Genomic DNA, 72,089 nt, shown 5'->3' with positions numbered 1-72,089 from the left:
TAAGAGTCTCCCCCTGAGTACCTCTTTGTTGCTCAGATGTAGCCCTCTGTCTCTCTAACTGAGCCATCTCGACGGGTGGACTCGCTGCCCTCCTCCCTACGTGGGACCCGACTCCCAGGGGTGTAAATCTCCCTGGCAATGCAGAGTATGACTCCCGGGGATGAATGTGGAGCCGGCATCGTGGGACTGAGAGTATCTTCTTGACCAAAAGGGGGATGCAAAATGAGACGAAATAGTTTCAGTGGCTGAGAGATTCCAAATGGAGTCGAGAGGTCACTCTGGTGGACATCCTTATGCACTATATAGATAACACCTCTTAGGTTTTAATGTATTGGAATAGCTAGAAGTAAATACCTGAAACTACCAAACTCCAACCCAGCAGTCTGGACTCCTGAAGACAATTATATAATAATGTAGATTACAAGGGGTGACAGTGTGATTGTGAAGACCTTGTGGATCACACCCCCTTTACCTAGTGTATGGATGAGTAGAAAAATGGGGATAAAAACTAAAGGACAAATGGGGTGGGATGGGGGATGATTTGGGTGTTCTTTTTTCTCTTTTATTTTTCATTCTTGTTCTGGTTCTTTCTGATGTAAGGAAAATGTTCAGAGACAGATTGTGGTGATGAACGCATAACTATGTTATCATACTGTGGACAGTGGATTGTATACCATGGATGATTGTATGGTGTGTGAATGTATTTCAATAAAACTGAATTTAATTAAAAAAAAGATACATTTCCTTGATTGTAAAATGGCAATAAAATAATGAATGTGAAAAAAAAAAAAGAATTAAGGGAGCAGGGGGCCCACGGCATCTCGTGCTAAGTGGACAATAATGCACCTTTGCTCCAGTTATTAATTTCAGAAGATCAGGGAGTATATGCTAAATGTCCTCAGGCTCAGGACAGCCCACCAGATACCTATGTTTTCATCCTGTTGCATATCAGAAGGGACAATCTAGGTTTAGGACAATGGTAAATGTTGTCTTCATAGTCACAAGATACATATCTTTACAGGGCGGGCCTGCATGGCTCTGAGCCACCACCCTAGATATGCCTTAGGCAACATGGAAGACTCAGTTTCCCACATATAACTATTCCCACCACCACCCCCACCCCCCCCCCCCCCCCCACCCCCCACCCCCCCCGCACGAACCAGTTCAGTGTGTGCTTATCACTGACTTCAGGGTCTAAGCTTCCTCCATACTTATTCTAGCCCCAGCTCATTTTTGGGAGTTTAGCCCCAAGACCCTTCTCCAGGTGGGAGAGTTGCATAACTCAGTGAAAGCAGTGGCTAAAAGGCAAGGGTGAAGCTAAAGTGTTGAGGGGAGAGCAGAGGTCTCCCAGTGACATGTGGCTAGACTTCCTTCCTCAGCATTTAATTTGTAGCATATTCCCCATGATGTTCCTTCTGCCTCCTTTCCTACCAACAATTCCTCCTAATTTTTCCTTCTTTCTAACAGACACCGCAGGCTGACACAGCACCTTTACCCTCATTGCTAGTGCTCTTAAAGAGTAATTAGACCCTTTAGGAAGAGGAAATAAAAAGTGTTTTGTAGGTAACTAATTCGCCCTGCAAGTTTGGCAATATTTTTTGTAATAATTATTATAATAAAAAAATCTGTCAGCATTTTTTTTTTGTTCAGAGTAGAAGTTCCCTGCCAAGACTTGGGAGGTGAGCCCACCTCCATGAGGCTCTGCAGGGTCTCTTTCCCAGCAGCCCTCCTCTGCTCCTGGGTCCTTCCAGGCCGTAGTGACACAGGCAGAGTCCCATGGGGCCAGATGGCCTCCTGAACAAGCCACAGGTACTGCACCCAGAGCTGCGGACATGTTAGATTTGCATCCCCTACTTTTAGCTACCTTTGAATTTGAGTCCCAAAGACAAGACGAAGAACTTTCTGTGTTTTCAGTGTACATAGTCACCTCCACTGTTCCATTTTCCTGCCATAGTCTCCCATAGTGCCCTCTACTTTCCTTATTGGCATTATTGTATCAGGCCACCTTCTGAAGTTCTACATTGGTAAACTCATTTATTCCTCAGAACAGATGTGTTATGATTTCCATTTTACAGATGAGAAAACAGGCACAAAGAGCTTAAGTAAGTTGCCCTACAACACACAGCTTGGAAGTAGCAAGCAAGACTTCAAGCCTGGACAGTCTGTCTCCAGGGCCTGTACTAACCAATAGGCTGAATTTACCTCATCCCCCTTTTTGGAACTGCTAGTTTAGTGTTTGTTTTTGCATTGCATGGACTTAAGTCCAGTAAGAGTAGGCTGTATGTTTAATGTAATCACTATGGCATTCCTAGCTGCCAGCAATGTGTGCTGCACACAGAAATATGCCCTGTTAATGTGTGTTAATGAACCAAAACATGGAATGTGTTAGGGATCTTCTAAAAAAAATTATCCCGTTACTTTTTTCATACAATGATACTTTTGAATCTGTTTTATCATTACAAGTAAGTCATTAGACATTTGTAGTCCAAAAACAAACTTGGTCTGGATCCTTCTGGTATTCCTAAGTTATTTTCTGAATCTTTAAAGCATCCCTTTTCCTCTTCCCCTCTTATTGCTTCCTGTACATCAGGGCAACACAAGAGCAAAAGAGTATTTCCAAGAGTGGTATGTCCTCTAGAACCTACCCTCACTGCAAGCAGAGCAATCTCTACAGCCATATGCTCAGTAGGAATGATGATGCCCCAGGATCAAAGGTGTGGTCATGAGAGATGGTTATTTGCTGCTTATTAATTCATTTATTGATTCATTAACTCTTGGATTCAACAATTGTTTACCATGCTCTTGCTATGGGTGAGGTGCTGGGGAGCCAATGGTGAAGAAAACAGGTAAGTTTCCTGTCCTTGGGGATCACAGCTGAATGAAGGAGATGAAATTCATCATGTGATGAGGCAGTTCCATATATGACGCTGATCACCCTCATTATCAGAATTTCTGATAATTCTCCAATTTGCACCATTCATAAAATCAAACACAATGTTCTGGAAGTTGCTTGATTTGTACAGGAGAGAGCCAAGCTACTGCCTTTTTATTTCCCTGGAATATACAGCTCTTGTTCCAGTTCAAATTACAATGTTCCAGGCAACTTCGTCAATACTCATGATTCACAGTGATCTTTCATTTAACTAAAACTCTAAATGTTTTCCACTTGAAAAACAGCTAAGTGAGGTCCTTCCATTTCTCTACTTCCTCAGTTGACTTTTAAACGTAACTTTATATTTTTACTAGTAAATTCCATTGTCAATTTCAACCCCAGGTTCTATTCTGTGAAGTTCTTTGTAAATGACATAACACAGTAGCTACACCTCCTGGTTAGAGTCATCTCAGACTGTCAACATATGTTCCCTGTGTCTTCACCAAATAGTCAATAAAAATGATAAGAAGAGAGGCTTGGTCGTGGAATCCAGAGGCCTTCTGCAGTTTGACATTGAGCCTTTAACCAGTATTGTTTGGGAGGGAAAGGTCTGTTAGCTAAAGATTCAAACAACTGCACAGCCATCTGATCTACATATAGTCATCATTTTATCCACAAGGATATCTTAGTAATCACTATCAAATACCTTGTTGGAATCCAGATGATTCAGAAGAGGCATTATATATTTTGTCAAACCTTTCCCTGAGGTCCAACTGTACACACCTCCTTTGTGTTCCCATAAAATCTTGTGCAATCCCTATCATAGTGCTTACCACAATGTACCCTAATTTTCTTCTGCGTCTGTCTCCCTGACTATTATGAAGTTCTTAGTGAATGAGCTGTGATTCTTTTATCTCCACATTTCTCAGAATCCTGTGAATAGTTGTTACTCTATAAATATTTTTCAAGCTTATGGGTAAATGATATACTCTCATATGTTACCTTACATGGTAGAGTTCTGTATAAAGTTGACAGCTTTCTCTGGATGTATTCTGGGATGCAAATAACTAAAAATAACTTGCAACTTATGGGAATGGACAAGCTGGTTCATCTTGCTGTGCCTCAATTAAAGCAGTCTTAGTATTTATGCTCCATGCACATATGGAATGTGTGACTTGGTTTTATTACTGAAAGATATTTTCATCCTTTAAAAGCTGAAACTGTACATGCTATCGTAGTTATTTTTCTTTTCCTCCTTATATAGTGCACCTTTTGTATTTGTTTTAAAAAGTCAGAAACATTATCTCATTAACACTCTTTGGAGGAAACAGTTGCCCATGTTTCCATTCATAGACCCGATACCTATAGTGACTCCTTCAAAATCATTTGAAACTGAGAAAATGCAACAAAATTATGATGTTACTGAATATTTATGCACACTGATATATAAAATTTAAATTGAATTTTCTGTTCCTTACCTGACACTAATGAATTTATCTGCACATTTGGAGTGTATAATGACATTTTTCTCATGCCTGCCTTTTGATGGCAGGATATAGGTCCATTTTTTCTGAATCTATAAAATACAGTGTTCCTGCAAATGGGTTAAGCAATTAGTATCTACTACAGACTGAACAACTCAATGGAAGAAGAACAAAATGACATTGTACATTATGTGTAATCTTTGGTAATTGAATTCTAAGCTAGCCCTTGAGATTTTTATGCAGTCTGCAAAAGAAAGTTCAATAGAATGCCAATAAATCTCTTATATTTGTTAGTTCATTCAGCTAACACAAAAGTTGAGTGAAAATTGATTCAATTTATTTGTAATCCAATACCAAAGGAGGAAAAATGGTTTTCTTTTTACTCATCACATTTGTATGGAAACTACCATTTATAGGGAAAATCAGGGGAAAGATTATATTATATAATGTTATATTATGTTGTGCTACCATCACCACCATTACCAAAACTTTTACATCACCCCAAACAGAAACTCTGAAACCAATTAAGCATTAATTCCATATTTTTTACCCTGCCCCTGTCTGTGATAACCTGTCTTCTAACTTCGGAGTCTATGAATTTGCTTATTCTAATTATTTCATGTCAGTGAGATTTTACAATATTTGTCCTTTGTGTCTGTCTTATTTCAACATCATGTCTTCCTGATTCATCCATACTGTCACATTTATCAGAACTTCATCCTTTTTTATGGCCGAAAAGTATTCCATATCTTATAAATGCCACATTTTGTTTATTCATTCATCTGTTGATGGACACTGGGTTGCTTCCATCTTTTGCCAGTTGTGAATAATGCAGCTATGAACATCTGTGTGCAAAATATCTGTTTGAGTCCCTGCTTTCCATTCTTTAGAGTAGATACCTAGAAGTGGGATTGCTGGGTCTTGTGGTAATTCTATACTTAACTTTCTGAGGAACTGCCAAACTGTCTTCCACAGTGGTTGTACCATTTTACATTCCCACCAACAATGAACAAGTGTTTCTATTTCTCAACATCCTCTCCAACACTTGTTATTTTCCATTTTTTTAATTGTAGCCATTCTACAGTAGTGAATGTGAAATGGTATCTCATTGTGGTTTTATTTACATTTCCACAATGCCTAATGATATTGAATATCTTTTCATGTGCCAGTTGTATACCTTCTTTGGAGAAATGTCTATTCACCTCTTCTACCCATTTTTTTAAATTAAATTCAGTTTTATTGAGATATATTCACATACCATACAATCATCTATGGTGCACAATCAACTGTTCACAGTACTGTCATATAGTTATGCATTCATCACCCCAATCTATTTTTGAACATTTTCCTTACACCAGAAAAAATCAGAATAAGAATAAAAAATAAAAGTAAAAAGAACATCCAAATCATGCCCCCATCCCACCCTATTTTTCATTTAGTTTTTTTGTTCCCATTTTTGTACTCATCCATCCATACACTGGATAAAGGGAGTGTGATCCAGGAAGCTTTCACAATCACACTGTCACCCCTTGTAAGCTACACTGTTATACAATAATCTTCAAGAGTAAAGGCTACTGGGTTGCAGTTTGATAGTTTCAGATATTTACTTCTAGCTATTCCAATACATTAAAACCTAAAAAGTGTTATCTATATAGTGCATAAGAATATCCACCAGAGTGACCTCTTGACTCCATTTGGAATCTCTCAGCCACTGAAGCTTTATTTTGTTTCATTTCACATCCCCCTTTTGGTCAAGAAGATGTTCTCAATCCCAGGATGCCAAATCCCAATTCATCCCTGGGAGTCATATCCTGTGTTGCCAGGGAGATCCACACCCCTGGGAGTCAGGTCCCATGCAGGGGAGAGTCTTCTGCCCATTTTTAAATTGGGTTTCACATCTTTTTGTTCCAGGGTTATAGCAGTTCTTTATATATTTTGGATATTAAACATTTATCAGATATGTGGTTAGCAGTTATCTTCTCCCATTCTGGACATTGCCTTTTCACTTTCTTGATAGTGTTCTTTGATGTTGTTAAAAAAACAAAGAAACAAACAAAAAAAACTTAGGACTTTTTTAGGGGAATTTATTTGAGCACTTTACCATTCATGAATTGGGCAGTATCCAAACTGTATATGGAAAGAGCTCTTCAAAAAGGGTGGAAAAGGAGAACTAATATAGGGCAAATGTGGAAGCAAGTGAGAATGTTCTGAATCACTGATGTTAAGTTTAATTTTACAAGAGAGGGGTGTTACAAAATGGGAATCAGATATACATTGATTAGTGTGGTATGCTTGTCCATTCTGATAAGCTGTTTCCACTGTATTGTTTTGTCACCAGTTGTTACTTACCTGCAATTCTGTAGGGTCCATTCTACTGTTTCATTGTCTTGGAAGGCCCCTGCAGGGCAACTGGTTTGTTCTGGAAAACCCTTTTTTAGAAAAGTGTCCCTCATGCAAATACCCAGTGCAGGTGGTCATTTTATTTTATTTAATAATATACAAAGTTTTGGATTTTGGTAAGTCCATGTTATCTATGTTTTTCTATGTTTCTCATGCTTTTCATATTTAAGAATGCCCTACCAAATCCAAGGTTATAAAGGTTCAGGGAGAATATTTTTAATAGCAATGGTCACATTAAAAATTGAGCAGGTTTCTCATTTTTTACCAATTTCTATCATAACTTGTCTGAAAAAGAATTACTAATTTGAATTAGAAATACTAATAAATATTTATATTTGACATATACTATGTGTTCGGTTTGCTAATGCTGCCGTTATGCAAAATACTTTTTTAAGGGGATTTATTAGGCTACAAAGTTACAGTTCTAAGGCCATAAAAAATGTCCAAACCAAGGCATCAGCAAGAGGATACCTTCACTGAAGAAAGGCCAATGGTGTCCAGAACACCTCTGTCAACTGGGAAGGCATGTGGCTGGCATCTGCTGAACCTTTGCTCCAAGGCTGTGTTTCAAAATGGCTTTCTCCAAAATGTTTCTGGGGTTCTGTCTCTCTTAACTTCTCTCAGCTCTCTGTTTGGTTCTCCTAGGATGCTTCTCTTTAAGCATCTTGCGGTCCTCTCTTAGCTTCTCTGGGGCAAACTCTGGACTTCATCTCTTAGCTTAGCATCTCCAAATGTTCTTCTATCTGCATCTCCAAGCATCTCTAAGCTTCAGTGTGTGTTAGCTCCTGAGCTTTCTTAAGTGTTCCAGTGAACCAATCAAGAGCCACCCTGAATGGGTGGGGTTCACATCTCCATGGAAATAACTCATCAGAGACATCACCCACAGTTGGGTTAATCACATCTCCATGGAAACACTCAATCAAAAGTTCCACCCAACAAGATTGGGTTAAAAAATCATGGCTCTTCTGGAGTCCATAACAGTTTCAAACCAGCACACTATGTTTTAAATATTTTGTTAGGCTTTAACAATACAAGGTAAATAGTACAATCAATGCCTCAAAACATGTAATCTAGTTGTGAAACAGAACATTGAGAATTTACTCATTGTAATGTAAGGCAAAGTAAGGGAACTACCTTGATATAGATAAGAAATAATGGTATGGGAACACAGAGGATTTAAAGTGAAATCTGAGTTGGAGTGTGTGGTATAATGAAAAACTTGGCCACACTTTGTTCCCAGTACCTGGTGAGAGAACCTCTGAATCTTCGTAATTTTTCCAAAGGTAGGGGTGTCTTTTGTTATTCATGGTGGATCTAGGACCATATCTGATAGTTTCTATGCTAAAGAGAAGACAGGGAGGGGCCAGCCCCACCTGCAGTCTTAGACTGAACCACTTGATTACAGCCAAGTCATATCAGTCCACCTCCCTGACCTCTGAGGGTGGGAAGTGGAGGCTGCAAATTGAGCTCACTCGCGTGAACATTGATTTTATCAATCATGCCAATGTAATGAGACTCCATATAAACGAAGGACACTCCAAGCCATGATGAGCTTCCATGATGGAGAAAATACATCTCTGTGTCAGGAGGATGATGCATTCGGACTCTACATGGAGAGGACTGTATTTGAGATACTTGTATTTGAGATACTCCCAGACCTTGCCCTACACATCTCTTCTTTTGTCTCCTTATTTGTATCCTTTTACAATAATAAAATTATCATTGTAAGTCTAGTACTTTCAGTGAGTTTTGTGAGTCATTCTAGTAAATTATTGAACCCAAGGGGCATGGTGGGAATCCCGAAATTTGTAGGCAGTTTCTCAGGAGTACGTGTGGCGTGGGTACTGAACTTGTCATTGGTGCCTTCTAGGCAATCTTATACAGGATTGCCCTTAACCTGTGGAGTCTCGCCTAATTCCAAGTAGTCAGAGTCAGAATTGCACTGGATTGAGTTACTGCACTATTTCCAGTTGGTGTCAGAAGCTGCTATGGGAAGTTGTAGAGAGTTTCTGATACCACCCAGAGTGTTAAGGCAAATTTTATAAAGGGGGAAAATTTGAATTGAGCAATAGAGGATTAACAGAATTTCACAAGTTTTAAGGGAGCAAATCAAAAGCAAAATATGAGCAAAGGCTCTGAAAATATCTAAAAGTATAAAATATTTGGGGACTGGGGCATGGCCCTGTGTGACTGGGCATGGTGAAGGGTGATGATAGATAAGCCTAGAAATGAAGATGGCAGACAAAATTTGAAGACCTTCTTTCCATATTAAGGTGTTTGGACTTCAGCCTCCAGATAGAGAGGAAGTATTGAACAATTTTGAACAATAAAATTGCTTGAGCAAAATCTGAATTTCTGTGTTTTAGAAATTATCATTGGTGACAGCACAGAAGGTATAAAAACTAGTAATTGCCCTAGTGTAAGTGTAGGGACTTTGGCTTTGACAATAGAAGTTGGTTTGAAAAGAGTGGAAAGATTAATTAAATGTTAGAATTAATTGGATGTGGTGTTTGAATGGAAGTGGAAGTTAAGTTAATTGGATTTGGTGTTTGAATGAAAGTGAAAGTTAAGGGGGATAAAGATGGCATTGGGTTTCTACTCAGTATTATTGCAAACAATTGGAACCAAATATGAAATCTTAAAGATAACTACATACTTGATATCTAATATTTGAATACCACTTCAGATTTTTAGCCTGAATGTTCTTAGTCCTGGAAAATTTCAAAATTTATAAATGCCTAAGAAATAATTTCTAGTTAATGCAAAAAAAAAATAAATAAATAAAAATGTGAGTGTATTTGTACAGTTTTACCAAGAAACATTCAAGGGTAATTTTTTCAGGGAAAATAAACAAAAAGCAAACACTGAAAGTTCTTGAAAACATGAAAATGCACATTTCATTAACTGTCCCATCATTTCATCCAAGAGATCAGGTGCCATATGCTCATGGTCTTGGAGAGAAGAGTAACAGTCTTTGTCCTTCTACATTCTGTTTCTAATTAGTCAATGTAACCAGCAACCCAAATCTTTTTAGCCTATAATGAATAGAAAATTTACATATATGAAGATACATTTAACTAACAATTATTTTAGTTCATTTGTTATCATATAGGGGTGGGTATGTGTGTATGTCTGTGAATATGTGGGGATTATCCTTCCTATTTGACACATTGAGCACATAGCCAGAATTCTCTTCCTCACTGTCCTGGACTGGGTGTAGGAAGTCTTTAGGGACTGTTTCTTCTCTCCTCTCTCTACTGCTTCAGGAACTTGGAGGGCAGCAATGCAGGACTCTAAATCTTTCCAATCCTGTGAGTCCTCCTCCTCCCGTTCCTTTATGGCTCATATCAGGTCCTTAACCCCTAATTTACAGAGACCTCCTTCCACCCCAAAGGTTGGCAGAGTTCTTCCATAAGAATCCCATCAATTTCTGTTCTAGCTATCTCTTGTTTTAGGCACCAAAGCCACAATTGTCTGCTCCCTCCTTTGTCTTTCCCTAGTAGCTCTTTGTGCTCTTCTTCGAACTCTTTGGACAGGGGGACTTCCCTTTGCCTGGCTCCCAAACTTCCAGGCATGCTCAGTGAAGATGGTCAACATCTCCCTGCTTTTCCACCCCAGAGCAGGATGTTATGGTGGAGCTTTTCTATTGCTTCCCCCAGCGTCATCGCAGGAGACAACAAAAGGGACAGTGGGTCTTCCATTGGGGAGGCTTCTGTTTCATGAATGCCTCAAATACTGTCCGAAACAAGCTGTCTCATCCATATCCTGCCCCAGGGTGGGATCGTACAGCCAAGCCAAGTGTCTATTGTCTTCCTACTCAGGGCAAGATTATAAACTCATAAACAGTTTTTCATGGGGTCTTACTTTTGGAGCATGCTACTCTCATGCTCCCAGCAACCCAGACCAAAAGCTGCTGGGCTTGTTTATATCTTTATCCTTTTGGTTGCACTGTTCAATGTGAACAAAAACACATTATAGCAGAAAGTCAGTTGCTAACTTTCCGATCCTGCACCATTCGACCCTAGATATCTAGTCTGTAATGCCCCCTCATCAAACAGCCACACCAACCAAGCCACTTGACCCTCCCCTGGCTTCTGCCTTTATCTTTTAAATTCCATATCTCATTCTTGGAAAAATACCTCATTTCAGCAGTTTCCTTTTCAGCAATGCCGTCAGTAGTTCTGTGTTTACTGAAAACAGTTCTAATCTAGGCTTGCAGATAGCCTGGACAAAGTGGTGTTCCCTTTATTGGGGTCCCAGACTCCTCTGGAGTCACTCTGTGGGTCAGCAAGTGCTCGGGCCGCCAGAAGCCAGGATACAATTTCCCTACTCTTTCTGGGACCCACCTCCCTCATCTCCACCCTTATCTGCCACACCGATTCATCCTTTTTAACAGGATGAATTATCCCCGTGTGACCAGAAGGAAGCCAGCACCTCATTCAACCAGTCACCCACCAGGATCCAGGCACAACCCTGGGATGACTGAATTGATAATCCCTTATGCCTCCACCATGCCATGGTGTTTTTTAATTTTACTTTTTATTTCCATGATATTGGTAGCTGTGCCAAACTGTTGGTCAGAACACCTAAAGAGATGTCAATACAAGTGTTAGGGTCTCCAGCTAAAGCACGGCTCACAAAGGTTATGATGGAAGGACATTTTACTCACAAAGAAAAGAGATAGAGCAAGGAGAGCTTCACTAGTAGGTGTCAGTTACCCTTGGCCTACACAGGGAGATATTCTATGCACAGCACCCCGTCTTGTGTTTGTGTGCCATAGTGGAGCAACACTGCTTCCTTCCCACCAGGGACAGATAGACCACTGGGGTGTGAATTGGATATCATAAAACATGCCCACCAGAATCAGTCTGTCTCCCGTGAATATTTACATAAGTTTAGGCAATATGGGAAGGAAAGTACTGGCACTGCCCTTATCTACTACAGGATTGTTTTTTTATCCTACCAGGCAGACACATCTGGCCCTGAGCACAGGATGTATTTGTGGGTCGAAGGGAAAGTTGGCTTAACACACTAGGACCGCCCCTACCACACCGCCTAATGATGTTCCTGCAGGGATCATCTTTTATTTCTTGAAAAATAATGTATGCAAAATAGCAGTGGATCTTCAAAGGATGACATAGATCATAACCATATTCATTAATGAACTAAATACAAGAACTATATATTTTTATATCTAAATAAAGCTCTAAAGTCACCTAAATTTAAAAAAATATATATGGTTCTTCGGCCATTGCTGTTTACTAAATAGAATAAATAGATATGATGTTATATTTTCTATTCCTTCCTATGAGGTAATTTTTGATGCTTACTTACTTTTTCTTTTATGCTAATCCTAGGAGCTGTCACTGCTTTGAGTTATTTTTGGCCAATAAGTTTTTCTGTGCTCAGGCGCTTCTCATTAAGAATAGTTATGATACTTTCAGTCACACTGCTTCAAATGGGCTGTGAGTCTACTTTTGAGACCCAGTGTACTATAACACAATCATCTTTAACTTAGAGTTGTATCGGTGCACCACCTTAAGTTTAAAACTTGGCTTAAAATTACATATGGCTCATTGAATTTAAAGTCCAGGCCAGTTAAATCATCAGATACAGACAAAATTGAGTTTGATATCCATGTCAAATAGCATATAGAAATTGTGATGCATTTTTCCCCCAGTATACCATTTGAAATAAAAACATCTTCACATTACACCAGAAAAAATATTTTAAACTTATGTTCTTCCCACACATCTAACTACACTATTGTATGTGACATGCCACACAAGCCAATAGACATTACTTATCGAGATGGGAAAGCATTTTGAGAAACTGACAGAAGACAAGAGTGACTAGACATAATGGGCAAGACCAGGGGAGTAGGAGACAGAATCCAAAGTCCTTTTTGTTCCCTTAAAGCTTGGGCTGTTGGAAACTGAAACTGAAGAAGAAATTTAAAGGCTGCCTGCTTTCAGTCGTGCAATATCAGCTGAGACAATGAGCAAAAACTGGCCAAAAACTGGAGAAAGGGGGGAAGGAACTTCAGTGAAAATACCAGAAATATTATCATGCAACAGCATTCTTTAAGATGATTTAAGTTCAGTCAGTAGATATATATATATTTGACACTTTCCTTCTTACTCCTTGCCCTCAGTTCCCTCCTTCCAAATGAATAGAACTCTTATGCTACCTTTCTGTTATTCAAGAATTCAGCACTACACTATTCTACCATTTTATCTCAAGTACCCAACTTTACCCAAATCCAAATTAAATCCAGGAAGAGGTAATATAACCTGGGTGTTTAGAAGGACAACCAGGTCATCTGATCAAATCAGTTTATATCAAGTTGAGAATAATTATCGATGCATTTGTATTTTTAAATCCTGAAATTCAAGTTTTAAAAGATTCCAAAGGAGATGAACAGATTTTAAAACAAAATGCTTTTCCTTGTATGCAATGAATTAAAATATAGCTTTGTGGAAAAATATCCCTACACTATGAAAAATATAATGTATTTTATTTTTGTTTTAATAACTTGGCTTACTCATAAATCATGTTATAAACACACAGCTCAAACCATTGTATTTAACTGAGAAATTGTGTTTAAAATTGGAATGAACTCTTTTTCCTTCCTAGAATATTCATTATTTACTTGAGAATGAGAATTTAGTATGAAAATCTCATTTTCAAAAATCTTGCATTAGTTTTAAACACAACTTTAGAAGAGAAAAATGCATTATTCTAAACTAAGCTGACATGGTATAAAATATCTGTTTAACTTGTTTGTTAGGATTAATGTTTTTTCTTTTTGATAATAAAAAACCATATTATGTTAAATTATATTATTTTGATTATTGATTTCCCAAGAGACTTTGATGTAAACCAAGATGCTTCAGCTTGTCTTATAGTTTAAATGTATGGCTAAACATCTATTTTTCATGCAATTAGCTTATACTGAAGAAAAAATTTTGAAAGTTACTTAAATAATTATATGAACTTCAATAGTCCCTTTATTCAACTGATTTGAATGCCCTGGGACTTACCTATCTGTGATTTTTCACAGTATGGTCCTCACTGCAACAAATTCATCCAGAAGGTAGAGGACTTGCTAGACATGGAAATTCTGGACCCTACTCTCTGCCTAGTCATCAGCATCTCTGGAAAAAATAGTCCAGCAGTTTGCATTTTTAATAAGCCACTTTGGTGATTCTCATGGGTATTAAGTTTGAGAACCCAGAATTAAAGGAGACAAATGAGTGGATCCAAACATTCTCAACACTGATGATCTCTAGGCTCTGCAGCTCACTGGAAGAATCTGTTCAGTGGTTGTCAACTCCTTTAGAAGAAAATTGTCCAAGCAGCAGAAGAGGTGGAGCCTGAACCCTCCCCCATTGCCCCAGTGTGTCAGGCAGCATTCTTGGAGCTATTTGAAAGTCAGTGACCCCAAGAGAAACAGTCACAGACTTTTTCTTCCTCCCTCCCTCCCTTCCTTCCTTCCTCCCTTCCTTTCTTCTTCCTTCTTGATGCCTTTTCCATTTTTATCAGAAGAATTGGGGGTGGGGAGATTGGGAGGACAGCAACAGCTTATCAAAAACCTTCCTTTGAAGTCTTGTTGATCAAAGGGGGAAGAGAAATGAAACAAAATAAAGTTCAGTGGCTGAGAGATTTCAAATAGAGTCAAGAGGTCACTCTGGAGAGTATTTTTATACATTATATAGACATCCCTTCATAGTTTTTAGTGTATTGGAATAGCTAGAAGGAAATACCTGAAACTGTTGAACTGCAACTCAGTATCGCTGATTCTTGAAGATGATTGTATAACTATGTAGCTTACACAGCATGACTGTGTAATTGTGAAAACCTTGGGATTCATACTCCCTTTATCCAGTGTATGGACAGATGAGTAGAAAAATGGGAACAAAAATTAAATGAATTATAAGGGAGAATAGGGGGAGATGGTATGTTTTGGTTGTTCTTGTATTTTTATTCTTGTTTTAATTTTTTTTAGAGTAAGGAAAATGTTCAAAAATAGATTGGGGTGATGAATGCACAACTATATGATGGTACTGTGAACAGTTGATTGTACACTTTGGATGACTGTATGGTATGTGAATATATCTCAATATAACTGAATTGAAAAAAAAAAAACAAAAAAAAAAAACCTTCCTTTGTCCCATCCCTGTGGCTCAATCATATTGAGCATTCTTAAAAGTATGTACTTAAATAAGATGTCCAGTGTTTTGTTCTTGTCACAAGCAAAAAAGAAACAAAGTAATGTCATCAACAGTCTGTTCCTGGCTTATCCCCCCACCTCTGGCCCCAGGGCAGGCTTCTCCCTCTGGATGGGTGTGATTGTTGATGGATACAAGTATTATACAGTCTTGAACTTGACTTTGCTTCCTATCTACCATTTTGATCCTTCTCCCAGAGAAGGTCTTAACATTTAGGATTAGGCATCAAACACTGTCTGAACAAACAAGAATTGCACTGCAGTTGGGAGCAGCAATTAGAGTTCAGTCCAAAGCTCCTGTCTCTCCCCAGCCTGTTACATCAGAAATCAAAGCTTATCACTTATTGGGTTAATTGTCCTCAAGATCTCCTCAGAGCTAGAGAAATGAGGGGATAGAGTGCTTCAAGTTTATTGATTCAATTTCAGGCGCAAAAGATCAAAACATTTGTAGACCATAGCTCAGTAAAAGGAGAAAAAAAAAAGAAGATTCACTATTGTCTAACCAGAGGTTAACAAACTATAGTCCATGGGCCAAATCTGGTCTACTGACAGTTTTTGTAAATAAAACTTTACTGGAATACAGCTACACCCACTTTTTAAATGTAATGTCTAGGTCTGCTTCCCTGCTACGATGGCAGAGTTGAGCAGTTGCAACAGAAACTGTATAATATATAAGGTAAGTACTTATAGAACAACCTTGATTTTGCTTCTCGGCCTGCAAAGTTTAAAATGTTTACCATATGGATTCTGACTGCATAAATGTGCTGACCCTTGGTCTAACTCAAAATATTCATGATTTATTGATAAGCTGTATTCCAAAAAATGATTTCCCATATCATAAGCTCTTTTCTTGTTAACCAACATAAGATAACCTTCAATGTGTGGTAATTATTGCTTTAATCTCAATAACCAGAACAGTGCTTTCCATAGTAGGGATCCAATTAATTTTTTGGTTAAATAAATAACTCTTTAGAAATGTGTGCACATTCTGCCTTATATTTATGATATATCTGCATTTTAGACTAAAATTTGTTTCCCCAAAACTTTGAGTAAAACAGATGCCCCAGGAAAAATGTACAAAGTGTTTTCTGTGGTAATATTTCTGTCCCAGGTGGAGAAACACAGTAGTTTGCCCTGGAGGGTCCTGCAGGTTTTGAAAGAACAAATCATCTCTCTCTCTCCCCAAAAGTGTGTACTGAAAACAATTTTACTGATAAAATATATGTATAAATATGGACAAACAAATGTAGAACATCTATTATAAACAGTCACTAACCTGTATTCCAAGCATAAGTATATTTTAAGTCCTCTAGCCACTGATTGTTGTCAATGGCCCTATGTGCTACTGATTCCCCACCACCTACAGCAACTGATCATTCAGGGCTAGCTTTCTTCACGAGCCCCCACCCTGTTCTCCTCAGTTCACAAGGTTCTGCATCATATGCACTTTAACAGTAAGAGTCAGGACTAATCATCCCTGTCAGCTACATAAGAGAGAAAGGAGGAAGAGGAAAGCCTGACCAGTGAAAGAATCTAGATAATGAAAATAAACAAGAGGCTACAGAAGCAAGTACTGATCATATACTTCTCCCATAAACACTTTTTTTCAAGGTACTGCAGAGATTTGGACTAAGTAAGATGACCATGAAATCTTACAGTAAAATGCTCAAGAAATAATTATTTCCCTCCCTTCTCATCTCTCCTCCTCACCTGGCTTTATACTTTTAGGTCCAGGATTTTTATCCTCATTTCTAATTTTTAATATAAAGAACAAATCAATATTTTGTACTGTAAGAAAAAAATCCTTATCCATGTACATTATGTAAAATGAAGCCTTTGTGGCTGCAATATCTGGTGTCGCTTGCCTGAGGCAAACCCATGGGGCTAAGAGTAGGGATCTGGAATCAGTCTACCTGGGTTCCAGTCTAGCGATACCACTTAGTAGCTTGGTGACCTTGGGCAAATTGCTTAACCTCTCTGTGCTTCATATTACTCACCTCTAAAACTAGAATACTAACACTCCATAGGCTTGTTGATGGGATTGAAGGGGAGCATCCATATAAAACATGGTATATAGTGAGAAGCCCTCTTTTATTACTAAGTGCTATTATTAGTAGTGTTAATGGAGTCTGTACTCTCAGCATGTCCCGTTCAATGACTGGGCCCCTGCTTACCTCCCCTGACTCTTGCATGTTTTCCATTACATTCCCAATCTGTCTGCTTCACTAATGACATTACTTTTTAGTACCAAACTGCATTATCTCTGTCCTCCTTATCTTTGTTCATGCTGCACTGCCTAATCCTCATTCAATATTCACTTTATACAGCTTCTTTTCTATTAAACTCTGCCAAGTAAAATTGAATGCTGCTACATTTGTGTCACCAACCAGATTTTTTACACAAATTTCTTCATTTCTCTTTCTTCCCTTTCTCATATAGACTGTGAACACTTCAAGGACAGGGACAGTGTTTTATTCAACCTTATAGCTATACCTGGCAGTGTCTATCATATAGAAGGCAATTAGAAAACGTATGTTGAATTAAGGGAGACAAATACCCAGTCTAGTAATTCTAAAGTAATAAAATTCTGCTTAAAGTACAGCCAAAGGAGTTAGCTTGATGACCTCTTTTGGCAGAAAAGCTCATTTATTACACTATATTACATGAAGTAGCTGTCTATTTGTTTAAAATTCAGTGTTCTTTAATCACATCTGGTGAATTGAATTAAGGAACTTGCTCCTATTAATGGCATTCAGTTTTCAATATATCTGAAATGTTTCTAATGACATCATTCAGAGCCTTCTGAAGTTTTCTTCTTTATAAGTATGTGCCATTTAGCTATTCCTCTATTCCTTATATTTATACATCTTATAGTGTTTTTCGTCATCATTCATACTATCTTTAATCAATTGGTTCAATAATAATTGAAAACAATTATGAAAAAATGAAAACATCTCCATTCCCCTCACCTCCACCTTGATGAACATTACCCACATCTACTGAAGTGTCTTTTATAAATATTCATTTAATAATTTAATATTTATTTTTCAAATTGTTCTCTAAAAAAAAAAGAACCCTATAATGATGGTTCAAAAATGCATGCAGTTGTAAAATGGCTAAATAAATTAATAAATAGCATTTTGTACTTTATTCAGATATTCAATATTCAAATCCAAATACTTCTCTCCATTGCTATTGCCACTGCCACCAAACATACAACCACCATCATCTCTCAACTAGCCTTCAGACTGATCCTGCTTTCAGGCTTGTCCCCTTACTATCCTCATAACATTCAAAGTGATTCTTTAACATTTAGTCAGATCAGGTCACTCCTCCTGTCATAACCCTCTACTCCATCGTGCCATGCATAAAATCTGAACTCCTTACAATGGCCTGTGAGACCCGAGATGACCTGGCCACTGCCTTCCTCTCTAGACCCGCCCTCCACTTGTCCTGCCCCAGGTCACTACACCACAGACACTGGGTATTGTTTTTCTCCTTGAGCCATGCGGTGCTTGTTCCTGCCCTGGGTCTATGCATTTAGCATCCTCTCTCTGTCTTGGATTTTGAAGATCCAGTGCTCGAATGCTCTCTCCTGGATCTTGAAGATAATATAGAGTGTATATCATGAATGCACATGTGTCCTCCTTAAGGTGACCTTCTATCCTGATTGGCTCTTCTTGGGTGCAACTATCCCAGTCCCATTGTGGATAAACTCTCACAGTCAGTTCTTTCTCAGCTTTGTCTCTGCCTAGTGGCCCTGCTAATTTTGCCTTGGATCTTGATGTTCAGGCTCCTCTGATTCTCTACTACTTCCCTCTTCCAACACCTGGTTAAAGCGGAATACCTTACAAGCCTCTGTGATGAGGCCATTTTGCTCCTACAAGGCCCATTCTTTCTCAATTTCACACTCATGCCACACAATGACCAAGGAAGATTTGGGATTGCAAACTGGACCTTTTGACACCATGCATCCCCTGAATGGTACTGAGTCATCTCATGTTGGCATGGGCTTACTCAGCACAGTAATCACTCTTCAGACTTCCAAGAAAAAGTCCATTGCCCTAAGAATTCCCTCACTTTAAAGAGGGGTTTCTAAAGCAACTCCTGGAGGTTTGGCCTCAAGGAGCTAGAAGGAGAAAACAAGAGTTATGGTATTCACCTTCCTCTTCCACTGTTGTCTTCTTTCTCTCCACCTCTTCTGACATTTCTTGCAGGGATAGACAAAGAGGGCTTTCTTCTATTCCTCTTACTGCATGATATGAAACTCCTTTCTGTGAAACTTCATGCAAACGAAGTCATTTATGTTTACTGATAAACATCAAGATGAAAAGTAAAAATCATTAATGGATCTTCTTAATGTTTTGCCCCTAAGTTACTAACTGTCTTAGTTTCCTGGGGCTGCCGTAACAAAGTAGCACAAGCTGGATGGCTTAAAACAACAGAAATTTATTGTCTCATAGTTCTGGAGGCTCTAAGTCTGTAATCAAGCTGTCAGCAGGGTCACGCTCCCTCTGAAGTCTGTAAGGTTCTGGCGGTGGCTTGCCAGTAATTCATGGCCTACCTCAGTCTCTGCCTCCATCACATGTTTGTCTGCTCTGTCTGTGTCCTGTGCCCAGCTCTCCCCTTCTTATAAGGACACCAGTCACATTGGATCATGTTGGATAGGCCAAACCCAGTTTAGCCTTATAATAACAGCCTCAAAGATTCTACTTCCAAACCAGGTCATATTCACAGGCTTGAAGGTTAGAATTTGATCATGTCTATTTTGGGGTGGGGGCACAGTTCAATCCATAGCACTAAGCCTCCTGGTATTGGCAAAACATTCACAGAATGGACTAATCCACCAATTCTGGTCTTGATATGGTGGGAGGGAACCAAAGGAATTTAGAAAATCCTTTCTTTCTCAAGACTGAGTGACTTTAAATCTGTACGTCAAACTCCTGCTTTAAGTAGCAGAAACTGAGTACCTCATTCCCTTCCCCACCCCACAGCAGGTAGATGCCTTGAACTCTGTCAGAGAAAAGACAGGTATGTAGGAAAGTAAAAGAGAAAAATTTATTAGCACCATTAGACTGACATAGACATTAAGGTAGGCAATGGAAGAGAATTATTTTCTTCTTAAGAGTAATAGGAAAAGAAGGTTAGTGATAATAGCTATATTGAAATAAAACATGATCAACAAAAACAACAACACAATCCTAACTCCATGACTTTAGTGTCATTTATGCAGTATGTTGAGCCATTAAAACATAGCCGTGATTTGGGAAATACACACACATATACACACAAATCTAAGTTGCCAAATAGATAACAAAACTGAAGCCACTTACTAGCCCTCATTACTTTCATTCTAGATAGAATTGTAAATGTTTGGTTTCTTATCGGCCAGGCAAGATCATTTTGAAAGTATCAAATCAGATTTTGGATGGTAAAACCAAATACAAAGAGAGCAAGAATGGCAGTTGATGCGGAGACAGAAAATTGTAAAAGCCATTCACAAGTGCTCAAAAATCATAGCAGTTTTTAAAGGCTTAATTCCCTATGATTGGAAATAAAAATAGATATTTACATGTATTTCATGTAATAATTGTGTTTATGGTTTTATTCTTTTAGTGGCTTTTAGCATGCAATATACACAGTTTCAACAGAGAAATTTGATGTACATTACAAAATATTGCATTAATGTTTTTCCAATTGTGGGTGCATAATATTGAAGGTGGATATTTATGAGGGCATGTCTTATAAACAACACTCAGAGGACCACATGCATGTTGAGAACATTCTCAGAAAGACTAGGAACACTGAAATTAGGTCTGGATTTGATCCCTAGCTACAGTATTTTCCAACTTCTTAACTCAGGTATGTTGTTTAGATTACCAGAACCCTGTAAAATGAAGGTAATAAAACTGACCTTAAGTATGGTTGTGATGATTAAGTGACAATCATACACACTAACAAAAGCACTAACAAAATGTTACAAAATATAGAGTTATTCACCTACTATGTCCTATCCCTTTGACACAAAGATAACTAGATAATATTTTATTTTCAAGACAAAAAAAAAAAAAAAAAGAAATGCCACATCTATTCTTAATATTGGGATATTGTGATTACCCATAAATAAGTTTGAATCCAAGATTAAATCAAATATTAAAGGGTAAGCAAGGAAAAAAATACTATATTGCAGGAAAAAACTTATTCACTAAGAAGTCTAACCAAATTTTGTTTTCAGATATACTGAATTCAAGAGAAAAAAAAAAAAATCAGGTGTTTGGAGTATGTAAAGTTGGGATAAGAGATGTATGTGTGTGTGTTGTGAGTAATCCAGTTCATTTGGCAATCTCTAAGTATTGCAGGCTGACTGGGTCTGTTCTTCCTTAGATCTTTTGATAGTAAATAAATCCATATAACACAGTGTTGTGGGGAGAGTCCACCCTTTATTTTACTTTAAATTATTCCTTAGTTTTAAGATATATGTTCTTGATTAGGGTGATGAATGTCAATGGGTCAGTTTCCCACTTTTTTCTTCATTCCAATCCTCATTCATTTTAGGATAAATAATTCAGTAAGATTTGAAAGCACTTTCTTCCATTTGTACCAGTCATCTATGTTAGCTGGCCCACACTGGGATGAAAATTAAAGATGTTTAGAAAAATCATCTAATTATTTGGTCTTTATTTTGCCAAGCATCCATATATTTATAAACACCCAGATAATTTAATACATTTTGGCTTACTTTGTGTTTTTGTTTTTTGTGTGTGTTTGTGTGCTGTGGACACAACTTAGTGAAAAATTTAGAAAAAATAGAGACCATAAAATATTTTTAGCTACCAAGATACGCTCACTTTCTGAACACTTCAATTACAGTATTTGTTCTTTTTAATATTATGTGATCTATTGTATATTGTAATGAATTCAGTTCAATAGAACTCTTCTAAAATTGAAGAGAAATCATGAATTGATATAAGCAGAGGATGCACTAATAAATACAAAAAGATTTTTAGGTTTGTAAGATGAGGAATTCCTTTCTTTTTTTTTTTTTTGGTTATTTAGCTTAAGATACACAGTATACAACAGCATATTTAACACAATAGCATATTTAACTAATATACTTCTTTTTCCTCTCTTTCCCTTTCCATCTTTTTTCCTAACAGGTTTAGAATGTAATAACTCAAGGATTTGATAATAACAGCAGAATAATCCACTGCCTATGTGCCTCCCATGATATGTTCTCTATATTGTAAGTACCTATTGACTTTCTTGAGCTTGCTTGATTGTGCAGGAAATGCGTCCCCTTAGAACTTATGGATCGTTTAAGTTGTTTCAGAAAATGATAAGCTAACACTCATCCAAGGTATAGAATAGTTTTAGAAGGTTATCTTTGATGGTTATAAAGAGATTTTCTAAAAACTTAAAATTTAACAGCTTATCAAAGTTCAAGTTGAATGTAGTTGCATATCATGGCAGGATAATATAGCCATAATGTTTATTTATATTTGTCCATAAATCTGAAACTGAATATTCTTAAGATTTCTATCTTGTTGGTAAGAGTTTAAATAGATATTGGAGGCACAAAATTTTATGTTTAAATTATTATGATTTCTTGAAATTCCTTTTTAAATACAAAATTTATAATATAACTTTGAGGTCAGATTGATTTCTTTCTATATCAGTTACCTTTTTGAAAAAGAGGCCTTGGTTTTAGCTAAGGAAGAATCAAACCATCAAATCATATGTATACATATATGTATTTATTTTTCCCTTTTAATAAAAAAAGAGAAGTAAAGTGATGTTTGCACAGTAAAAAACCTCTTACAGTTCATTTCCCATTGTTGAAAAATAAGGAGGGAGGTGAAAGCCTGGGACACTATGGTTTGTTTGGGAGTTAAGTGCTAAGCAGTAAATACTAACTCATGGCAGTGGGAAGGAAAGGAGACAGGCCAATCTCTTTTTCCTCAGAGAAAGTAAGGTGTGAAACTACAGCCCTTCAGTAATCAGAAGTGTCCCAAAGGTTTACGGTATATTTAATACTTACGGAGATGCTATTCCATAGCAATGCCTAATATTGCCAGACTAGAATTCCCACCTGATCCCCTACTGTCCGTTCCATCGGCCCTTTCCTTGCTGGAGTCCCTGTCTGAGGATACAAAAGCTATCATAAGTGACTTGAAACTTAGTGAACACTGATCCTTCTTTGTAGAAGGCAGGAGAATGATGTGGGCCTGATTATACTTTAAGAGTTAGAAGTAGGGAGGGATGAGTTTTTGGCAGCCCATTTTAGAGCTCTGAATGCATTCTGATACCAAGCATAATTTAATATGCAGTACTGAGGTTTTACAGCAGAGCTGGATAATAGAAATATAATGTGAGCCATGAATGTAATTTAAAATTTTCTTGTGGCCAAATTTTGAAAAAGTAAAAAGAAAAAGCTGAAATTGATTTTAATAGTATACTTTATTTAATTTTATATATCCAAAATATAATCATTTCAACATATAATCAGTGTAAAACAATTAATGACATAATTTACATCCTTTCTTTCTTAATATGTCCTTGTAATCCAGCATGTATTTATACCACATTTAAAGTTTGGACATTAAAAATTTATGTGAGATACTTGATCTATATTTAGATTTCATAAGAGCATTGTTGAGAGAATGAAAATATAAGCTTCAGACTGGGAGAAAATATTTCCAAATGGCATATGCAATAAAAAATTTGTACCCAGTATATAAAGAATGCTTACAACTTAACAATAGGAAAAGAAACAACCCAATTTAAAAATAGATAGAAGATAAGAACTTCATCAAAGAAGATGTGTGGATGGCCAATATGTATATGAAAGGATGTTCAACATTATTAGTCACTGGGGTAATCACAAACTAAAACCACAATGAGATACCACCGCACACCTAAATAAAATTCAAAACAGTTAAAAAAAAAAACCTAAAAAAAAAAAGAACAACTGACCAATTGCTGATGAGCATGTAGAACCACAGGGACTCCATTCATTTTGAAGGGAATGCAAAGTGGTACAGCCACTTTGGCAAACAGTTCAGTGGTTCCTTAAAAAGTTAAAAAAAAAAAAAAATTAAACATGCACTTACCATATGATCCAGCAATTCTTCTCCTATGTATTTACCTAAGTGAATTGAAAACTTACATTTACACAAAAAAAACCTATATGGGAATATTTATAGCAATTTTATTCATAATTGCCCAAATTAGAAATAACCAAGATGTTTGTCAACTGGTGAATGGATAAACAAACTGTGGTATACCCATACAATGGAGTAATACTCAGCTATAAAAAAGGAAGAACTATTGATTCTTGCAATATTGATTCTTGCAATACTATGGATGAATATTAAGCATATATTGCTATGTGAAAGCAGACCCAATAACAACTTATTATATGATTCCATGTATATGAAATTTCTAGAAAGGCAAAATATAGAGATGAAAACAGATCAGTGGTTGCCAGGGGTTAAGGGATAAGGGAGGGTTGACTAGACACTGGATGCACAAGAGAATTTTTAGGTGGTGGGACTATTCTATATGGTAATGCAGTGCTGAAAATAGGACTCTAAATATTTGTCAAACCCATAAACTGTACATCACGATGTTTATTTTTGTCTCGCTCTAGTGATAGTGAACTGTACAGAATGCTAATTAAAAATAAGAAAACAACAGGATGTTGAGGTATCTCCAAATGCATTGCAATCTCTAAATTAATCTAACCAAATGATAAATGTAAGATATAACCTCACAGGAGATGGGGAAAAAGGATCCAACCTACGTAACTTTGGAAAACAGTATTTTGATAAGACTAGAAAGTGAAAGACAAAAAGAACTGTACACAGACAGTTTTCTAGTTGATAAATTTGCTCTTAACAAGGGTGTAGGTTAGCAATTCTGAAATTGCTTTGCAGTTATACTAAGGTAGAAAAAATAAGTAAATAAATTTTTTGATAATAGGGGCTAGTTTCTCACTATCAAAGAAAGAGTTAACAAATGCAAGGGGAGATGGCAAAAATTAACCCTGTTGTGCTGAATTAAAGATAAAGATATCAATATGAGTTCATTTATATTTATATATATATATATTTAGAGAGGTACAGAAATAAATATAGTTATCTGTGCATAAACGAGCATACATGGATATATTTATAAGCCCTATCTGCCAAGAGGTCCTACAAGCATTGTCACCCCAGTAACAGTGATTTCACCTCTTGCTCCAATTTTAGTTTCTAAATACCATTCTCTAATTTAAAAACCAGGGCTCCTCGGAGAAATGGCTGATTCTATGGGCTGGGGCAGGAAAAACACAAGATGAGCCTAAAGCATCTTACAGCGCCAGAAAATTAACAAATTAACAAGTGACCAAAGACCAAACAAAAAAAGAAAAAGAAAACAAGAATTGTTGGGGTATGGCAAAAGGACATGAAGCCAACTGGAAAACATCCCCAATGCCAAAACTAAAATAAATTGACCAATAAAATAAATGATAGTATTAGGTTATAACCAAAGAATAAAATAAATATCCAAGAATCCACACTGATAAAAATATATCAGTTTGTCACTGTTACATATATATGCTAGGGTTCACAATTAAAAAATTAAAAAAAAAAATGTATACTCAGAATCCAGAGACTAAAGCCACGTTTGCAAATTTCACCACACATTAGGCCTCAGAGTGATGCTGATAAATTCCATTAATAAACATTGTACAGACTGTGGTGGAAAAAAAAATAAATAAACATCAAAAATAGAAACCTGAAATCCCAATCACTTAGAAGTTAAGAAGAAAAACAAACAAATGCAAAGAATCTCTGTTAAACAACTTTTTGAATCTCTGAGCAGATACTCAAAACAAATTTGGAAATACCTAGAAAATGAGGATAATTAAAACACTGGGTATCATAATTTATGGTATATCATTAATCTCTGCTTAGAGGAAAATACAAAACCCTCTGATGCATATTACTAAGAGATAGAAAAGAAATAATTGAATTACCACTCAGCTCACAAAATTAGAAAAGGAACACAAAAGAACCAAACACAAAACAAACAACAGCAACAAAAGACTCAAAGAATTAAAATAGATAAAGCAAAAATAAATGAAGTAGAGCATAGAATAATAAATAGAACTGGTTTTTGAAAAGATATGCAACAATAAACCAAGCAATGCACTAGCTATCTTTAACAACAAAAAAAAAAAGTACAAAGTTAGAAAAAGAATTTCTGAATAATCTTTTATGAAAATGAAATTGAATAAAAGATTAAATAAATAAATGTAAAACAGTGAGAAAGGACAAGTTTTCCTTGTAGAAGAATTCTAAATAATATACATAGAAATCATCTCCCCTTCCAAGTCAGTGAAGCTTAGCTCTCCTTCCCGTCATGTGGGCTGAACTTGGGAACTTGTTTCAAAAGAGCCAAGTATGGAAAGTGAGGAGAGATAACCTTTCCATGGAGACACCTAGCAAACAACCACCTTCATGAAGTGACTAAATTTAGCATCTCCTGCAACAAGTCCTGTTGATATCAGGTAGCCTGATATAATGCAATGAAAACACTTTATTTCTGTATTATTTTTCCCCAAAACCCATAACCTAGACTAATCATGAGAAAACATCAGACAATGCTAAATTGAAGGATATACTATCAATACTTCACCATACTCTTCAAAAGTTACAGGGTCAGGAAAGGAAAGACTGAAAAACCTGGTAAAGGAGAAAAAGGACATATTAGGTCTAAATGCAATATGGTATCCTGAATTTTATCTTGAAACAGAAAAAAAAAAAAGAGACACTAGTAGGAAAGCTGGTAAAATCTGAATAGTCTGTGGTTTCATTAATATTATTGTCTCATGGTAATATTAACATTGGGGGAAGCTGGGTGAAGGGTATATGGGAACTTCTTCCTTGCAACTTTTGTGCAAATTTCAGATTATTCTAAAATAAATAAATTTTTAATAAAGAACCATTTGCTCAGTGATAAATCTACTATTAGGAAGACTGTTGTTATATATAACCTAATACTTTCTACCACTGAATAAGCATATTTTGCCATTTTTTGCCTATTCATTGTGGGTCATTCATAACCTCTGCTCTTTATGTGCTATAAAAATGTTCTTTCATGACTTTCAATTGAAGAAGTATAAGATTTATTATATTTGCATTTTTAACAATCCATACTATTTAAAACATATAAATTTATTGCTCAATTTCAAGCCCTTTTTAGCCAATTGTTTCCATAGTTTTTGGCAGTACTATCTTGCTGGTCATCTATACACAGCTACTTGACAACTACTCTGATTAGCTTTAGTTAACTTTTAGTCCCTTGACTTTTGTACTACATCATAAAGTATACACTATATGGGAATATTCATTATTTGTTAGAAACATTCTTATTTTCCTTAACATCCAGAGACAAATTTCCTAAATTTAAATGAAAGTGTAACAAATTTCATATCACTAAAAAAACTCACCCAAAATGTCTGTTTCCTGCTGGACTTCAAAATCCAATCTAGGCTACTATATTGGAAATCACAGTTGGTAATTTATTTACATTCGTATTAATACACACCTTTCCTTAGATAGTAGTCTTCCCTGGTGCAGAAAAATAAATTGATTTTATAAAGCACAGCATACCTATTCTTTGGCATTGTGATTCTTTTAATATCTGCATCACTATGCCCATCTGCTGCAATTTCTCTAAGTAAAAGTAGTCTCAAAATCAACCGACAGGATGAAAGAAGATGGCAGCATAGAGAAGAGTGGAAGTTAGTTAGTCCCCCCAGAGCAACTAATAAACAACAACAACAGCTAGTAAATCATCTGGAATAACTGCTGGGGGCAAACCGTGACTGTCCACATATTGTGCACCAACCTGGATTGGGAGGAATGCCTGAGATCCCAGCATGGAATCTGTGAATAGAAACTGTGGACCTGAGCTGAGAGCCCCTCCCCCATGGCAGCTCAAACTGCAAGGCCTCACTGTGATAGAGAGCAGCACTCTCTGAACAAGTGAATATACTCAGTCCAGCTCCAACTGGGGTTTTAATTGGCAAATGCAGACTGTTCAGTGCAAGCTGCAAATCCCCAACAAACAGAGACTTTTACTGATGACTGACCTTGGAGAGCCAGGGGACTTCTCTTTCCCAGGAGGAAGAGCCCAGAGGACCAGGTGCTATCTCTGACTGATGGGTGAAACTGGGGGCCATGGACTGACCCTGAAAGGGGGCTTTCTGTCCCTTTTTCTCTCTCTCAACCTGAGTGGCTCAGTGGAGAAAGCCTCCACCATTTTCTTTTTGCAGTGCCCAGACCCAGACAAGGGTAGAGATAGCAGAGACAGAGAGACAAAGAACCTATTTAAATGCAAATGAAAACTCCCTGGGGGTGTATCTTGCCTAAGAGGAAGGAGGTGGTAACAGCTCTACTACCAGCCTTCCATTCAGAATCAGACCCCAGGACCTGGGGGAAAGCAATCAAACCAGAAATAACTTAAGCTGAGAGTTAAAGGGGCCACACATCCTTGCACCAGTTGGGAGCAAAAGACTGACAGGTGCCACCTGCTGGGCAGGTTAGGAAATGTACAGAAACTTGAGGCATCACAGAGTATGTCAATCTTCTAAGACACACCCTCAGGGAAACCTGGTGCTGAATATTTCCTCCTTCTGGGACCTGAGGCAGTTCTGGTCTGGGAAATCCTGATTGGGGTAACCAAGGAAACCACATGCCTAGACAACAGCAAACTACAACCTACACTAAGAAAAATGAAGTTATGACCCAGTCAAAGCAACAAACTTACACTTCAACTGAAATATTTAAACAACTAATGCTAAATCAATTCAAAAAGTTTAGGGAAGATATGGCAAAAGAGATGAAGCATATAATAAAAACATTGTGTATACATCAGATAGAAAATGAAAGTTCAAAAAAACAACTGGCAGAATTATGGAAATGAAAGGCACAGCACAAGAGATGAAAAAAACAATGGAGACATACAACAGCAGATCTCAAAAGGTAGAAGAAAACACTCAGGAACTGGAGAACAAGACACCTGAAATCCTACACACAAAAGAGCAGATAGGGAAAAGAATGGAAAATATGAGCATTGTCTCAGGGAATTGAATGACAACATGAAATGCTTGAATGTATGCGTCATGGATGTCCCAGAAGGAGAAAAGAAGGGGCAGAAGCAATAATAGAGGAAATAATCAATGAAAATTTCCCATCTCTTATGAAAGACATAAAATTACAGATCCAAGAAGCACAGCGCACCCCAATCAGAATAGATCTGAATAGGCCTATGCCAAGACAATTAATAATCAGATTATCAAATGTCAAACACATAAGGACAGATATTGTTTGATCTCACTGATATGAACTAATTATAACATGTAAGCTCATAAACACAAAATATAAGCTACCAGGATATAGAATGAGGCTAAAGAATGGGGAGCAGTTGCTTATTATGAGCAGAATGTTCAATTAGGTTGAACTTAAATGTTTAGAAATGGACAGAGATGATGGTAACGTGTGAGAATAACTAACAGTGCTGAATGGTGCATGAATGTGGTAGAAAGGGGAATCTCAGAGTCACGTATGTCACCAGAAGGAAATTTGGAGGTTAAAAGATGGGAATGTATAAAACAGTGAACCTTGTGGTGGGCAATGCCCAGGATTAACTGTACAAATATTAGAACTCTCTTTCATGAACCAGAACAAATGTATGACACTATAACTAGACTTTAATAATAGAGGGGCATATAGGGAAAATATATGCCTATTGCAAACTATATATTACAGTTAGTAGTATTTTAATGTTCTTTCAACAGTAACAAATGTACTATACCAATACTATGAGTCAGCAATGGAGGGGAGGGTATTTAGGGGTATAGGAGGATTTAACTTTCCTTTTTTTGTCTTTATCTCTTTTCTGGAGTAATGAAAATGTTCTAAAAATTGAAAAAAAAATAGATTGTGTTGATAGATGCACAGCTGTATGATGGTGCCGGGGCAATTGATTATATACTTTGGATCTTTGGATAATTGTAGGGTATGTGAACAATCTCAATTAAAAAAAAATCAACAGACAGTTTTAATATGGAGCAAATTTATAGCATACTCTCAGTTGTCAATAAATCAAGCTTCTCCCCTATTGCTTTCCTATCACAATGCCAACTTATAAGGGCACTTATTTGGTTAGGCATTTTGAAAATACTTCATCAGGCTATTTGAAAAGCTTCTTGAATTTGGAAATATGGTAAGCAATAAAAGAAGACATTATCTACCTCCAAATGTTAGAATAATAGTTACAGAAGACAAAAGCAAAAGATAAGTCTGATCCATCCTATATTTAAATCTCATGATTTCTCCATTACAATGCATAAATATGCTTTGAAAAAAGATCCCCAATTCTGCCTTTCTACCATATTTGAATGTTTAGAGTACTATTTTCTGTTTTTGTAATCTAAGCTTCTTCTACACCTATTCTACCATAGTAAAAGCCTTTTTTTTTTTTAATCTATTTGGCTTTTTGTTCAAGAGATTATTCAGAAGAATCTTTAAAGTCTTTTATACTAAGCCTTCCTATTGTACTGCCTAGTGAACAATACTTAAAATATTTTTTGTGTTGGATTTCTAAATAGGACACCACTGAGTACATTTTTCAATTAAGGAAACTAGATTTAAGAGGTTAGGTAATTTTGCAGTAATTGGTGGAGCCAGGGTGGGACTAAAAATCTGAGAGGCTCCATTCAGTATGCAGCAGAGAGTGATTCCGGGTGTCTCAAACCCCACCCTGCCCCAAGATGTTGGTGGAGTAAAGATGGATAGATGGATGGATGAAAAGATGGAAGACGATGGGTGGATGGAAAGATAAAGTATTCTTCTATTATACTTCCTGACATCTTTCATATAAAGGACAGTGCTTTATCCATACATGAAAAACTTGTTTAAAGGAATCAAGGAATATAGCTGCTGATATGGAATTCCACAGAACTTGGATAATTTGGGGAAAAATTGAGGGTAAAATATTTTTATCCTCTGTGCCCATGAGAACTTAACTGCTCTATTCTGGTAATCCAGTAAATGATGTCATTACTTTTGCCTAAATCAAAAGCCCCAAATCAACATCTATTGAAGACTGTACCTAAGAAACTAGCTACTCTCTATTTTTTTCTCTTATCTATTTCAATGAAATATTCTTGTTTTAAGTATGCAGATATAAGCATTGCTAAGTGTAAGCTTCAAATTATATGCTCTGAGGAAGAAACAGTCAACAAAGATATCTGCAAAATCAGAATTTATTATTTTTAAATTGCCCTTAAATTTTTATTTTGGGAGACTATGATTTCCCTGTAGCTGCACTATAAAGAGACAAGAAAACACTTCACAGTGAAACAGCCCCTCTAGGAAAAACACTTCAGTGTGAAAATTTATGCTAGTGAGTACTTAGAATGTAGAGACAGAAAAAAAACACACCCTAAACTTTTATTTAAAACCATGCAGATTAGCCTTTGGGCTTTCCTAGCTAGCCTTATAAATGATCACTCTATAGATTCTGAGTCTGAATTTTAATGTTTTCAACTATTTTTAGCATGTATACTTTGTTATGATGTAACACCCCTTCAGAAATATCTGCTCACCATATGCCTTGTGAGAAAAATTGCCAAAGAAATCAAAGTAAAGAGGCTGAGTTACCATCCAAGTCAAAGCAATCAAAGGGAGGGGAATATCTATATAGATAAGACATGAGTGAGATATGAGAATCTCCAGGGTAGGAAACAGAGCCCTAAATAACCATTTGCTCAGAAGTTCTATGGAATTCTCAGAAATTTTGGGGGGCACTGGAAATCACATAGGATATGGGATGGTTGGTTAGAAGCCTCAGAAGCAAAGAGACCACAATTTATATGTAGATTATTTTTGCTATTAAACAAATATTAGAGCATTAAAAAAAAAAACTATAGAAAATACATTTAACTCAGTATCCAACTATTCCAGAATTTCATAGTTATTTGTCATGTTTCCTTTTAGTTCTAATCCCTATAAAGATCATTTTATATGGTAAATTTATAATTTTGCATTTGCTTTTTATATTAAATGTCAAATCTTAAACATTTTTCACATATTCATGATTTCATAGGTGTCATTTTAATGAATATTTTATTAAGTGAAAAATCATAAATTGCTTAACTCTTTCCTTGTCTTGGGTGTTTCTGGGTTTTCAATATTTATAAAGAACACTTCAATTTAAATATTTATCAAAAATTTTTTTTTTCCTTTATTTTGAATCACCTTCTCTTGGAGAAGAAGTAGAGCTTAGGAACCCAATGCTGGCTCAGGAGTGAGTCAGCAGAAACTCAGGTTATATTAGGTGTATGGCTATGGTAAATGTTCTAAGTCTTGCTTTCCTCAAGTGAAAACGGGAAATAAAAATAGGATTTATATTGCAAGGTTGTAAATATTAAATGCAAAAATGCATATCAAGGATTATGGCAGGTCTATTTGGGTGAATTTCTAGAAATAAATTATCAAGACAAAGGTAGGACTATACATATTCTTTCCCAAACTGTTGCACACATTGTTAACTTCCAGAGTTATCAGCTGCCAATAGAATGGAAGCCAGTTCTCAATATCTTAAAAAAGCACAAAGGTGGATTTATTGCTTACTTAAGGGAGGGAGGGCTATGCTGGTCAGGCATAAGCTTTGAGAGTGGAGACAACTGCTGGTATTATACAGGGTTTGGGGAATGGTGGAATTAAATGATTGGTGGACTTTCAGATGAATAAGTATGTTGATATCATTTGTAGAAACATGGTTTCTCAGGTGAAAAAGTTGTTAATTAACTGACTCTAAGAAGTGTGCTGTTTAGAGTGAGTCCTTTTCTTTTTAGCCGACTTTGGAAGTTCGTGTTATTACAGATTTATCAACTTGCAAATGCACAGTAATTGAGGTGCATTGCCATTAATTGATCGAATGTGTGTAAAATCAGTTCTGATGATTCTTGGGTTATAAAAATGTCATTGATTCAGTAAGCAGGTTTAAAATCAGTTGTGGTGGCTACTTGCTACCATGGCTACAGAATAATCAGTCATTTCCTAGGAGTGCAAAAACATGTTTTATCCTCAAGCTATATTTGAAACAACCAAATGAGGTGGGGGGAGTGGGTGGGGGGAGAAACCCTAAAGAATACCCAGATCCCTATCTGAGATTCTATAAAAGTTTTACTCACTAAGTCTATTCTTCAGAAACTTAAATCCTCCAGAGAACTCCTATTCCAACTAAGTCTCAAAACCCAGAGGCAAGAGCCTCTTCAAGAACATCAACCAGATGTGCCCATTTTTCCCATAATGTTGACCTCTTTTCAACATGAACAAGTTAGGGTGGTCACTGCCTAGACATCCCTGAAGACTGGGGAAGTGATTGAACTACAGGAAGGGTAGCAACAGATAGGATGGAATTTGGCAAAGGGTTATGAATGCTTACTCTCTATTAAAGTGTTCTTTTACTTAGTTGCTGGAGTACTGGACTGGCTAGGGGGAAAGAAGTGAAGTGGGGGAACTGTAACCCATGGTGTGCTGGTTTAGATATATTATGTCCCCCAGAAAAAGCCATGTTCTTTAATGCAATCTTGTGGGGGCAAACATATTAGTGTTGATTAGGTCGGTGCCTTTTGATTGTTTCCATGGAGGTGTGGCCCTGCCCATTCAGCATGTGTCTTGATTAGTTTACTGGAGTCCTTTAAAAAGAGCCATACAGGCCCAGATGCTTGCTGAAGCTGACACTTAGAGGTGCTTGAAGATGAAGACAGAAGGACATTTAGCTAAGAAATGAAGCCCACAGTTTGTCCAGGGATATGCTAAGACAGGACCCCCAGGCACTTAGAGAGAAATGTCCTGGAAGAAAGAACCAAGAATGCAGAGTAGCTGAGAGAGGAGCTGGGAAACAACCCAGGATTAGGATTAGCAGATGACAGCCATGTGCCTTCCCAGCTAGCAGAGGTTTTCTGGATGCCATCGGTCATCTTTCAGTAAAGGTATCATCTTGTTGATGCCTTAATTTGGCTCTTTTCATGGCCTTTGGACTATAAATTTGTGACCTCATAAACTCCCTTAATAAAAACCAATCCATTTCTGGTATTTTGCACAATGGCCATATTCGTGAATCAGAACATACGGCATTCTTTGAAATTTGCTCTATAGCTACTTGTTAAATTGTGATTTGAGAATTGTCACCTTTTTGTATGTATGTTGTGTTTCACGATAGTTAAATAGCTGAAGCTATGATGCTGTAACTTGTAACAGTAACATTTTTGGAAATTTCCTATGTAACTATTTGTTGGATTATACTTTGAAAGTTGTTGCCTTTTTGCATATGTGTTATATTTCACAGTGGGGAAATGGCTGAAACTGTGGAGCTGTAGTCCATGACATTTTCTGAAATTTGCTCTCTAACTACTTGTTGAATTGCACGTGGAAAATTATCACTTCTGGGTATATAATTTATATTCCAAAATTAAAAATAATGCTGCCCAATTTCTGAAATACTGATTTCTCTTGTTTCTGCTTCCATCTCTTTGTTCTTCTGCTATCTAGAAATAGCTTCCCTCCTCTCTCCTTTTGGCTAAACATTCCAAAAAGATTTAGGTAAGATAGCTCTAGGTTAACTCATTGCAAATGGTGTCCATATCTTCCATTGCCTCTCTCCTACAAGCCATTCAGTCACCATCAATAGATGACTCATTACAGCCTGACTTCCTAACAGGAGCTTGCACTCTGGGATCAGAAAGAATACATGTGAATTCCATTTCTTCCATTTACTGGCTGATATGACCTTATGTGAATAATTTAAGCTCAGTGAGTCTCAACTTCTTTATCTGTCAATTGCAAATTGTGGTACACAGGATGCTTATGAGAATGTGGTTAACGGTGCATAGAAAACACCTAGCACACTGTCTCTATCCAAGAGGAACTACATAAATGAAAAATACTTCTTACAATTACTTCCAGCCACAGAGGTTGCATAAAAAGAACAATTTCTGATATACTTTACCAAAATTTTTCTGGTTGCCATTAAAAGGCAAACTGTCCTTCTCTGTACCACCACCCTCCATCCCCCAGAACACTCTATTTTGTACTCTTTTTTTAACACTGTGAATATTTCACATCAGTGCTTTGCCATTTAACAGTCTTTAACTTTTTTCCCTCTATACCATCACTTTTAAATTATTTGTGTTTTTTCAAAATTATATCATTGATTTTTCCTCAAAATTGCACAACCAAAAGCCCACGAGACCTAATGTCAAAAAGCCCAGTGTCAGAGAGGAACCTAAGATGGTGGCTAGGTGAGACAGGGCAAAAAAAACACCTCTGTGAAAAATACTAGATAAAAGCCAGAAAGTGACCCGGGACACCAGTTCCAGTGATGCACCAGCCAGACAAGGTCTATTAAATCCACAGGGACCATGCATTTGGTGAAACCAGGAGTCTGCATTCTAAAACAAGTGAGTGAGCCAGCTGAAAGTCCAGCAGCCGTGCTGCAGTATGGGGAAACCGTGTGTTTGCATTTGGAGATGGACTAGTTCTTTAAAAAAAAAAAAAACCCAGGAGCAGCTGCGCAGTGAAGCACAGCAGGAGCGGGCTGTGCCAACCTCTCAGTGTCTGGTGTGGAGGATAGCTTGCTGCTGATTGCCTTGGGGCCAGGGGGGCAGAGGGAAGCCAAAAAGAGAAAGAAACTGCACCCCTTGCAGCCATCTCCCCTGTGGGCTGGGAATGCTCCTGCATGGGGCCAGAGCTATAGCCCAGAGCCATGCCAAGAAACCCAGTGTGACAGTGAGTGTTTCCCACAGCACCACGCACATGCCACATACTGGCCATGGACAGTGGCCTTTAGTGCACCCACAGCTAATTGTCCCGGAGCTGGGAAGGTGGAGCTGTGCGAAAAGGGGGAAATTAACATGTACCATTCAGCCATCTTTACATCAGGCTGGGAATGCCCTGCATGGCCCGGTGGCCCAGGGCTTCCCTGGAGGGCTGGCATGTACTTGTGACATGGCACAGCCTTCCTTCGGCAGAGGTCCTGGAAGAGTACAGCTGAGAAGGGGGACCCGGCAGAAATCCCAGGGACCCTATGCCAATACCAAGGACTTGTGGGTCAGTGGCAGAGACAATCTGTGGCAAGACTGAAATGAGGGTTTGGACTCTTGCAACAGCCTTAATTCTCCAGGAACACCTGGGACATTTGATTATTAAATCTGCCCTGCCTCCCTAACCACCCAGACATATGCCCCACATTCAGGGCAGACAGCACCAACAAAACACTCAAACTTTGTGCACCAATTGAACCCCCCAAGAATCAGATCCCCACACACCACAAAGACAGAGTTGGGGAGGACTGACTTGAGGGGAATAGGTGACTCGTGGATGCCATCTCCTGGCTAGTTAGAGAAAGTGTATGCCACTAAGCTGTAGATCCGACAAATTAGAGATTGGTATTTTTTATATCCCAAAAGAGCCCTATCAAGTAAAGCAAATGCCAAGACGCCAAAAACAACAGAAAATTTTAAAGCATATGATAAAACCAGACGATATGGCGAACCCAAACCCAAACACCCAAATCAAGAGATCAGAAGAGACACAGTACTTGGCACAATTAATCAAAGAACTAAATCTAAACAACAAGAGCATGGCATAGGATAGGATATAAAGAACATGAAGAAGAGCATGGCACAGGATATAAAAGACATAAAGAAGACCCTAGAAGAGCATAAAGAAGGAATTGCAAGAGTAGATAAAAAAATAAAAGATCTTTTGGAAATAAAAGAAACTGTTGGCCAAATTAAAAAGACTCTGGATACTCATAATACAAGAGCAGAGGAAGTTGAACAATGACTCAGTGTCCTTGAGAACCACAGAATGGAAAACAAAAGAACAAAAGAAAGAATGGGAGAAAAAAATCAAAAAAAAAATCAAAATGGATCTCAGGGATATGATAGATAAAATAAAACGTCTAAATTTCAGACTCATTATTGCCCCAGAAGGGGAAGAGAAGGGTAAAGGTCTAGAAAGAGTATTCAAAGAAATTGCTTGGGAAAACTTCCCAAACCTTCTACACAATATAAATACACAAAGCATAAATGCCCAGCGAACTCCAAAGATAATAAATCCATATAAACCCACTCCAAGGCATATTCTGATCAGACTGTCAAATACTGAAGAGAAGGAGCATGTTCTGAAAGCAGCAAGAGAAAAGCAATTCACCACATACAAAGGAAACAACATAAGACTCAGTAGTGACTACTCAGCGGCCACGATGGAGGTGAGAAGGCAGTGACATGACATATTTAAAATTCTGAGAGAGAAAAATTTCCAACCAAGAATACCTTATCCAGCAAAGCTCTCCTTCAAATTTGAGGGAGAGCTTAAATTTTTCACAGACAAACAAATGCTGAGTTTGCTAATAAAGGATCTGCCCTACTTCAGATACTAAAGGAAGCCCTACTGACAGAGAAACAAAGAAAGAAGAGAGAGATATAGAGAAATTTAATAGACATATATAGAACATTACATCCCAAATCACCAGGACACACATTTTTCTCTAGTGATCACAGATCTTTCTCCAGAATAGACCATATGCTGGGACATAAAACAAGCCTCAATAGATTAAAAAAAAAAAAATTAAATATATTCAAAGCATATTCTCTGACCACAATGGAATACAAATAGAAGTCAATAACCATCAAAGACTTAGAAAATTCACAAACAACTGGAGGGTAAAAATGAGGAGGAGATGAAAACATTCCCAAATAATCACAAGCTGAGGGGCGTCATCACCAGTAGATCAGTCCTATAAGAAATGCTAAAGGGAATTGAGCAGGCTGAAAGGAAAGGACACTAAACAATTGACTGAAACCACATGAAGAAATAAGGATTTCCAGTAAAGATCACATGGTAAATATAAACACCAATGCTACTGTATTTTTGATTTGTAACTCCACTATTTACTTCCTCAGGATCTAAAATGCAGAAACTATAATGATAAGTCAGTAGTTTTGGACTCAATGTAAAATACGTAATTTTTGACAAGAACTACATAAAGGTAGGGGAATGAAGGAGTTTAGGAACATAGTTTACATGTCCTATTGAAGTTAAGTTGGTATCAAAGAAAAACAAGATTGTTATAGATTTAAGAGTTTAAATTTAAGCCCCACGGTAAACACAAAGAAAGTATCAGAGAATATGACCATAGAAATGAAAAGTAGAGTAGGGGTTCCAAGAAGTAGGGGAAGGGGCAATGGGGAGTTAAGAAATGAGTGTAGGGCTTCTGTTTGGGGTGAAGGGAAATTTTTAGTAATGGATGGTGGGAAGGTGATAGCATTGCAGCATTCTAAATGTGATTAATCCCACTAATGGAATGCTAGGGAGGGGGTGGAATAGGAAGATTTAGGCTTTATATATGTTTCCACAATTGAAAAAAAAAAAAGACAATCTAAATAGATGATGACAATTAAATGCCAAGGATGATCCTGGATGGGATCTGAAGATGGGGGAGAGGAGGCTCAAAGGGACACAGTTGGGACATAAGAAAAAAAAAAATGGAAATATAGAATCTAAGTTTTGTATCAATGTTGAATTTCTTGAACTTCTTAGCTGCGCTTAATGGGATTGCATAAAAGAATGTTCTTTTTCATGGGAAATGCATATGTGAATTATATTGTTTGTTCAAGGATGTATGCAGCTTGTTCTCATACGTTCAGAAGACAGAGCAATAGATGATGGGTGATAGGGAGGGAGGGAGGGAGGGAAAGAAAGAAATGGTGGTGTGACAGGATGTTAAAGTTGGTGGATTAGGGTTTGGGGGGAGGGGGGTCGGGGTATGCTGGCGTTCTGTGTATGGGGTTTGTATTGTTTTTGCAGCTGTTCCTGTAAGTTTGAATTTATTTCAAAATAAAATTAAAGAAAAAAAAAAAAGCCCAGTGTCTTTGTCATCTACTACCTAAATGAAAATTTAAATTTATCTAATTTTGCTCCTTGGGGATAGTACTGAATCATTCTCTATCTCATCGTGAGGGTGACAAAGTGAAATGTGATCATGATTAGAAGAGTAAAAATTATTATAATTAAAAAAAATCATTTTTTTTCAGGCATCATCTATGTATTAGGCATTGTGCTAGAACAATATTTGTGAGCCTCGAGCTTTGTAATTGCATACCAGGGAGTTAATATTATTCCTAATATTTATGTGAGGGAATTATAGCTCAGAAAGATGAAGTAATTGGGCCAAAGTTACATAGTTAGGAGGGGGCAGAGCTAGAATTAAGGTCCTCTGACCCTCCTCTCCATCCCCAGAGCCCCAGGCAAGTGCTGGGGGTCACAGTCATATTGTTTCCCAACCTATCACATTTCTAGTGAAAGCCTTCCTCTTTCAGTAAAAATGATCCTTGGATATCCCCATAACCATGTGCCCTCACCACCTGACCCCTTATAAAGGCTCCTGTTAACAATCCTAAAGCCATTTTAGGACTAGATGCTGCTTTCATTTACTTGAGGTTACAGCTGTTCTGTTTCCTATATCAATTCATACTTCTTTTTTGTAAACTCGTCAGGTTCTCTACCAAGTGCTATTGGGAATTAAAAACAAAACAGAAAGATGGCCCTACTTTTCAGGAACATATTTAAGCTTTCCCGAGGGAAGGTTGACCTCTGCTCCTGTTTTCTCTCCCATTCATCCTATTGTTAGGATAAATGTGACTCTTTTCCTGTCCCCAGTAATGCCCAAGCCCCTCTCATGCTGCTCCCCCAAGCACAGGCTAAAACAGTTCCATAGCCTATGAATATTATGCTTTGTTTCTCTAATAGTCTGATGGTTTATTGGAGCTCATTCAGCCAAGCAGGAAAATATTTATATTTACACCATCCTTATCATGGTCTGTAAATACAGGATAAATTGAAAATTATTATTTACATGCAATGAATTCTTGGGCTTTGGTGTATTTCAAAGCAAAGGGTTTTCTGCCCCTACTTCCATTTAAGAGATTGAGATTGGTCTATATACACGTATGCAAAGTCAAGCTGCATTTTAATTCATGCCATTTCACTATTATGAGCATATTTATTTGACCTAAATAAGTTTCTTGGAAGCTGAGGTAGTGTCATCCCTGCATTCTTTAACTTTCCTGTAGAACTTAGAGCATGGCAAGGCAGTGAACAAGAAATAAGAATTGATGACTAAAGTAGAAATGAGCAACCATCAGTAATAATATCAAATAACTGAGCCAAGAATTTTAATCTAAGGGTCAAGGCTTTTTATTAACCTAAACAATAATTCAGGAAAAAAATTAAAGAATAGTTTCAAATTATTGTTTGGCCTGAGTGGCAATAATTTTTCTTTCTAGAAACTACTTTTTAAAAATTTAATTTCTTTTATTAGAGAAGTTGTAAGTTTATAGGAAATCATGCATAAAATACTTAAAACACAGATTTCCCATCTACCACCCTGCTATTAATGCTTTGCATTATTATTGTATATTTGTTACAGTTCATAAAAGAACATTTTTATAATTGTACTATTAACAGTAATTGTACATTTTCTTTAAAAATTATAAATGACTTACTAAACCAAATTCAAATCCCATAAATTTTAAAAGTTACAAGTTCAGCTACATAATTACCAAAAACTTTGGGATGACAATAGATACTATAAACAAAATGATATGTTTTTTTTTTTAATTTAAACACCTGAGAGGCTATTAGACAGAGGCTTAATTGCTGTAATATGTATAGAATATCTACAAATCAGTAATGAAAACAGCAAATAACACAATACAAATGAGCAAATAACATACAAATAGTCATTTCACAGGGTGTGCTGCTTTGAAGTTGTTATGTACCCCAGAAAATGCCACGTTCTTTTAATCTATTCCTGTGGGTGCAGAGCTATTGTGGGTGGAACCTTTTGATTAGATTGTTTCAATTGAGATGTGACCCACCCAATTCAAGGTGGGTCTTAATCCTTTACTGGAGTCCTTTATGAGGGTAAAAGAGAAACACCAAGAAAGCCTAGAGAGAAAGACCCTGGGGCTGCTAAGAGAGGACCCACAGAAGCTCAGAGAGGAGCCACTGGAACCAGAAGCTGAAAGCAACAAGATCTAGGAACTAAGGACCAGGAGATACTGGCCTTGTGCCTTGCTATCTGACAGAGGAATCCTGGATCCAGCAGCCTTTCTTCAGAGAAGGTATCAGTCCTGTTGATGCCTTAATTTGGACATTTTCACAGTCTTTGAACTGTATATTTGTAAGCTAATAAATTCCCCTTGTAAAAGCCAAACAATTTCTGGTATATTTCATTCCGGCAGCTTTAGCAAACTGAGACACAGGGAAAATAAAAATGATCCATAAATCAAAGAAATGCTCAACTTTACTAATTAATAAACAGGGTATGCAATTTTTTGTACTTTAATGGGATATTTTTTCACCTTTGAGATTAGTGCAATTTTAAAGGATTGATAATACCCATTTTTCATCAAGGGTTAATGGAAATTTGATTCTGGGTGAAATGAGAACTTTGTTCAAAACCATTGTGGTGGTATTCATAGACATTCAGAGAACATATACCATTTGACCCAGCAATTCCACTTCTAGTTGTTTATTCATCTGATTCCCTTCCACACATGCACCAAGAAGCTGCAGCAGGATGTTAATTGCAAATTTAGAATGACAAAGTATTAAAAATAATTAAAATGCTAACCAATGGGGCAACAGTAAAATACATAATGATGTATTCATACCCATCAATGCTAAGCAATTACTGAAAATAATTCGATGAATATAAAAAAGTAGAATATGAATGTCAAAGTATTCAGAATAGTATACAGAATTGTCCCAATTATGAAAATAAAATCATATTTATATGTTTGTGTATATGAATATATATAAATGTGTATAAATGTATTGAAAAAGTTCTGGAAATGTATTTGCCAAATTGAGACAAAGGCAGTTACCTCTTGTTGAAGAGAGGAAGTTTAAGAGTGGAAGAGTTAAGATGTGTACTAACTTTTTACTCTGTATAGTCTTGAATTGTTTAAATTTTATTAATAAAATTATAATCTTGTACTACTTGTGCACTTTAACATCAGATAAATCTAGATACTCAAGTAAACAAACATTTTCAGTTTTCAAAAAGTTAGTATTATTGAACATTCCCCAATTTTTGTTATTAAGCCTTTGTTATGATTTACTTTTTTATTTTTTTATTATTTTTTTTTAATCACAATGGTAGAGCTTATCTTTGGCCTGATGCAAGTATTTTGACTAAATTAGACATCAGTCAAAAGAATAATTCAGGACTGCCTCAATAACACCAGACTGGGGGCTGGGAGGGGTCATGAGACTCTCACTTAGTGTGGTTTTTCGAAGGCCAATTTCTGATCCTTGGATTTGAATAATAATTTTTATTTGAGAAAAAAAGTGAAAAGAAATTAAAATTTGATTTTCCCTGCTGTGAGAGAAACTCTTGTTGTGTAATTTTATAAAATATTGCAAGACACTTAACTTGTCTCCATGTGGTTATAGCACTTCTATTAAGTAAGATGAAAGCAAAATGAAACCTGGTGTGAATGCTAATGCCTCATTACAAAGGTGCCGTGTGCACTGTTAATTATATTCCCTCCCCACCATTCTCCCTGCGCGGCTCAGTAACACAGTATCTGGATCTCCATGGACTGTCTGAAAAATTTCATAGACTCCTTTTATGAAAAATACCTCTCAAAAAGGAAGAGATGGTTATTTCTTGGTATTAAGTAAATGCTGTAATTAATGAAATTGAATAAAACTTTCAAGCACTTCAATTACTGCAACAATTATGAATACCCCAAATTGCCTTTAGTATTTCCTTCTTAAGGGAAACAGAAATAATTCTATTTTTTCCTAAGGGTAATAACTCTAAAATAATTTGTTTTCTACACAATTTTAACTGAACTGCATATACATGTTTTAAAACTTAGTATAGGCAAAGAAACAATGTTTATTATCTGTTTTAGTTTCCTAGGCTGCTAAAGCAAATAACATGAAATAATTTCAGCTTAAGCAATGGGAATTTATTAGCTTACGGTTTTGAGACTGAGAAAATGTCCAAATCAAGGCATCATCAATGTGATGCTTTCTCCCCAAGACTGTGGCATTCTGACCTGGCTGCTGGCAACTTTTGGTCTTTAGTTTGTCACATGGCAAGGCACATGGTGGCATTTCCTGGTCTCTCTCTTCTCTTCTGGGTTCCATTGATGTTCAGCTTCCTGCTTCCTGTGGCTTTCTCTCTCTGTATCATGCTATTTATAACGTATTCTAATAACAATATTAAGACCCATCCTGACTGAGGTGGGTCACACCTTAACTGAAGTAGGCTCATAAAAATGCCCTACTTACAATGGGTCTACATCCACAGGAATGGATTAAATTTAAGACCATGTTTTTCTGGAGTACATACAGCTTCAGACCTCAACATTTTCTTTCTCATTTTCAAGTTCTGTGCAGGGTCAGAAGAAGCCCTTGGAACATTGCCTTTCTTTTCACTGTGACAATGCAAACTTGTTGCTTGCTTCTCTACAACTATTTCTGGAATCATTATTTTCAAAATTCTTCAAAACTTAATTTTTTTGTTTCTGGCTCTCTTCTGGGAATCACTATAGCACAGTGGTTATCCCTACTTGTAAAACTGGTTTAATAATAGTTCCAACCTCATTGTGTTGGTTGAGGGTTACATGAGATAGTCCATGTTAATGCAAAACAGAGTACCTAACTTATAGGAAGCCCTTAATAAATATGCGATGCTAGCATTCTTATTCCTTCTATGAGTTTCTATTTCCTTTCTATTCTAAAATATCACCACAAATTGTTATACTTTGCTTATTTTATAGTTTAAATGCTATGTTACTTCCATTACATACTAGCCACCTACATGAAGAAAAGTGAAAAAAAGAATAGAACATAGTATGAATAACTATTTCAATAAAGAATCAGCTATTTGGCATTGCACATATAATACATTCCTCACTTCCAAAATTTTAAAAATCTTTCCTTTTATGTCCATTTCTATGTTTTAAGTGGCTACTAGAACTAACCAGTAAATTTGTTGCAGGCTACAGCTGTAGTAATGTCACACTCCCCTCCACATACACACACACACACTCACACATACACATCCTTTTGCTTCAAATCATTGTGGAGCTTAATTATAATTCTTTAACCAAAAGGAAGAATTCATGTATTTACTCCCAAATTCCCATCTCTTAGGAGAAAGTTCAATAAAGAAAGCTTATTTCTCATTCTACTGCTTCTGGATCTTGAGGGAAATGTCGTGATTGCATAGTACCCTCAGGTTACTTTCAGGAATCCCAGCTCTGACATATTCATTCACTGATTCTTCTGGGAGCCACTCCCATAAATTCCCCAAAGAAACTGAGGTTGAGAAAGCATTTCCTATTAATTTGCAGATATTACAGAAATGGAAGAATCCTTCTTTCCCGTTCCATCCTACTATATAGAAAAGTTCTGGCCTGTTTCCATAATAAATAAGCCAGGACTTTCATATCTGGGGAAAGGGAGATACTCTAAATTTACTAATTGCCTAAAACATGTCAGTAAATTACAGGAATTATTTTTTTTTTTTACAATACCACAGTCCTGTGAAGAAGGTTTTAGAGTCTTCATCTCTGACATGAATGAGACATATAATATGTCTCTCTGTCCTTATCCAAATATTTCACTAGAACACATTTCTTCTTCTCTTCCAGTTTCCAAAAGTAGCCACTAATTACTGAATGCCAACTATGTGACAATCTCAGTGTTAAGAACATATTATTTGTCATTTCATGTACTTGTTGTGATAACCCTTTGAGACAGGTACCAAACTAACCTGACTTTACCAGATAGGGCAACTGATGCTTATAAAGTTGAATAATTTTTCTAAAGCCCATACAGTCTTGAGGTTCTAATGAGGACTATCTGTTTCCAAAACTCACTTGGGTAACCAGTACACTATACTACCCCTTTTCCATGGTATGTTCATCTTTTTTAAATTTTAAAATTTTTTAAAAATTTTATTGAAATATACTCAGAAGTATGTGCATCTTAAATTTTAATTGGTGTTTATTAATCTGTTTTCAGAAATTTTAATTTATGATGAATAATCTAAATTCTTTTTATTCAGAACAACTGAAATTTATTTGCCCTTCATCCCCAGTTCATTGTAAATTATGAAAACTTGTCAATAGCTGTATGAGACATTCAAATCATGGCATTTTTTAAAAGGTATAAGTTACCGTATTGTTTAGAAGTTTAGAAAACTAGTTGCAAAATTAAGGATTAACATGTAGCTTGGAGAGAGAGCAGAACAATTTATTGGTGAAATTACTTTATTAAAAGACTATTGGATGTCATATAATATGAATGGCTGATAATGCAGAAGAGAAACTATTATTATATGGGTGTACTGGTTAATATTTTCCTCTACAGTTATATGAATCCTCAGATGTGTAGAGTATAACCAAGTGTTGCCATATGTGTGGTATATATAAGGGGCATTTTGTTTATTGAAAACATGTAGTATTATAGAATAGATATTAGTCAATGGTTAGTATTTTTTGAACAATATTGTAGCCTGGGAAAATTTTCTATTGGTATTGCAAGTAAATGAGCACCAACTATTATGCCCTAGGCAAGGGCGTTAATAAGTGAATGCCAGAGGTTGCACCTCAGTGCCAATTCTCAAACTGTTTTAGGCTGGGAGACCAGTTAGCCAGCCAATCTAATTAATTCTGACCATGATTCAATATTTAAAAAAAGAAAACAACAACGAGCATTGGGAATATAATAAGATTACAGACACTGTCTACATTATTTTAGTGTGTTGTATAAAGAAAGAAGCGACAAATGCAAAACTCTGCTTTCCTCTTCTAAAACATATTGGCTGTTAAAAGAAAGTCACTTTTAAAATGAGGGAGCAGGAGACAAATACTTCTTCCCAATACCAATACTGCATTTCCTATGATTTTAAGAGGCTTCCTCAAGCAGTATATCTCGGTGATATATTCAGTATCACGCTTAGCCTGAACCAAATACTCCATGACAGCAAAAGGACTTTTCTGAGATGAAGATAATAGAATTCCTTAATTAGGCCAAAATAAAATTATGAAAAACAACTGCTCACTTATAGATTGACTTTTCCAATACTTGATAATTTCTTTATTTCCTTCTTGCCTGAAAAATGTATTGATGGGGTATCATTAGGCATATTTAAAAATCACATCCATAAACCACATTAGATCATGAAGAAATATATTTCAGGCTAAAATATCACCGAAGTAGATTAGAAAGTCATTTACCTTTGAATTCCTAATGATTGAATGAATTGAATCATTCAAACTTTTAGCTTTGATCATGATATTTTGACTTAATATCTGATGGAGCATTAGAAGTTGTACTCAGTGAGAAATATCCTGGTATCCAAAACTAATAGAGCCTCTGAAAATGGCTGAAAATCTTGATGGCTATAACTGAAAGTTTACATTTTTAATGATATGGAGTATCCCAGGGAAACACTGAAAGAATGAATTTTTTTCTCTTGCTGTTCAACTGCTCATATGTTGAGCTGCTATATTATTCTCTTAGTTTATTCTGTTGATGGATTTTCTACACACTTGTCCACATACTTATTGCTTCTTTTAATGATAAGCTACTAAAAGGCATGGACCTTATCAGTTTTGAATTAATCATGCCCTCCCTTGATTAAAATATAGGGCAGCAATTGTTTTCCAATACAGAACTTGGTATTACTATATCTTCAGGGAAAATGATTTTGTAGAGAAGGAAAGAGGTATTTTGGGGAATGAGCCAGGATAGTCTTAGCAAAGGTGGAGGGAAAATTTTGCTTGATTTTTATTCTTTACACTTCCTTCTATGTACCTCTTTTTTCCTTTGTTGCCTTATAAAAATAGATCTGAATGCTGACAATGAAAAATGGTGACTTCCAAAGAATAATGTGAAGGGAATATTCATGGATAACAAAACCCAGACATTTATGTGTTCCCCTTCCCTTTTTTTTCCTCACACTTCATTTTCTCAAGAAGAATGAAATTTAAAATGGCACATTTTAATGCAAAAAAAAAGAGAGCAAAAACTGTTAGCACAGATGGTTAGCAACAAGGTTGGGGACACTATTAACAGGCTGCAGTTATATTGGTGTGTAGTCTGTCAGCAATACAGAAGGTGTAGCAGCAGCAGTCAGTACTGAACTGACTTTATTAAGTCATCCTTCCACTTCCTTCCTGTCTGCCCCTTATATCACCTGCCACTATAACATGCAGATATTTTTAATCATCTGCAAATGAATTCCACTAATAAAGAAAGCCTATTCTGTGTGCAGCATGTTTTATCTCTTTTAAAGTAGAAATCATTCTTTCAGGAATATTTAAACTTGGTTTGAAGCATTCAGGTAAATCTCAAAGAAAATTTGTCACAGGAATTAGACACAAGTAAGGCAGAGGCAATCTTTTTGGAAAAATTCATAAACCACTTATCGATTATATTCAATGTAGGAAATGCAAATCTCAACTTCATCTTTACACTTTACAAAAAGTTGCCTATTGACTAGAAATTAACATTACATGTGCTAGACAAGGTTTCTGCCTTATTAGCTACTTTTATCTCTGAAGAATATTTATATTCTCCCACCATAGTGTTTGTGGTGACTTGGAACAATGTATCCCAGAAAAAAAACAAAAACAAAAACAAAACATGTTCTTAAACTTAAGCCATTCTTGTGTGTGTGAACCCAACTGTAAAATAAATGGAAACTTTTGATGAGGTTTCATCAGTTACCATGTGGTCCAAATGAATCAGGATAAGTCTTAATTTCATCACTGAAGGCCTTAGAGGGAACGCCAAAGAGAGAGAGAAAGCCACAGTGGGGAGCAGCCAGAAAACAGAAGTCAAGAGAACCCAGAAGAGAAGCCAAAAGAGACTGCCATGTGCATTGCCGTAAACAGAAAAGCCAAGGACCAAAGATCACCAGCAGCCAGCCCCAGGAAGACAGTCTTCTGGGAGAAAGCATCGCTTGATGACACCTTGATTTTGGACTTATCCTAACTCCTAACTTCAAAGCCATGAGTCAATAAATTACTACTGTTTAAACCAACCTGTTGCATGGTATTTGCTTTAACAGCCAGGAAACTAAAACAGTTTTCAAACATCTAAAGTGTGCCATACATTATATACATAAATCTTGAGAGAAATGCAGTTCCATTTGAACAACAAAAGAAATTTGTTTTACATCCTATACTGAACTTAGAATTAGGTAATAATTGAAACAAAACACTTTAATTTCCAGTTAATCAGACATATTTTATAGACTATCCAATTTTTTTTTGCTAATTCTAGATATATAAGAATTTATTTTCATTGATTTGATTAGAATTAGTGATATTTTTAAAATTATCTCAAAGACATTATTTTTTTGTAGCAGGTTATATGCAACATAATATTGAAGCTCTGCTTTAATGATCAGTTTCTTTCTGAAATGTATTTTTCCTTATTGGTTTTCATACTTTAACAATATTGATCCTGATGATAAAATCTAGTCAATGTATGTAGGCTAGTGGATCATTCTCCCACATGTTGGAATGCTACAAATTCTAAGAGATTTTTCTTAAGTATTCTATGAAAAAAAATTTCATAGTCAAATAAGTTTCAGAAATGTCACATACAATCATATTCTTCTCTCTAAGGAGAAAGGAATGGCAGGATTTGAAGACTGTATGAATGTTGAGGGATTAGAATTCAAGAATGAAGCAAGTTATGATTTTGGTACTTAGTGGATGTTGGAACTGCTCACTAAGATCAGGAACATAAAGGGACATAAAAACCAAAGAGGATAAAGTGGAGAATCTATTTTAATGTATGTCACATTTGAAGTGGCTGTAGGAAATCGAGGAAGAGAGTCATGGTGTATAGGTGGAAACAGAACCATGGAATTCAAGAAAAAGACCAATGTTATAGACATACTCTAGCAAATAAGTGGTAGCTAAAGTCATGGGAGTGGATAAAGTCATTCAGAGACAACAGTCAGAATGTGAAGAGGAGAGGACCCAACAGCAACAAATAAATGTTAAACAACTAAGTAGAATCTGCAGATGGAAAGACATGAAAGAGCAGGACCACAGAACCTAAGTGTGGAGGGAGGACTAAGAAAGAGAAAGTGATCATCAATGCTACAGGAAAGTTAAGTAGGATATATATGAAAAAAATATATGTGTTAGATTTACTAATGAATCAATTGTTAATGATCATGACCAGCACAGTTTAAGTGAAGCAGTAACATAAAAGCCAAACGAAGAGATTAATGAGAAAATGTGGAAGTGTAAATGGCAAATATAGGCAATTACTTTCAGAAATTTGACTTTCTAAAGGAAGGAGAGTGGCAAGATGGTGATTAACAGAAGTATAAAATAGAGAATATCATTTTGTTCTTATTTTATTTTATATTTAAGATGGAGAGGTCCAGTAAAGAGGGAAAAAAATGAAAATATAAGCAAGGGGTTGGTTGATTAATTCATATTCTTGAAGAAGCAGGAAAGGATGGGATCTTGAGAGATTCATCTTTCATCTTTCACAACGATTAAAGGAAAAGTAGTAATAATAGACACAAATGTAAATAAGTTTGTTTAAATGTGGAATACTGATGAACTTCTCACCTGTTGGATTTTATATTCTTTTAGAAGTAGGAGACAGTTTCTTCTGCTGAGAATGAAAATCAGTTTAAATCATTGGGGCTTTAAGAAAGTCATGAGGGTTATGAAAAAACACTTTGAGTAATGGGTGAAAGAGTGGTCAGGGACTTGTTTGTCAGACTGTATTAAGGACCCAAGTGAGTTATGAACAAATAATTTTTATTGATACCATTCAATTTGCATGATTTTCTCTAGATGTTATCAGTAGTCCAAGTGAAGGAAATGAAATGATTTGATTGAACCACGGTCAAGGTATATACTTGTTGAGGGTTTTGGTGAGATAATGTCTAAGTAAGAGAATGGAATACAGATAGGGACAGGATGACAGAAGGGAAGGAAATAGAAGAGTTTACAGCTCAAGAGAATTGAATAACACGAATATTGGAAGCAAGTACGTGAGAAAGATGGAAATAGAAGTTGTAGGGTAATTGAGTGTAAGATTTCAGAAGTGGAGCTACATGCTATGGGTTTGTCTAAGACCTGTTTCATTAACATACTACTCCAGACTTCTGGTTGTCTACTCTGAGATTTTCTTGACTACAATTCATTACCTCCCTCTCTCTGACTGTGGTATACACTTCTTCCAATCCTAAATTTATCCCTCTTCTTCCTTACAACCCAGCTCTTCTGTTGGTTAATCCAAACAATACATGTATATCTGTGAGACTCTTTTTGAAAATAGTTTCAGGAGTAAGGCTAACAGCTTATACACCCAGGTTTTCTGCTCAGAAACTTGTTTAAGAAGCAGGAAAATACTTTTAAAAACTAATAATTTCAGAGGGGGACCAGGGTGAAGGAAGATAGCTAAGAAAATCAATCTTACTAAAATTTTCTAGTCCTAAGGCAAACTTCCTAAATTCATCGGTGCAGCTTCTTATATTAATAAGTGATACTAAAGGCAAGATTAATCTGTGCTTGTAGAAGTACTCAAATTATCTTGCTTGGGCCATGTATAGAAAAAAAATGAAGCATGATCCAATTTTGAATAAGGGCCATGGCCAGAAAAGAGCTGGGCGATGTCAGTGTTCCATCTAAAGTAGTAATCTCATAGATAAAGCCAGATGTACTGAGATTTTGCCAAAAGTGAACAGAAGACCAAACACCAGATGATCCACAATGGAAGAGAATAATCAGAAGTCAAGAAAGACTTGGATTGAGAGATACTTAAAGTTTCATCATTAATGAACATAACACAACTAAATGAATCTGATCCTAGATCAGAGGTTATTTGTCTTTTTGCTCTCTTTTGTGTATGCCCTACCCGAGTAGTTCATTTTGCCTATATCTGGACCTATTGTGGGGTAAATAGAGTGAGGCATAAAGAAAAGTCTACAGAAAAGAGTAGCTACCAGAAGGATCCTGATACTTTATGTTGTTTATGCATACTGAAAAATCTCATTAAAATACACACACTATGTGTGAGTAGTATCATTTACACATTACTACTTTTAAACACTCTATATTTTGCTAATGTGAGTTTCTTCTTATTTTTACCAAGAAAGGGCATAGCTAATAGAGGAGAATATATGATTATCAAGTTTTTATCAAACTAATAAAATTAAAATCATTGTAACATATTTTAAAAAAAGTATTTTCATGTAGATTATATCATATAACCTTCCTAAGAACCCTGTGCTTTTAATAAAGCAGGTATTTTGTCTGCATTCAGAGAGAGAGAAATCAAACATCAGTAAAGTTTAGGGTCTTGCCCTAAATGACATACCTGGGCAATATCAAAGCTAGTTATCAAGCCAAGATCATTTAACCCCACATATCCTGTTCTTATCTACTACAATTCCTCCTAATCTAATTGTCTGCATACTTTATATTTGCATGACTTTGGACAAGTTACTTATCCTTGCTACATGTGAGTTCCCTACCTGGAAAATGTGGATACTATTACCATTTGCCTTGTAAGTTTGTAATAAGAATTAAATGGCATTATGAATGTAAACTGCTCTGCACAGAACCAAGCACAGAAGCCCTCACAATTGCTCTCCATGCTCTTAGTTCTCCTATAAAATGAGGACCGTTTTTAGAAAAGTAGGGGATTCCTTCATAAGCATAATTCATTCAATAAGCATTCACTGAGTGCATACTATATGCCAGAAAGTATTGTTAGATACTGGGAAAATGAGAACATAAAGGCATAGCTCCTTGCTCTCGAGTGGCTTCTTGCCCAAATAAGGAAAGTACACATGCAAACTAATTCTTGCCAAAAATATTTCAGTCATAAAGATAGAAACAGTGGGGAGAGAAGGTATTGGCTTCAGGGAAGGAGTAGTCAGGGAAAGTATAGAGCCTTAGAAAAAATTTCTTGAATGTGGCACTCCAGGAAGAGGAAGGAGTGTGAGCAGAGGCAATTAAACAGGAATCCCTCAGTGTGCTTAGAAAGCTAAGCGTTTCAGTATGGTCAGAAAGATAGGATGTTAAGGGCCCCAGTAAGAGAAAAAACTAATGGTTGAACAAGGAGATGATTTCTTGAAAGCAGGAAAGCCATATGGTTCCTTCCTTCTTCCCTCCCTTTTTACCTTTCTTCCTTTCTTCTTTCCTTTCTTCTATTCTTTCCACTTCTCTCTCTCCCTCCCTCCTTTTCTCCCCATTTCCCTTTCTTCCTTTCTTCTTTCTTGCTTCTTCATACACACTTTCCCCATGCCTCAACTCCCAACTCGCATGCATACCATATCCTCAGTATGTCAGCGTTGAGCACAGGGCCATTAGCAGCTGCTGTATACCAGTATTTGTTCAACAAGATTATTTTAAAATATGAAGATGGGAACTTGGAGGGCAGGGGAGAGGTAAAGACTGAAATTTTAGATTGGGTGGTTGATTTAAGTGTCTTTTTGTACAAAAAAAAAAAAGACAGATAAATGGGAATAGTACTGTGCTGTTAGAATCTAGAAAGGAGTCTTATGACAGGGGATGTCATTTAAATAATTCGAGTGAGTTTTCCCCTCTGTTTTTTGCCCCCCACTTGGATGTAGCTAACTCCTGTTGTGCAACTGTTCAGAAAGTTTACTTAGCGAGTGACGAGATGAATCTTTCAAGATGAACAGTGAACTGTACCTTTTAGTCATTGTGCTGTTCCTCCTCAAATTGGGCCTCCTTTTCACCCCTCTCTCATTCAACACTCTCACCTGGGTATGTTTTCTTAACCTGGGCATGTGAACAAGCATACTGTAGTGGGAATCTATTTATTATATCATCTGTGATTCTCGCCTTTGTGGAAGTTAGTTTCTAAATCCTCTTTCTTACTTAGTGAATGTTTTTCTAATTAGTTGAACGAATAATGGTATTTGTTTGCAGCTTTTGGTGTTACCCATTGAGAATAGCAGTCAGTCATTCCTTCAGGGAAATTGCTTGATCAATGCTATGCAGGGCTATTATATTTTTTTCTGCTCTTAGGAAAAAGGAGTAATATGCCAGATTGAAACAAATGGAAAAACAGATTGCTGTATTAGAAGTGAAGATATAATTAGAAGTACCCTCCAATAATGGGTTAGAATTGGAAGCATTTAAGTCTGTACATAATCAAATTTTGCCTGAAATGCTACAGCATCCTTATTTTATGCTAAATAGATTTTTATGGAAGGGCAATAAAGGAGGAAATCTGCTTGCTAATTTGATTAAAAACACAGTGGATCTCTGTTATTTCAGCTATTAAGACTCCAAATAGGAGGAGGCTGATTAGAAAAGAAAAGGAATTAATTTCATACATGAGATCTAGTATCAACCATTGCATACTCTTAAAGTGGAATTATTCATAACAGTTGAAGATATATTTTCATAATTACTTGCAGAAAAAAAAAGATATATTCCTGGCTTCTCTTTAAAATGAAAAAAAAAAAAAAACAACTTAAGAAATAATAGCTTTGTATCCATATTTATGGAAGAAAGAACACAGTTGATTAATCACAAAAGCCCATTTTACAGATAATAAAAACCAAGATTGCTGAAGGATATCCCAAAATGCAGATATTCCGAGTTCCATAATTTAAAAACTTTATCCATTCTTCATTCTCTGCTTATACTATCATAATTTCTTTATTATTTCATAGCTATCAGTGAACACATCCTTTTTGCCTTATAATTTATTTATCCATTAAGCCTATATTTATTGAACCCCTAGGATGGCAGGCAGTGTTTCAGGAGGAGACAAAATTCCCTGCCATCAAGGATCTTACATTCTATAGAAAAATGGACAATATATAGTATGTAGGATAGTAATAAGTGCTAGAGAAGATGAATATGAAGAAAAAGTATGAAATAAGGGGGTAGCTTTACTTTTAGAAAGAGTTGTCAAAGAAGGCTTCTCTGAGGAAACTTTTGAGCTGAGATATGAGTGGAGACAAGTAGCTGACTTTGTAGCTATTTGAAGAAAGCCTTTGAGCAGATGTGCAAAGGCCCTGAGACAGGCATGTACCTGGCTTGTTGGGGCAACAGTGAAGAGGCTGGTGTTAATGGAGTACATCAGAGGGGGTGAGGGTTTGTTTCAGATCATATTGAGCCTCGTGGGTCACAAGAAGGGAAGCACTGACTGATTTTGAACAGAGACATAATCTGCCTTATTTCATTAGACTTTGAGCTTCTAAATGACAGGAGCTGTTCAGGACTATACAACTCTGCACCGTTCTCTACTGGCCTAACATAGCTCCCTTTACATAGGGTCTGTTCAGAAATATGTTTTAAACAAATCATATATTGAAAGACAACTCCAATTTTCTTTTTTATTCAGATCCTACCACTCTCTACTAATTTGGAAACATTTAAGGGACCTTATTATTTAATCTATTGTCAACACTGGAAAGTATTTAGTAATGACGTTAGTTACCTTTTGCACATCAAATCTAAAAATGTAACTCTAAATTAAATTTAAATGCAAAACCACAAATTTGGAAACTGTAACAGAAAACATGAGAGGTTATATCTTTGTAGTCCAATTTAAATGTCTGCATGTCCTAAGAATAGGTTAATTTGGTGAGAGTGAAAAAAAAATTTCTTGATGCATCATTATGCATATGCTAAATATATTTCGCTTTTCCTCCTTTGGAACTATATTTTAAAAGGAATGAAGTAATTCTGGAGTACCACTCAAGGCACAGAAAGAAGCCTAAAGAATATCTCTGAATTTCTTTTTTATGTACCTTCTCATTCTTCTCCATGTTACCATAAAAAAAAAACAGATTACTTACCACTTGGTGAAAGTTTTGTGTTATTATAGAACAGTGAAATGAATTTTAAATTTATTTCAAAGAATGCACCCAGGAGCCAGCTAAGTATGCCCATGAGTTGGCTTCAGCCTTGATTGTATTGCTCTTAATTGACAAGCTCAATTGTACAAGACTAAATTTGGAACTGAAAATGCTCCATCTTTGGATAGCTGTAATTTAATCAAGCTTGCTTTAGCTACCTTATTATTTCATAATGAAATATAAACTATCTCACAAGCAAATACCTCTCTTCCAGAAATTAAATAGAGAGCAAAGCATTCACAAGCCAAAGAGTAACAATCAGTACAAATACAATTACCTTCTCACAAGCAAGATAAAGCATCAATCCCCCTTTTTTGTTATCTGATATTAGAGCAGCACATTTTTTTTCCCCAACTTGTACAAGTACCTACTATCCTCAAGCATGGAATATAGAATTTATGCTAAAGATATTGAAACCCAATTCTAGTGTGTTTTTTGTTTTGTTTTGTTTTGTTTTTGAGAGAAACTAATCTCCAGGAAGCTTACAATTAAAGACCTTAAACCTAAAAACAGTAGTGAGCCTTCTTCATGTATCTCAAAATTGTACTTTTGCCACTAGTAACACCAGCTTGAGGATTTCTTATCTCTCCATCCTTTCTGTGCTAATTGAAATGAAGGAGACCCCAGGGGGTAATCATCTCATACAGAGTGCTAAAGCATGACTTGATGGCTATCCCTATGGATATAGGCTTGCATAACTAATCTGCAGGAGTTCTTTGAAGATATCATGGCCATGCTAGATAAAAGATGTTCAGGAGCCAAAATCAGAGATGATCCATAAGGTAAAAGAACCACTGAACATGGGATAAAGAGTACTGAAAGGGAAATTTGTTTTAGAGACATCTACAAAGAGATGCCTTCAAAAGAAACATGTATGTTGGGGGGGATGATGAAGCTGTGCAGACCATATGCAATTAATTTACATTATAAACTATTTTTAACCCACTGCATGCCTCACAAAGTGATGACATCTTGAATTCTTTCTATAGTAATAGATAAATCACTGAACTAGTAATGTGAAAATCTGGGCTCTGGTCGTAAATAACCAAATGACCTTGGACAATTCATTTAAACACTTTGGGTCTCAGAGTCTTATCTCAGAAATGAGAAATTAGGGCTATATCGATGACCAAGTTCCCTTCCACCTCCAAAATTATTTGATCCCAAGAATCTAGGAATCTGGAGGAGGAAAGCCAGTCAGCAACCACCATCAAAAACCAAACAATCAAAAAAACATAAATAAGTAATCAACAAACTTCTCTCTATTGAGAGAAAAGACCACTGGCTTTTTCAAATTTTATAGTTTTCCTCTTCCTGATTTCAGTAAAAATTACATGGTATAATTGGTCTTTGGAATGTGCTATGAAGGCTATTTATTCCTGAGTTCTTGATACCTTCACTGACCCTATGAGAAGAGTTAAACCTTCCAAAGTCTGGACTGACCTTAGGGAAGCTCAGAGTATAACAATTTTGTTCTGCCCAAGGTATCTATTGTCCAAAGTACATATTTCATAATAGGGTTTTAAAAAGACAGGGAAATGAGAAAACTTAAATAACTTCTTCTATAGTGGTATAAATAAATGAAAACTTAAACATATGTATTTTCCTTATTCTGATTCTATATATACACATAAATCCAGACAAAATGCTTTCTAAAGTGCTTATGTTACTGTGTCTTAAAATGTAATCTATTAGTTTTTTAACTACTTGAAAGAATAGACTTCTTATATAATTCCTTAACATTGTTTTACAGATTCAGTACTCCATGCATTTTCCTTAAACTGATTTGTTTTTGTCACCCGAGTTCATTTCTTTAATGAGAAACATGATAAATAATTTAGATGACATGCACTTGCCTTTAAGACAGACTTAAAAATGTCTTTACTGGAAACCATAGTGGACCATATGGAGGATAAAATAAAAATATTGACTTAAAAATGTATTGCAGCATGCCTTTCTACCCCAAATGGGCAAATGTGTTTACTGCTTAAAACCAATGTGAGTATAACCACACTGAAAAAGCACTCTAATTTCACCAAGTCATAGAAATTCTATTGCCTATGATCATGTCTTTATTCCCAATGTCAAGCAAAGTTGAATTATTCACAATTTTCAGCAGAACTGAGAATAAATTGTATTAAAATATGGACTTCATTAGAAAAAAAAAATAAAGCTGCGAGTTCCATCAAAAGTATTTCTTTGCCTGAATCTGTAATAATTATACTCCTAGAGCAAAAGATAATCTCTGCCCACCTGGATCTTGGTGGAAGAATAATACATATCTAAAAATAACCACAATGCAAGAGAGAAAATGTTATAAATTAAAGAAGTTTAGATAAAGCACCATGAGAATTCAGGAGACAGAAGGAGCTGTTAAGTTCCAGATGGTGCTAATGGGGATCAAGGAAGTCATTGCAATTGAAGTGGCATTTTTTGATAGGCCTGGAGTTTTAAATGTACACATCAGGGGGTAGTGTTGGAGCCAGCATTCCAGGTAAAGAGGGCAATAAGCTGAAAGGGGTGAGGAAAGTATGAGATGTACTAAACAGAACACTTGGTTATACAGGAGCTGCTAATCTGTGAAAGGGAACAAAGGGCAATAAGTTAGGGACCAGTTGTGGAGGGAGGTCTTTGGCTGCCTGGCACAGACTTTGATCAGCAAGCTTGGAAGAAGCATAGAGGACTTTGAGAAGGGCAATGACAGAACAAGAACTGTGCTTTAGGAGATTTATTGGAGCAGAAATGTGTAGGATATACTGAAGGAGGTGATGTCAGCTCAACAGCTCCTTAAAAGTGGAGAAAAAGCACAGCAGTAGCAACTAACCCATGTGCCACCAGAAATCAACCTGCATTCCACCTTCAACATACAATAGAAGATCACCTTTCTCTTCCAGTACAGCCAGATCTGTGAACAGTTCCAGTCTTGAGCTGTGTGGAGCTGTCCTGGTAATGATAATTATAATAAAATGCAGATTTAATTCCCTAGGATTGGGGATAGGGGACAAGATAACACTCCCTTTTGTTCCTGTTTGATGTTTTATAACAGCAAAATACTTAATTGTTTTGAGATTTGAGCTATACCACCCATACCAGCTTTCTAATTACCTTTATCAATGTGGCTACAGGAAGGGAAAGTGTGATTCCATAGTTTAGATTTGCAGATAGCAAATAGAATGCTAACTGATATTTTGGAGATATAATTTCCAAAGTTAGCATATTCAGTAACAGCAAGAAAATGTAATGTTTAACCTAAAGTCACTTTGAAAACTAAAATAGATGTTAAAACTAAAATAGATGCTAAATCTAGACTCTAAAGGAAGGTGAGGAGAGAGTGCTCTGTTTCCTTGAGGCTTAAATGCTCTGATTAAACTTGATAGCGAGTTATCCTTAGGGTAACTTTTAATTCAAAATAAGTTTCAAACCATTGGCTAGGCCATTACTTATAATAGAAACTCTGCTTTTCTAAAATACATTAAAATGTTTGAAGGAGATGATCTCACTTTATCAAAGAGAGAAGGAAATGTGTCAAAGAGAATGGGAGAAATTATACTTGCTTTTCTTGTCTTTGCTGCATAAAGTGAAATGAAATTGTTTGTGACCAAGTGCAGATATAACTTTAAGGAGGCTGGCCTTCCTTAAGTATTTTGTCAGACACAAGTCCTGCCTTTGTACTTGCTTCAGGGCACTGCAAATGGGCTCAGTGCACATCCATACGCTAGTTCACTCTGGAAAAATCACACCAGTTATACAGAGCAGAACTCCCCTAAATTCTCAAGAGACTGCTTACACAAAGCTATGAGCATGGTTCTGTGATGTACAGGTCCACTATCCCCATCTCTCAAGAGCTTTGAGTTCCAAGTAGGATATTTTGGACCTCTAAGGGATGTTTTATCCTTTCTCTTTCTCCAGGAAGCAACCATCCAATATAAAAGGAGTTACGTAATCGAGATATAACTGTGAGCTTTGAAACTATTTTTAAAATCACCAAAGCCAGCTTCTTCTCATAACACAATTTCTTAATTTCCATAATTTGGGGTAGAAAAAGATGACAATCTTAAAGAAAGATACACAATTAATTAAAGATGCATTTGAGGAATGTACAAAAAGGGATCAGAGGACACTCTTTTATTCATTGCTCCACTCAATGCCAGACCCTGCAGAAAAAAATTCAGAAATATATTTAGTGCCACTGAAACTGTTACCATCTTACATAGGGAGAGATCAGCATTACATTTTGAGAAATCACAGGGAAGGAGTCTATCTTTTAAAGTCTGGTGCTGCCCAGGATTCTGTCCTTGACCTTTGGTCCTTCTATGGGTTATCTCTTCCTGTCATGGTTTTAGCTTTTACGCAGTTTACGCTGGTGACATCCAAGTCTATAGGTTCAGCCCAGACACAACCTCTGAGGTTCAGATTTGAATAGTTGTAGATTTATACCTGGATGTCCTCCCCACAGGTGTCTTGTGCCTACCCCATCTTCTACAGCACCCTGGCACCTTCACAGCAATTCTTGCATTGTGTTCTATGTGTTTGTTTTGCTGCCTGTCTTCCCCATTGGACCAGAAGCCCTGGGAGGCTGGGGGCTGTGTCTGTTCTGTTCATGTTTGGGGCTTAGCTTCTGGTACATAGCAGCTGTTCAGTACATATTTCTTGAATAAGCGAATCCATGGGTTGGGGCTAGAATAGTTCTGGATACTCATATCTTAATCAAATGTGCTTCTTAAGCCAGCCCACTGCAGTTTGAGATGAAGGAACAGCAATATGACTCATCTACATGCCTGTCTACTTAGGGTCATAGCACAGTGATTCACTGTTCATGGTCCTTTTAGACCTTGATTTACTGTGTGACTTTACCTAGGAATATTCTGCCAGGTACAAAATAATTTAATATTACTGACAATTTAGTTGACAGAGTTGTAAATGGAGAACTATTGCCTTTCAGAAGAAAATTGCTAAAAACATATATGCATTCAAAGGAATACCTTACAAGGGTAATATAAAATCTCTTTTCATTCCCTTTTGCACAGTTCGGTGAAAGCTGAGGTTGCCTCAGAGAGGACAGGTAAACTGCACCTGGGTGCCTTCAGAGGAAGTTATAGAAATCTGAAGTATAATACTATATGGACACAGAATTTTTACGTATGAGAGAGAGACCATTAATTCTTCCTGTCAACAAAGGGAGTAGAGTCTTAAAACAAGGCCATCATTTTTTCCTCTCTGTTAAGTAGATACCAAATTAGAGTACTTAGAGAAGTATTTAACTGTCATAAGCAAGTGACTGGATAAATTTTCAAGAATCCAAATTCTGTGAAAAAATACACGTAAACAATTTTTGAACGGTATCAAATCAGACCATCAGAGACTAGATTCTTTTCAACTCATACAGGATATACTTTGTATCTTCTCAGAGCATGATGCTTCATTTCTCCCTGGCTTTTTACCCTTATGAGCCCAAAGAATGTTAGGTATAGACTGCTGCCTCTCATTAATCTATATTTTGGGGATGCTGGAAAAACAAGTGTAATATCATTTCTTCTAAGTGCACTGGATTCTCTATGAGTAGGCAATGTGAGAAAAAGTTATGAGTACCTTCCAGGTAACTTCCTAAGAATGAAATTGTGGAATATCCTGAAAAGTCATGCATCCATCTCTGAACTAATCACTGTAGGTGGACATCTCCTATCTATGCAGATTGAAAGATTGGAGTAGGCATCAGATAAGGCCATTCAGGGCTCCCTCATGGGTCTTGGGTGGAGTCAGTCCTCCAAAGTCCCTCCCTGCTATGCAAATAAAGGAGAAGTACATGTGGAGGCAGAGACAGGCCAAGCACTTACCCAAACTTTCTTAACCTTTCTATAGGTTTTTTTTTTTTTTAAATCACAAACATTTTCTCTATTGTAAAGGAAAATAGCCCACAAACAACAAAACAAAAGAAATTTCAATTCTATAGCAGTTGAGTTTCTCTTTTCTAATAGGATCTACTTTCTTCTTAATGTTCTTAGCAAGCCCATAAGTATTTTAAAACCTGAAATCTAGAAAGTTACTGATTGGGAAATAAGAGGGGAAAAAGAGAGGATCAAGTGATTGATTACAAAAAGTCTTCCTTATCTTTTGTTTGGAGGTGAGGGTGTGTTTGCATTTTGTACCACTAAACATGATTGTTGAAGCAATTCTTTTGCTTTTTAACATGCCTTCATTAGGCTCATCCTACCTCTTTCTGGTCCAGGACTTTCTCCTGTACCAAGTAACTTTTTTTTTTTTTTTTTCTCTTTGGAGGCTATAAAACCAAGCTGTCTTTTTAAAATCTTTTATTATTCTGATGGATTTCTTTTTGTGTTTTTCCCTGAATTAAGCTTTAAGTGTCAGTTCCTAGAAAAGAACACCTAATAAAACTACCTGGGGAATGTGTACCAAGCCAGAATGAACAATACTCTTAGATTTTTGGGTGTTTGTACTAGTTATAAGGAAAGATCTCATTTAAAATTTATTCTAGGAAAATGACATTTAAAAATCAACCAAGGTTTTAAAAATTCATTAAACGAAGTAAAGACAATGTAGAAGGACTCAAACATTTAAAACTCTGAAATGCCAATGAGGACTATAAAGCTAACTCAACTAATGATTTCAAAATCTTATATAACTATTTTTCTATATGTATTTTCCAAAACAGGAAATGAATTCAGGTCTTAGTGAGAACTACTCAGTCCTGCAATTATAATCCAAATCAATGACATATTAACTGAGAAAAGCCTGCCCTACATTTTTACTCTGTTGATAATTCAAAGATCACTTCTCTTCAAATTTCCTACTCTTTTCAGAGAAAAGCTCATTAAAGAAACATAGAGACTTTTCCATAGCAACAAGATGCAAGTAAAAGACATATAATTGTAACAGAAATGATTTCCCCAACTATTTTTCTATAAATCTGAATTTTTTGTTTGTTAGTATCAATTACATTATCTAGTCTTTATCATTAATAGAACAAACATTGTTAGAGATAATTAGACACGGCCTCAACAACAATGACTTTTAAATGATACTTTCACAATCTGTTATTCTGAAGAAAATATGTTTAGTGTTTACCATAATTTTCACAATGCTATTTGCCTTAATTTGTGTGTTATGTTTCAAAAATGTCTAAATAATAAAAGGACACACTCTCGCTGATTTCATTTCATATATATATATTTTCAAAACCAGGATGACAGCTTAATGACCTTTAATCATCCTCATATCCTACTGGACAGGCTGGAGAGAATGATTTTCCCCACCATGTACGTGTACGATATTGAACCAGTAAACATGCTACAATGTAAACTTTCTATTATCTGTAATACCTAAGCCCTAAAGAAATATTTTCATAAGACAAATTATTCCTCAGGAGCATTTTATTAGACATCAAATATTAATCTATTTGAATTCATGATCTGTCAAGGGGAGTTATTAACTTCTCTCAGGTGGAAACCATTTTGCAACAGGGCAAAAGAGATTGGTCTTTAATTCCTTAATTAGTCCTTCTGTGACTTGAGGAACAAACACTCATTAATCAGCCTTTAGACAAGGATCTTTCTCTGTTCTTGTGTTGATCAAACATTATCAAACATTCTGGGAGACTTAAAGAATTGCTAACTGTCTCTGCTCCCATGATACTGGATTTTTGGGGCTCTTACCCCAAATGCCCATGACTCCATTCAGCACCATTAATGACTAAAATTCAAATTCTCCGTTCTTTTTTTTTTTCTTTGAGACTATAATATTTTCGTTTTCATATTATTTTATTTTTAACCATTTGAATATAGGTTATATTTTTTAGTGCATTTTTTTTAATTCAGTTTTACTGAGATATATTCACATACCATGCAATCATCCATGGTGTACAATCAAGTGTTCACAGTGTCTTCATATAGTTGTGCATTCATCACCACAATCTATTTTTTAACATTTTCCTTATACCAGAAAGGATAAGAATAAGAATAAAAAATAAAAGTAAAAAAGAACTCCCAAATCTTTCCTCCCATCCCACCCTATTTTTCATTTAGTTTTTGTCCCCATTTTTCTGCTCATCCATCTGTACACTGGATAAAGGGAGTGTGATCCACAAGGGTTTCACAATCACACTGTCACCCATTGTAAGCTACATTGTTTTACAATCATCTTCAATCTTCCTTCTTTTTCCTGAATTAGCCAACCAGTCTTGAATCTTCAGAACTTCTTCAGCATCATTTATTAAATTTAGTTTTAAGCTCTTGCTCAGGGATTATCTGTTGTGTCCCTGGATTTGCACTCTGGACAACGTACAAACTGTGAAGTTGAGACAAAAGAAAAAAATAAATAATTAAATGCAATTCTTTCTCAATAACTTGCTTCCAAAAGTCAGAATGGAATAAGACATGAGAAATTAGAACATAAGTTAAGATGGGTTCCACAGGATCAAATGCATTGGTAGACCTTGTAAGATAATATAAAAATGTATAATTTGTAGAAATGTCTCCTGAAACAGGCTCTCAGAGCCAGTCTAATTGCACCGCAAATCTTTTTGACTTGTTCTCTTTCAAATTACTCATTGTGCTTTAAACTTTTTCTATTGCATTCCTTGGAGCCAGGATGCAAGTTTCATTCATCTTTGAATCATTTCAGTTCCTAGCAGAGTACTTTAATTTAGTGTATAATAGGAGGCCAGTATATGTTAAATGAATGATTGGATGAATCAGGCCTAACAGTTTCAGAAGTGAATCTTGCACAAAAGGATTCCAAATCCTGTTATTATTTTAGCTTTAGAAATAGTGGATGGTCTTGGTGAACTGGATCTCTAATTTAAGCTTTATTAGTGATAAAGTTAAACATATTTAACAGCTATGTTTCATTATTCTACTTTATCTTCAATACTTATTCTTTGGATATAATTTTTTCACTGGTTTACATTTATTTTATCAAAACATATATAATTAGGCTGAATTTCAGTAAAATAAAAAAAATGGTAGAAAAATTATCAGGATACTTCTTAGATGATAGAGTTAAAAAATCTGTTTAAGCTAGCAGTAAATACCCGAAACTATCAAACTACAACCCAGAACCCCTGAATCTTGAAGATGATTGTATAACAATGTAGCTTATGAGGGGTGACAATGTGATTGGGAAAGCCATATGGACCACAATCCCCTTTGTCCAGTGTATGTATGCATAAGTAGAAAAATGGGGGCAAAAAAAAAAAAAAAATGCACCCAGTGTTCTTTATTAGTTTAATTTTTCTTTTTCACTTTAATTGTTCTTTTTCACTTTAATTTTTATTCTTATTATTTTTGTGTGTGTGGTAATGAAAATGTTCAAAAAAATTAATTTTCGTGATGAACACACAACTATATAATGGCACTGTGAACAATTGAATGTACGCTTTGTATGACTGCATGGTATGTGACTATATCGCAGTAAAATTGAATTTAAAAAAAAAAAGTCTATTTAGAGTTTTGCCCATTTAATCTTCTTGATTAATCTCTTAAAAATGTTGCCATGTCCTGTGTTTCCAATTTAAAAGATGGCTCAAAGCTTTAAATGTTGTGGATACCACTAATTTAGTTATTAGCACACCAAATTAAAACTAGGAATTCTGAAAACTTCGTCAATGGTGGGATTATGGTTCTATGACGAGTGGGGGAGGGGAGCGGAAAGGAAACTGAATAAGGTTCTGGGTGGCCCAGTCCTCTCAGTAACTAATTATTTGTGCTAATGAAAGATTCAACAGTTATGCTCCCTGGATTTGCAGAATAAATAGCTTTAATTTCCCTCACTGACTGTGTTTCCAACTGAATAGCAAAGGCTTTGTTGGCTTTGTTTACACGTCACTCAGGTCAACCCAGTGAACTAAATAGTGAGGTATTCGAATAATGTCATATTCCATAAGTAGTCATAGCTGGAATAATGTATGCGAAGGTTTTAAAAAACTGTAAGTGCTATAAACTTTCAAGATATTATTTATTAGATTGTTCATATGTAAATATAAAAATCTGTCCAATTTTTGAATATCCCAAATCAGTCCAAAAAGGTGAAAAGGGCAATCTAATAATATGTTGATGGTCTATAATAATTTTATTATTTAAATAGCTAGCTCATAATTATCTATAGAGATGGGCTTTGTTGATAGCATCGGAAAATGAAAATGCAGATATAACTATAAATGCATTTTCATTAAAACTTTCATTTTCCATAGCAAAATTAGCAATTTGGATTTTTCTCTATTTTGCTTGTTTATTTAATGTGGTATAAATAATAATAGTTATGAGAAGGTGATGATGAGTGCATGTTTTTGCACACACGTGGGTGTGTGAGAGGGAGCAAATGAGAGAGTATTCTAGTTTTAAATTATGAAAAGTCAAATTACTTCACCGTATAATTTCCATCTACAGTCGATTTTCCCTATTCATGGTAGTTATGCTCTACAAAGTCATTGAACATACTGAATTAGTGAATACTGAATCATTGCTCCTAGGGAAAATATGGGGTTAAGGTCCCATGAACCTTTGGTCACAATGTTTTTATCAACTGTTTAATACCTAACCTTGACCCCTTTTCAGATATATATTCTTGATTTGTTAACACTGAACTGAAGACCAGCAGCACTATAACTCATGCCTGAACTCACATATTTCCTCCCTGAGGCAAATCATGGCCTTATTATTCTTAGGAACACTAGACAGCACCCCAGCACTATGCCTAGAGGTCATTTTGAACAGTGAAATCACCAACAAAAAGCACAAATATGCAAAAAACATGGTGCTACATGCATGACAAGGAGGGCAATTGTTTATAGGACGAGAGCTGAAACAAGAAGTCATAGCATTTCCTTGTTTGACCTCAGTTAGGAACATGTGCTTCAGGTAACTCAAACTTTTCACTGCTTTGTGTGTGTCTGTGAATGATCGCACAGGCTCTGTGAATACTGATTATAAATTACAAATAAATTTTACAGAGTAGGCAAATTCATAAATACAGAATCTGCAAATAATGAGAACTGACTGTATTTCTGTAAGGTAAATAAAGGTAAATTAAAGATCTATTCCCTCAGTAGAAAAATCTGGATTAGTTTGACTTTGTAACATCAGAGAAGAAACAATTGGTACAAGACGATGTTCAAGGAAGAGGCTACACACACACACACACACACACACACACACACACACACGCACAGAGGTAGATAGATTAAATTTAACTTACTTGGAAGAATAGTAAGTAGTTTCAATACGAGAGATGCCTGTCTGTATGTGGGCTTGAACACTCATGGGCCACACAAAAGTCTGTGGGATCCAGAATACAGCCTCGCAGCTTTAGCTATGCCATGAATTTCACCAGTCTACTCTTAAACACATCAAATGAGTTCTTAATTTCGGACAGTATATTTTCAGTTCTAGATTTCCCATTTGATTCATTTTTTTTACCTTCCCAGTGTTGAAATTCTGCACCTTTTCATCTATTTTGTCCATTTTTTAATTGTAAAACTGAAAATTTTCCTGAAATATGAGATCACAAGATTCCCCTGGCTTTTCTCAATACTTGACTTTGAACAAAATTCTAAGTACTGGCCATATTTGAAGATTGTACCTTTAGTGTTTCAGATGTTTGCATTTTGCCTGCCTAATGAGTTAAATTTCTCATTAAATCTCTTTTGTAGTAACATCATATATTCTTAGTAACTGTCCAACTGCACAGGCTGAACAATAAGGTGAGGCAGCAAGATGGTAAAATATAAAAAATACTAGCAACTCTTCCTTGGGGCAAACTTATCAGTTGGCACAGGAAAAGAGTAGCTTTGCCACACTGAAATTAAAAAAAAAAAAAAAATCTACTGACAGGATCTTTTATCTGAGGGACAAACAATTTACAGTAGCAGTTAGAAAATGATGCCTTTATCTTTCAAAGCATTTATTTGTATCTAGTACACCTCAGGTAAAATGTACCCAAAACCCAAAATGACAAAATGTTTTCAATCAATAAATGTTTTATTGGATGGCAAACAGCAGTATTAGCATGTTCAAGAAGTCAATTTGCCTCTTCTGCTTAAATTTATAGCAATTGATTCTCAAATCTTTTCTAAGGTAGAATTTTGTTTAAAGAGATTTTGCAGACTGAATTGTTTGGCATTATACTACTATTCAGGGAACATTGTATTCAAAAACTAGTTTTGTCTGAGAAGCTGCAATCTGTAGTGTCATGATTTGCCGATGGTTTTCTCAGCAGGTACATCAAATAATCTAAAGGACGTCTCAATGTAAAATATAAAGCCACCACAACCAGAATAGGCTCACAGTTCAGTCAACATTAATTAAAATATTTTTCTTTTTTTTTTTTTTTTTTTGCAAAGATTGTAGCATTTCTCTAGAAATCACAGTACCTTTTGATCTGTTCTCTGGGAAAAATATCGGAAACCTGTGGCATCACTGGAGACTCAACTGGACTCTGTTTCATACTCCATACACCACTGCAGGAGCAAATTGTGTGCTTGATAAATCCCAGCATCACCCGGGCCTGTGCTACAGTGGTGTACCTACCCAGCCTAGGAATGGGTAATGAGAGCAGCCTTTAGCATGCCCCTTGCTGAAGGCAGTGATGTTCTCTGAGGCATGTCAAGTAATAGGATCTAATTTGCTTATTTCACCAAATACCCTCAGGGCCCTTTAGTACTGGCAGAATTGTGAGTCTAGGATTAGCAATTCCCCTTTGGCTACTGCAGAACATTTTCATTTTTTCTCAGGCCTCCTTCCAGCTCTTTTCTGCTGATTGTGTGGAGCCTGTTCTTTTCTGTAGTTTGGCAAGGGCCAAATGTCACTATTTCTTTACTTTATCCCTATTCCTTATCTGTTATGGCCTCATTTTCTCTCAGTCACTAAAAGTATTCCTTTCTTTTTTTTATATGAGAAATTGTCCTTTGACATTAGCAATATTATGTGGGCTGTACCCTCTTCTACACTTCTTTATTATATGAATAATCTTACCAACTGATGGCTGTTTTTATCACGCTCATGCTCCACCTCCCAAGTCTTTTCTCTGTCTCTTGTGCTGCTTTAGATATGTGAAGTCATCCAGATGATATACTCTGTATATCTGAATCGTTGCCACATAAAATATAATTTGAGTATTAAGAATGTGTATAAATTCTATACATAATCTAGTGTAGGCACAACCTTAGGTGATTTTTGTTGTAGGTTATATTTAGGAACTTGGATGGATGACTGTCTTCAGAAGCAAACATGGATTGCTTCTCTTTTAGTTTCAGAGAATGCCTAGGCTCCCATACTTTTACCATTTCCTACCTCCAAACTATGATATTTAGCAGTGGTAGTGATAATGATCAGGGTCAAAAGATAAGTAGCAATAGATGTTCCCATCTAATCCTGGAAAATGTTTATTTCTGCTGATGGTCTAGTCTAATGCTTCTCAAACTTTAATATACATACAAAGTACCTGAGTATTTTGCTAAACATGAAAAATTTTTATTCAATATGTCTGGTGTGTGATCTGAGATTCTGCAATGCTAACAAACTCCCAGGCAAAGCAATGCTCCTGGTCCAGAGACTACATTTTGAGTAGGGAAAGTCTAAGGTTGAACAGTTCAATACTGTAGCCAATAGCCACATGTAACTGTTTCTAATGCTGTTCAGGTCAACTATATCCTTACTGATTTTCTGCCTGTTTCATCTATCCACTACTGAGAGGTGTTGAAGTCTTCAACTATAGCATGGACTTTACTTCTCCTTGTAGTTCTATCAGTTTTGTCTCACATATTTTGATGCCTATTGTTAAATGCACACACTTCAAAGATTGTTATGTCTTCTTGATTGTTATGTCTTCTTGATCCCTTTATCAAGGTGCTAGGTTGAATTACAAAACCCAGGGATGGGGAAACAGGAGACATGTTCTTAATCTTAGTCCATCCCCATGGGTATGAACCCATTGTAAGTAGGACCTTTTGAAGATGTTATTAAGGAGGTGTGGCCAACTGGATCAAGTTGAGCTTTATCTGGATTACTGGAGTCCTATATAAGCAAAATGAAATTCAGACATATGGAAAACAGAAAGAAGCTGGAAGTTAACAGATCCTGGAGGAGAAAGGAGAAGATATCACCATGTGCATTGACATGGGATGGAAAAGCCAAGGACCAAGGGTTGCCGGCAGCCAACCCCAGAATGCCAGTCTTCTGGGAGAAAACATCACCTTACTGATGCCTCGATTTTGGACTTCTCCTATCTTCAAACCATGAGTCAGTAAATACACATTCTTTAAACCAAACCATTGCATGGTATTTGTTTTACCAGCTGGGAAACTAAGATAATCATTGTCCCTCATAATTTTCCTATTTCTGAAGTCTGCTTTGCTTGAAATTAATATACCTCCTACAGTTTTCTTTTGATTAGTGTTAGCATTGCACATTTTTTTCTATGCCTTTACTTTTAACCTGAGTTTTTATATTTAAAATAATTTTTTTGTATATGACTATATACAATTGGTGTATTTTGGCTATTCACATTAAAAGTGGTTATTGATACAGCTGGATTAATTTTTATCATGTTTGTAACTGTTTTCTACTCATTGCACCTGCTCTTTCTTTTGTTTTTCTTCCCCTCTTTTTCTGCCTTCTCTGGTTTTAAGTGCATTTTTTATATGATTCCCTTTTCTCTCCTTTCTTAGCATACTTCATTTTTTTAATGCAATTTTATTGAGATATATTCATATAACATGCAGTCATTCAAAGTGTACAATCAGTTGTTCACAGTATCATCATATGGTTGTGCATTCATCATTAAAATCAATCTTTGAACATTTTCATTACTCCACCAAATAAAATAAAAATTAAAATAAAAAAGAACATCCAAAATGTCCCATTCCCTTCCTCCCCACATTGTTCATTTACATTTTTTTATTGTGAACTTTAACATATATACATAACCATGATAACTTTCTATGTACTATTTCACAAGTAGTTAGAGAGCAAATCTCAATGTCATGGGTCACAGTTCCACAACTTCAGCCATTAGTATACTTCTTTTAAAAAACATTTTAGATGTTGCCCTAGAATTTTTAACATACATTTTTAACTAATCTAAGTTCACTTTCAAATAATACTATGCTGCTTCACATGTACAGCAGTTCCTATCCTTTGTCCTATTCCTTATGTCATTATTGTCATTCATTGCACTTATCCATATGCTATAATCACCCAATAAATTGTTACTGTTAGTAGTAATTATCTTTTAGCTCAATTAAGAATAAGAAAAGGAACATTTCATTTTACTTTCACTTATTCCTTCTCCGATGCTTTTCTTTCTATGTGTAGACTTGAGTTTTTGAACTTATCATTTATTCTTGTCCCTGTAAAGCTTCTTTTAACATTTTATTTGTATGGCAAGCCTACTGCCAATGAATTCCTTCAGTTTTTATCTGAAAAAGTCTTTATTTCTTATTTCCTTTTGAAAGATAATTTCTTTGGATATAGAATTGTAGCTTGGGTTCCTTTCAACATTTTAAATATTTCACTCTACTTCCTTCTTGCTTACATGGTTTCTGATGACAATTCCACTGTAATTCCTGTTCCTCTATGGGTAAGATCCCTCCTTCTGTCTCCTGGATGCTTTCAAGATTTTCTGACTTTCTTTAGTTTTCTGCAGTTTGAATATGATAAACCTAGGTATAGATTTTTTTTTTTTTTTTTTTTTTTTTTGTATTTATCTTGCTTGTTGTTCTCTGAACTACCTGGATCTGTGGTCTGGTGTCTGTCATTACTTTTGGAAAATTCTAAGCCATTTTCACTGCAGATATTTCTTCTGTTCTGTTCTCTCATTCTTCTTCTATTTTCTCAATTAGTATATGTTACACCTTTTGAAATTATCCTATAATTCTTGGATGTTCTGTTCTTTTTTCCTCATTCTTTTTTCCTTTTGTATTCCAGTTTGGGAAGTTTCTACTGACAATTCTCCCCTCAGCCATATCCAGTCTGCTGGTGGGCTCATCAAAGACATTCTTCATTTCATTACAGTGGCTTCGATTTCTAGTATTTCCCTTTGTTTCCCATCTGTTCTTGCCTGTCGTCTACTTTTTCCATTAGAGCCCTTAACATATCAGTCATAACTATTTTAAATATCGTGTCTGATAATTATAAAATCTGCTTCATATTTGAGTCTGGTTCTGATGCTTGCTCTGTTTATTAAGACTCTGGATTTTTGTTGTTGTTGTTGTTTGTTTTGGTTGTGCTTGTTTGTTTGTTTGTTTTTTAACTTTTAGCTTTGCAATTGCTTTGTAATTTTTTGCTGAAAGCCAGGTATGACTTGTCTGATGCCAAGTAATAGGAACTGAGGTAAATTAGCTTTCAATGTGAGCTTTTGTGTTAATCTGAGTGTTTAACGTTTGCTGTAGCTATAGGTGCTGGAGTCTTTACATTCCTCTACCATCCTTGCTTTGTCCCTGTTGATGTTTGGGGGCTTCTCTAAGAAGTCCTGCTTAGATAGAGTTCCTGTCTTGTGTCTTTTTCAGCTGATATCCACTGTTATTATACTAGAGTCCTGTTGGTGTGGTGATAAAGTGTGGATGGAAGGGAAGCATTCTATAATCTTACAATTAAATATCAATCTTTTAGTGGGCCTATGTCCCTGAGCTTTGACCTTCAGAGTGTTTATAAGCCTTTTACTTTCTTTTTAGATGTGACAGGAAGACTAAGGGGGGCTAGAATTGGGAAATGCCTTTTCCCCAAGTCAGGTAAGACTCTAATAAAGTCTTTTTCCTTGGAGAGTTGGGCTTCCTTATGGAGAATGCTATAGGTGTATTTCACAATGGTCATTTTCTCTTCCCCACTGCCAGAACCAAAAGAGGCTATTGACTTTTCATTGTTCCTAGAAGTAACAAACAAACAAACAAAACAAACATTTATAATATGCTCTCCACTCTCAGGTCTATGGCCCTTACCAGTTTCTGACTCTCATGCTAATCCTCACTCAACCTCCACCAAATCATCAAAATTACCAATTCAGTGTTCATAGCTCCAGCATCTTCTGCTCCAAGTATGGTGAGCTCAGC

Source organism: Choloepus didactylus, chromosome 7 (genome assembly GCF_015220235.1).
Source record: "Choloepus didactylus isolate mChoDid1 chromosome 7, mChoDid1.pri, whole genome shotgun sequence".
Lineage (NCBI taxonomy): Eukaryota > Metazoa > Chordata > Mammalia > Pilosa > Megalonychidae > Choloepus > Choloepus didactylus.
The sequence above is the reverse complement of the archived record's forward strand: the minus strand, read 5'-3'. Positions refer to the sequence as shown.